Below are 70,267 nucleotides of genomic sequence, written 5' to 3'. Positions count from 1 at the left end.
TAAAATGTTCAGGGTGCGGGGTAGGTTGGAAGATGGAAGTTTGTGCGGACGAGAAGGCAGAAGCTGACGCCAAGTGCAGACAATGCGAATTCGAGGAGAAAATGGAGAACATGATGGCTGTCCAGAGTGGGCTCATGGCGAAAATCGAAGAGCTGGAGAATGCATTGGCGACAGAGAGAGAAAAAACGAAGGCCATGGGAGAAAGGCTCCGGTCAGCCGAGGAGGGCCTATCGAAGGTCTTCAAAGGGAACAAAGAAGACGCAGGTGACGGTGGAAGGATTAGGGCGACGACCCCCTGTGCGGGAGGGGCGAAGGGAACAGCAGGCATGGCAAATGCAGGTGCAGTGGTCACAGGGCCCACCTTCCGAGAAGTAGTTTTGAGGGAGGGAGGGAACAAAGCCGCAGCCGTGACTCACGCTAGTCACCCAGACAGCAGCCAGATGCAGGATACAGAAGGAATGTCTGAGCGGGTCATTATTGCCGGTGACTCAAATTTAGCCCGATGCGCAGAGGCAATCAAAGAAAGGGTGAAAGGAGATAAGAGAGTCTCGATAGGAACATTCCCAGGACGTACGCTGGGGACAGTCATGAGGCAAGCGAGTGAAAAACTCGCAGCTAAAACTCACAGACGTAACCTCGTGGTAATTGCGGCAGGGCTAAATGACGTGTTGAATGAAGAATCGTCAGGACTAGCGAAGACCTTGGTGAAAGGGGTGGATAACATGCGCACCGTGTCCCCCCAGGTGCAAATTGCAGTATGCACAATACCGGAAGTACCAGTGCGCAATATCAACTTGCAAAGAGTGGTTGTCGACGCAAACAAAGAGGTATGGCGAATTAGTCGAGAGAATGGTTTCGAGGTAGTGGATATAAACAGGGAGGTGCACAGGTGGGGCGGTTTCCAAAGAGACGGAATTCACTTCGATAAGAGGCTTGGTCGTGAGGTGGGCTGGCGACTGGCAGGAGGCGCAGCAGCTTTTTTGGGGAGCACGCGGGCCCTTCAGAGTCCGGGGTAGCTAGTAACAGGGAAAACAACCAGGACTCTTTGACAGGTAGTATTGGGAAAAACCAGAAAAGAGGTAAAAGAAAGAGGGATAAGGCGCGTGTTGCAATTAGTTACATAAACATGCAGGGTGGCAGAAAAAGGGCAAAATGGTTAGAGATTGAGGAGCAGTTAAACAAAGAACAGATAGGCGTTTATGCGGTTACAGAAACACACCTTAGAGACTTGGAAGAGCCACCACATATTGAAAATTATGTTTGAGAAGGGTGCAACAGGATCATATCAGAAAGGAAAGGTGGGGGTGTAGGAATGCTAATTCACCGCGGCGCCAAATGGGTTAGAGTGAAACAGACGTGTTCAGAGCACCTCTGGGTTTTGGGCACAGTAGGTGGAAAGAAAACGTGGCTAGGGGTTGCCTACTTGTGGACGGGAAATAACTGCAGAGAAAAGAATCAGGACATAGTGGATTGCATGAGTGAGGATATTAAGGAATTTGGTAATGGGGCCGAAATCATCCTTCTAGGGGACATGAATGCCCACATACACGACCTTGACGGATATTCAGACACCAATGGGAAGTTATTACTAGATCTCTGCGAGCAACATAATCTGGAGATAGTGACGGCCAGATCACGTGGGAAGTCGGAAACAAACAGTCAAGTATTGATTATTGTCTCATGTCTGAAGGAATTTATCACAAACTGAGAGAAATGAGAATAGACGAGGAAGGGATTAAAAGCTTGGGTAGTGATGATAAACGAATAACATTACAAATGGGATATAAAACTGGAAATGAGAGCATAGAATCAAAGTCTGGCACCTCGTATTTAAATGACAAACAAATAATAAATATAGCCACAAGAGTCGAGGAAGAAGTAGGCAAAATACCAGGCAAGGCTGGGAGTACAGTGAGCTATTAGATCTAATGACGAAAGAGATAGGGAGAGAGAAGAAAACTATTTGCTGGAAAGGAAAGAGGAAGCCAAAAAGTTGGTGGAACAAGGAAATCCGGGAAGCGATCGAGAAGCGGCGTGAAGCATCGCGGAATCATAGAAGGGCAAAAAAGGACAAGCGACCGCAGGACGAAGTCAACGAAATATGGGAAATATATCTAGAGAAAAAATCCATTGTACAGAAATTGGTCGAGGCAAAAATTAAAGGCGAAAGTGAACGCTGGGTGACAGAGATTCACGAAAAAAAGGAGGCCGCACCTAGGATATTTTGGAGCCACATAAATGCGCTAGGTAGGAAGTCTGTCACAACGCAACAACATATTCTCGATGAAGGAGGAAATCAATTGGAAGGGTACGAAGCGCTAGGTTACATTGGAAAGGTAACAGCCGATTCGTTTAAAAAGAGCGTCCAGGGGATTTCCCCGGTGAGTAAAAGTGTGGCGGAGAGAGCAACCGAGGAAGAGCTAGTGCTGGAGAATTTCAATTGGAAAAAGGCTGAAGGAAAAATTCCAAAGCGCAATACCGCGGGTTTAGATGGGATTCCCGTAAGCCTCATTAACGAACTAGGAAATAGCACTAAGGAAACACTGCTGAAAGCTGTAGAAAAATGCTTAAAGGACAGGCAAATACCGGATAGTTGGCGAAAAGGTAGAATGAACTTAATCTATAAAGGCAAGGGAGAAAAGGATAACATTCGCTCGTATAGACCACTAACCATTACATCGGTACTATACAGGTTGGCGATGCAAGCAGTAAAAATGAAAATAGAAAAGTGGGCAGAACACAACGATATTTTGGGACAACTCCAGAATGGATATCGAGTCGACAGGCGGTTAGACGATAACCTGTTTTTTCTCACTCAGTGTATAGAAATATCTAAAATAGAAAATAGGCCCTTGTACATGGCTTTTCTAGACATCACTGGGGCGTACGACAACGTTAATCAGGAAATTTTGTGGGATATATTGAAAGGAATGGGCATAGGCGACGACTGTATACAGCTTTTGAGGGAGATATACCGAGAAAATACAGTTTGCATAGAATGGGAAGGAATGAGTAGCAAAGAGAACGTTGAGATTAGCAAGGGGCTGAGACAGGGATGTCCATTGTCCCCGCTGTTATTCATGCTGTACATGGTGAATATGGAAAAAAGCGCTGGAAGGTAGCAACTTTGGTTTTAATCTGTCACACAAACAGGGCGGCGTGATGATTGAGCAGAAGCTTCCAAGATTATTTTATGCTGACGATATTGTCTTATTTGCTGACAGTCGAGAGAATATACAGCAGCTGGCGGATATATGCGGAAGGGAAGGGGAAGCTCTAGGACTAGGATTTAGTGTAACAAAATGTGGATTCATGGTATTCAATGACCCGTGTGATCAGGCGGTGTCAATACAGGGCCAAGAAATACCGAGGGTGAGCGAATACAAGTACCTCGGAGTATGGATAAATGAGGGTGACATGTACATGGAGGTACAGGAAAAAGCCTCAGCAGCAAAAGGAAAGAGGAATGCTGCAATAATGAAGCACAGAGCATTGTGGGGATACAATAGGTAAGAGGTGCTTCGAGGTCTGTGGAAAGGTGTAATGGTTCCGGGGCTTACTTTTGGGAACTCAGTGGTGTGCATGAGGGCAGAGGTGCAATCGGGAATGGATATAAATCAAAGGACTGTGGGACGCCTCGCGTTGGGTGCTCACGGGAAGACGACAAATGAGGCTGTAAAGGGCGATATGGGATGGGCAGGTTTTGAGGCGAGGGAGGCTCAGAGCATTATAAGGTTCGAAGAAAGGCTAAGGAATATGAAGGAGAGTAGATGGGCAGAGGAGGTGTTCCGTTACTTGTATAGGAAGAGCGTGGACACACAGTGGAGAAAAAGAACTAGGAGGCTCACTAGTAAATATACGGCTGGTAGTGTAAGCAGTATGTCAACAAAGAGCGTTAAGCGAAAAGTCAGAGAGGCGGAGAGGATTTACTGGATGGCAGCTATGGAGAAAAAACCGGCTTTGAGTAATTACCGAAAGGGCAAAAATGAAATAAGGAGGGAGGCATTTTACGACAATTCAATGGGAAGCGCTTTACTGTTTGAAGCGAGATCGGGTTGCCTTAGAACGGGTAGTTATAAAGCCAGATTCAGTAAAGAAGAAGAACAATGCACGTGCTGCGGGGAAGATCAGGAAACGGCGGAGCATGTTCTGATTGAATGTGGAGATATCCACCCAGGTGTACGTTTGGGCACGAGCCTACATGACGCCTTGGGTTTTAGAGACAATGGAAAGCTCAACACACCCGCAGTTGAAATAAGTAAGAGACGGTTAGAGTATTGGTAGCAGAAAACTAGAGAGAAAGGACAAAAATAAATAATGGGAAAAAAATAAGGACATTCTGCCGTAAAGGGCACAGAACGGAGCTGAAGACTTAAGGTTTTTTTTTCTCTTCTGGAGTAAAATAGTTTTAATTGAAGTAAAGACACTAGGCCAACGCTAAAAACAAAGAGTAAAGGTTTTTTTTTCGAGCCTGGTGGCACACTTGTAACCGCCCCGTTATAAAGGGGACGCTCATAGCATCCATCCATCCATGGTCGCATGTTGGCGCTGGCCGCATGCTATTTGCGGTGGCACGTAAGGTCTACTTTGTCCTTTTCCGGGTTTCGGTCTATAGTCGGTATATAATGACTGGACGAAGGATGCGTGCGAGGTCGGACATGTCTGCACCCTGCGCCAAGATTGTCACGGGTGTCCAAAAGTATCTCGATCTCGCTACCTGTCCCTCCGACCTTGTCGACGCCCGGTCGACCAGCGATGGATCCCGTGCGAAAACCACTGCCTTGTGTTCCACGTGGTCTTCAGGCCACACAGTTGCAGTGTGAATGATGTGGTTCTTGTCATAAACGGACTCACACGTCCGGTGCACTGCTGGCACATAGGCTTCTGGCTGGTGTGTACACGTAGACATGCTTGGCTACACCCTTGCTGAGACGGACTGACCCTTCACGAATGTAGCATCATCTGTCGCTTTGACTTCGTGAAGCGATTTGTCGCTCAGCAGTAGTTGAGCGTCATCACACTCGGCCATTGACTGCGTTGAAAGCGGAGGACCATGCTTTGACGCGACAAGAAGGAGCTCTTTCCCGGAATTCGCAGAGAGGTCAGGCTGCGCGTGATGTGAAGGCCGCTTCTCCGACTGTCGTTGGTGCAAAGAGGTCGCAGTGACGCGATCATACGATGGTGAGCTTCGGGATCGGTTCTCCAACTGCTGTGAACGAGATGTGGTCTCGGCGTCTGCCAGAGAAGTTATGGTGTTGGTTACAGTTAAGATCTGTCCAGGCTGGTAGGAGGCTAGGCGTTTCCCGCTACTAGGGATGCCTCTTCCTTATCGTCCGGAGACACCTTGCAACCAGGGAGGCCAACGTCCAAAAACAAAACTGTTTATTAGAAGCAAAAAGTCAAGATCAGATCATATCAACATATGACTACCCAGCGGCGGCCGATGCCCGGCTCGCGCTCCCCTTCATTCACATACACACCCGTTTATAAACACTCGCGATGTGGGGCGGAACCATTGTTTAAACTCCTCACTCAATTTCGACCAATGAGTGCGTCATATCGTATGATAAAGAAAGAGGCGGGGCACCTTCAGTGTACACGCCCCCTTTCAAGCCCGCCTTCCACGACACATCGTTCAAGTAACACTGTGAGACACTTACAGCAGTGCCCCAGGGCTCTCCTGTTTACACTTGCGTACATTTCAGTGTAGCTGGCCTGGCGCGGCGACATCACTCGCGAACACAACACTGGTTCGAATGTTGCCAACAAAGAACAAGTTATCTCGCCCTTCGCCCCACGCAATGTCAACGCGGGACCTTTGCTCACTGTTGTCCTTTTGAAGTCATAGACCCGCGCCGCCGAAGAGTCCGCCTTGTCGGCATCCAGGCCCCATTCAGACAATGAAGCTGCCGGCACCGGGAGGGTTCGGGCTGCTGCATATGGCATGCCTACACGCGACGAGACGACCGCTGTACAGCTGGTCTGGCGCGGCGACATCGCTCGCAAACACACAAATTGGTCCGAGGATCGCCAACAATGCACAAGCAACTTCGTCTTCCGCGCCGCGCAATCCATGGCCCGTGTCTCTTATCTCCCCCGAAGCCGCAAACGGCGCACGCCGTCGGGGAGGCTCTTTGTCCATTCTCGTGCCCCTCCAGATGACACGGCGGAACGGCCGCGCGTCTTTGAAACTAATGGTTCTTTTACCGCAAAGCGGCACACTATCGGACCAAGTGAACAGTTGCGCGGTGTCGGCTGCGACTAATCCTCTAACAATCGGAACACGTGTTCTGCACACTGCCCGAGGGCTCACTCGAGCCAACGTTCGGCTTGACGAACTTAACTCCTCCCCACCGAGAATGTTGTGGTACACTTGTTGTACACACAACACATTATCAGAACATGTAATACACCATGACACTTTAACATTGAATAAATGAGCACTAACGACACTGTAATCACGAGAACATATGAAATGATTAGTGTACAAGAATGTTTGTTGCGCACCACACAACACCAACACATCAAAGGGGTCTGCAGGTCAGGCCACCACCCTATACATTCCTTGGCCCACCATGTCACACTCCCAGATGCCAACGCTAAGTTTAGGTTGACGAGACAGACCCCGGAACCGCAGTCTTAGTCAGCTCTTGCTCTGAGTATCTGTCAAGCCTCGAAAGCGCACTGTTTCGAAGTATGACGAAATGTAGTCCTTGCAGTACTTAAGCAAACCAGGTGCGCTACGAAGTTCTTTCTTCGTCACTGGTGCTTTAAGCTGCTGAATAGCTTGAACCCGCCCTAGGTCCCACGAATCCGACTCTGATTGTGCTACATGACTCCGTTTTTTCACATTTCGCTGTGCAATGTTACCATTGGAAGGGTTAACCGTAATCCTAACATCTTTAGCAGCGCACAGCCTCTCATCTACATACTCCAGGAGTTCATCCCACCTCTCATCAGAGTACACAGCAACCTCACCAGAAGGGTCTAGAGCGTTGTCTACGCCAGCCAACATCTCTACATCTCCTTGTCGCTTCGCCAACCCTGGCTCGGCCGTACCTTGCTCTGGAGAGTCCAATGGTGACTCCTCCTTTCCCAGTCCCTCCGTCTTATCCTGCCCTGCACCCTCGGTTGACCCAACTACCAACACCGAAGCTCCGTCGTTGCCCTCCTTGCGTTGTGTTTCATACTTTAATTGTGCTACCCGCTTCGCGTGTTCGGCAGCTATTTTTCTTTCACGTTCGAGTTTTTCAAAAGCATCGGGAGTTAGTCAGACATCAACGTCCTGCGCTAACTCATCGGTAACAGCACACCATGTCGCCAGTTGCGGACTAGTCCCACCATTTCTTGCGGGCAAACACAAAGGTACCCGCATGAGGTCTGCTATGACCGTGCGACCAAACGCTCCTCGCAAGCGTACCTTTCTACTGCGTTCTCCTACCCTTCTGTCCGGTAGTAGGCTCTTTCTCAGTATGGTTATTTCGGCTCCTGAGTCCAGACGGGCCTTCACCAAATGCCTCCCGCACACAACCTCTACCCAAGCTCGTCTAGATTCCGACGCCGAGTCTCTGGGTCCCATTTTCCCCCTATTAAAGTCGAAAACGGCCCTTCCCGCGAACATCGTCTGCTGTGACTCCTTACCATTCTGCCATTCGGTCGCTCCCTTCGGCTTAGCCTGAGGACAGTTCCACTGCACATGACCGAATTTCCCACATCCGTAGCATTTCGGCTGAGGGCGCGGCTCATTAATCTTCTGACTTTTATTCACGCTTTCGCTTGCCGCTCTTCGTGGCTTCGGTTCTGCCGTAATTGTAATCCCGGCGCCTCCTGTCTGACAGTACCCAGCTCTACTTTCTTCAAACTTTTCGGCAAGTTCAGCTACCTTCCTCGGCCTAAACCATTCGCCTGTTTCATGCTGGAGCACATAGGCACATACCTCATGCGACAACATCTCTTTCACACGGTCAGAGATCATGAGCGCGCGAAGCTCTTCCAAAGTCTTTACGTTCCGGCTCCGCAAATAATAATCAAGGGTTATGTCTAATTGTGTTACGAATTGTCCCCAGCTCTCCTTGCCTTTCCGACAGGCGTAAAATCTGCGCTTATACTCCTCGGGCGTCAGTTTCAATTCCGAGAGCACTAGCTCGCGGATTTCATCGTATGACAAAACTCTGTCCTCCGATTTGTTTGCGACGAGGGTCCTACTTTTCCCATTAAGGAAGGGTACAATGATAGCGCCTGCAGCATCCTGTGGAATGTCGCAGCTTCTGAGCATACTTTCCGCACTTTTGAACCACGCTGGCGCTAGGTCATCTGATTCAGGCATTGTGGGTAGTACTGCCCTTAAGTCCTTGGCATAGCTACTCAGTTTTGCCCTCCGTCCACCTTCGCTCTCTAGAATACCCTGCTCTTGCAGCCTTAATGTCTGAAGCTGAATTTGCATCCTGAGCATTTCTAGATCCAGCTCCTTCTCCCTGAGCCGTATGGCAGCATCCGGATCACTAGAGTCTAAAGTACTCCTATGCGCTTCCGAAGCTTCTACGCTCACAAGATCTGTCTCGGTCAACCCCGGTTCAGCGGTTATCTCTCCCGCTGCACGCTGCGTCTGTGCCCGCGTTTTAACCGACATGGTGCTCCCGGAGAAAATAGGGCAGGGCCTACCTGAGCTCATGCGCCGCAGCCATTTAGCGGGCCGTCTGCAGGTGACGCCTGTCGAAATCCTCCAACGTCGGGAGCCGAGAAGTCGCTCAGTCGATCCACCGGGTCTTTCACAGCAGTTCGTGGTCCTTCACCGTCGTAGTAGCGACGCCGCTGCTAGTCGATACAGCAGGACCCGCACCTTTCAGTCGCCGATTCCTTGCCCGAAGACTGTGCTTGGGTGTCGTCGCAGGAAGCTGGTCGGGGCCTCTACCTTTGATGACGCCGCGCAAAATCGAGCCTTGGCTCCAGGAACGGCTTCCAAGCAGAAATCACTAGATGTCGCCTGCCCTGATGCAGCAAGTCAGTCAGACGATCCTGGTCACGGCACCAGTTAAGATCTGTCCAGGCTGGTAGGAGGCTAGGCGTTTCCCGCTACTAGGGATGCCTCTTCCTTATCGTCCGGAGACACCTTGCAACCAGGGAGGCCAACTTCCAAAAACAAAACTGTTTATTAGAAGCAAAAAGTCAAGATCAGATCATATCAACATATGACTACCCAGCGGCGGCCGATGCCCGGCTCGCGCTCCCCTTCATTCACATACACACCCGTTTATAAACACTCGCGATGTGGGGCGGAACCATTGTTTAAACTCCTCACTCAATTTCGACCAATGAGTGCGTCATATCGTATGATAAAGAAAGAGGCGGGGCACCTTCAGTGTACACGCCCCCTTTCAAGCCCGCCTTCCACGACACATCGTTCAAGTAACACTGTGAGACACTTACAGCAGTGCCCCAGGGCTCTCCTGTTTACACTTGCGTACATTTCAGTGTAGCTGGCCTGGCGCGGCGACATCACTCGCGAACACAACACTGGTTCGAATGTTGCCAACAAAGAACAAGTTATCTCGCCCTTCGCCCCACGCAATGTCAACGCGGGACCTTTGCTCACTGTTGTCCTTTTGAAGTCATAGACCCGCGCCGCCGAAGAGTCCGCCTTGTCGGCATCCAGGCCCCATTCAGACAATGAAGCTGCCGGCACCGGGAGGGTTCGGGCTGCTGCATATGGCATGCCTACACGCGACGAGACGACCGCTGTACAGCTGGTCTGGCGCGGCGACATCGCTCGCAAACACACAAATTGGTCCGAGGATCGCCAACAATGCACAAGCAACTTCGTCTTCCGCGCCGCGCAATCCATGGCGCGTGTCTCTTATCTCCCCCGAAGCCGCAAACGGCGCACGCCGTCGGGGAGGCTTTGTCCATTCTCGTGCCCCTCCAGATGACACGGCGGAACGGCCGCGCGTCTTTGAAACTAATGGTTCTTTTACCGCAAAGCGGCACACTATCGGACCAAGTGAACAGTTGCGCGGTGTCGGCTGCGACTAATCCTCTAACAATCGGAACACGTGTTCTGCACACTGCCCGAGGGCTCACTCGAGCCAACGTTCGGCTTGACGAACTTAACTGTTACTGTCACGGACTGCCATTTTTGCGACCCGGCGTCACGGCTAATTAACGGGCGCCGCACTCGCCCGCTGACCGGCGTGAGCCACGTACTCACGAAAAGAGCGGGGAAGAGTTGAATGGGGTGTTCTTCGTCGAATGTCGCCATCGGAGTTTGATCTTTTCTACCTACGGAAGCGTCGGCAAGATCTTGGAAGGCCGCGAGGTACTCCGAACAAGCTTTTGACTACAAGACGCACCGGCTGAGAGCCAAGCAAACTGACCGTTCCCACGGGAAAAACTTCTGGTGGACAAGCCGTATGACAGCACCCCAACAGGTTGTCACTCTCGCTCAGTTGAGGACCCTCTCCTAATTAAAAATGGGTGTGGTCAGTATATTTTTAGGGCGGAGTTTCTAACAATGCAACGCGCATGATTGGACCCATGTAGAGGTCCCTTTTTCCTCCTGGAAGAGAATGAGGGGACACGGAGGATGATTTAAGCGAAGGATTTTGGCTGCTAAGCAGTCTAATTGCTGGCCAACATGGTGTAGAAGCAGATCAACAAGTATCCCTTCTAGAAGTTTTTAGTGTGGCTCTGTATGAGCTGGCCACCTAAACCTAGCCGTTCGTCTAGTTGTGACGCGGAATTAACGTCTGCAACGTAGGCATCGGAATTTCAATCTCGGGTTAGCTCAACCTGCCCGAGATCGCCTTCAAGCACTAGCCTCCCGGAAACACCAGCGTTGCAACACCACCGACATCGCAGTTGTGCCAGAATTCTGACGACTTCCATCCGATCGTCGTGGACTCAATGCTGCCGTTCATCACACGTACGCCTTCACCTGTTTATGTCTTCGAACATTCTCATCCGTAGTTCTATGTTTGTTAGTTTGCGTAGTTTGTAATACTTCTCTCTCGTAAGCTGATTTATTGATTTATTATGTATTTTGTTAGTTGTATTGTGTTTTACTACCCGTTCTTTGTGCGGCAATATCACTAGAGTAAAGTTGTTTGTTTTGTTTTCACACGTCTGTGATCTCTTTACCGTCTCTTCTTACGTACAGAACGAGCTAACCTGCTGTCATTCCCGTCGCCGACTTCGCGCTGGCGACGCCGGTGGCAGCTTGTAACAGTTACCGACGCCGAGTCCGTGGCCTGAAGTGGTGAGTCTGGTCTTAGGTGTGTGTGTGTGTCTCAAGGCACGTTGTGACATTGTCAGCAGGTGAGCTGCAATGCACAGGTGCAGCCTCGAGGTGGTGCCCCTCCGGAGCTCCATCCTCGGTAGTGGTCGCGTTGAACTTGGTGGTGGCAGTGAGATGGCAGTCAATCCGCCCAAAAGCAGCGATGAGCCTGGGGCTCCACTCTACCCAGGTTTGCTGCCTCGCGCCTTCGTATCTGTGCCACGCCGCGGCACCATTTCGAAGGCGTTCTATGGCCACCCGCCATTTCTGTTGGTCTGTCCAGGCCTCGCGAGCTCCAAGGGCGTTGATGGTGGCCACCCACTTGTCGGCGGCGTTCTGGAAGCCATGGGACTCCGGTAATTCGCAGAAAGCGGGCGATGGTGGAACGGCGGGCGAACATCCGGAGTCATTATGGCGACTAAAACTGCGCTAAAAACACAAAGACAAAGACGAGGAAAACAGGACTCGCGCAGACTCACAACTGAACGTTTAATGTTTGAAGGATGACATATATACACAGTTAAGACTTGATGAAATAAGATCATTGGACACAGATATGTCTACGTCACAAAGTGGCACCAAAATATTTCAGCTCAAAATCAGCAAGAGATACGGAAGGTTCACTTATACACCTCCGTGTAGTGTTAATCTTGAAAGCCTTGAACATCTCGCGTGTGCACCGGTCCTTGTGACGAAACAAAATCTTGGTTTTATTGACAAGCGGTTGGCACAACTCGCAGCTGCATACTTTACACTCCCTACAGTGTTTGGACACGTGCGAATAGCCATCTGTAGATCAATTCCTAAGATGCTCTTTCAGCCGAATATTTATACACCTCCCCGTTTGTCCCACGTACACCTGCCCACAAGAAAAAGGAAATTCATAAACTACTGCGCAGGCGCATGGGACAAACCTGAACCTATTTTCAACGCTGCAAACAAAAGGGCTGTAATTAGGTGTTTTATCAATGGCATTCATTACCCTGGCACATAATCGCGACATTTTCTGAGGCGCCGAAAACACAACGTTCACACCGTAGCGTTGAGCTACATTCTTCAAGTTATGTGCTACCTTATGCTGATACGGGATAACCTCAAAGCCCCCCCCCCTCGATGGCGCGATTTCGGGGTGACGGGGTGCCGTTAATTTTAAACTTCTTAATTAGTTTTTCGCAGGTTGCTGCAATCATAGATAATGGGTAACCAGATTTAGTTAGCCTGCTCAACTGCATCTGCACACTTTCAGTCACTGCATGCGCGCAAGATTTCCGCACCGCAGCATCAATGCAAGATAGAGCAATTCCATTCTTAACTAACTTTGAATGCCTAGATGAGAAACTTAGCGGACTTTTCTGAGACCTCGGTTGATATAGCCAGCATGTATGGGATGAACCAAAACGAAGCCGAATGTCTAGGAACTGCAACTCGTTGTTACTAGGAAGCTCAGTCGTAAAACTGAGGCCTAGGCCTGATTCGCTAAACACTTGCTTAGCTTGAAAAGCTCTTTCTTCAAGCCCGCCTTCAGCTGCAAATATCAGGTAGTCGTCCACAAAGCGGAAAATACGAGAAGCAGTACTACCTACACACCTAGACACGGTTCTATCCACTTTAGATAAAAATATATCGCTAAGCACAGGGGCGACCCGAGACCCTATACACACCCCTGACTTCTGGAGGTAGTGCTGGCCTCGCCAGCACACGTATGTGGAAGATAAATACATGCTCAGTAGTTCCAGAAAATTTTGAAGAGAAATGCCGCACTGTGTATATATGTCATCCTTCAAACATAAAACGTTCAGTTGTGAGTCTGCGCGAGTCCTGTTTTCCTCGTCTTTGTCTTTGTGTTTTTAGCGCAGTTTTAGTCGCCATAATGAATCTTAACCAACTAGCCCGACTTGGTGCTCTAAAATCCGGAGTATGCGGACGCCCAGCAGCCCAGTTGGTTTGAAAGCTGCGTGAGAGTACGTCGCAACTCTATGCGGTTCTCGGGTGGGTTGGCCTCAAGGTCTTGTGAGGCGGCTATATCCAACATGGCGCTCATAGCACACAACGCCGGCAAGATGACAGGAAAAAGCGCAGAGCTCGACGCTCTCATGGCCTTGACCGTGACGGAAAAGCTCGGCGGCGCTTTTGGGCGGAGATAGTGGCGACGTCGGAGGTGTAGGTGCTTATCAGTGTACTCACTGACGCAGTATCCTTGTCCGAGGGAGCTTGGGCGGCATCTCTAAGCGGCCCATAGTGTGGGGAAGGGTCCTCGGACATCTTCCATATGGTGTGGGCGTGTCAAAAAACACCAGACATCCCCTCCCTACCCTATCCCACCCGAGAGGACTGGGAGGCGGCCCTGCTCGACTGCTCGGACCTGGCCAGCCAGAAGGCCCTGGTCACGCGCGCCCGGGTGGCGGCTACTGCCAATGGACTCCTGTAAGGAGGAGCCCACCCAGCCATGGCCCCCATTCGGGGAGCCTCCACCTCTTGAAACCCACCCGAAATAAAGTCATACTACTACTACTACAGGCGACAATGAAGTACTGCGGGAGACGTTCTCGCAACGGGAAGCGTGAGCGGAATTCCCGGGCGATGGTAGGCAGTGCACTGTCTTGGCGGCGCAGGGGTAAGCGTGCCCTTGAGCCACCGAAGAGGCCTGGACGCCATCCTGGGATGGTTTGATGGGTAGCTGTAGCAGCGGTCGGACAGTGGTGTCCATAAGTCAGGAAGCGTGGACGGCGTTCCTAGGATGGAGAGACCCGCGCTGCCGACGTCCCGCGATGACAGCTGGCTTCAGCCTTACGGTTCAGTTTTTGTACACTGCGCCATTGTAACGAAGAGAGACAGAGACAACGCCCTTTCGTCGGGCAAGCTGTTCTAAACCGGCCCTCCTCTTCCTCTGCTTCCATCAGCTCCCCGCGCGCTAGAACCCCGATGGCGCTCTTAGTCATCACAATATATATGTACTGTCGGCCGCAAAAGTTTGCGGGATCTGCAGCGCGTGGCGGAGCGTCGGAAAACTGCATTGCTGCGTCACCTACCGTGATGCGGCGGGTGTTGAGGCTATCGGCCGAGGCTTCCGCGATTAGAACCGTCAACGTCGCGTTGTCTAAACGCGCCGTCGCTAATCGGTGAGGCTGATAGCCGCAACACCGGCCGCGTCACGGTAGGTGACGCACCAGTGCAGTTTTCCGTCGCTCCGCCACGCGCTGCATCCCGTAAACTTTTACGGCCGACAGTACAGCACTATAGTATACTGCCTTGCTATACTGTACTCTACAAGGCTGGGCTATGGTTTCTTTCTCTTTCTATCGCGCGTTTATTTCCATCGAGTGGAGCGCGCAGCACCCGAGCCACACGCGAGACGGAAGCTGCCAGAATAGGAGCCCTTTATTTATGGCGGCTATTGTTTGTATAGCCACGCGCCAAATCTTGCGATCAAGCACAATCAGGTCCAACTGAGTGCAATCATAAAGAAACGCTAGCTTGAAGAGTAAGTAGCTATGCGCGCGCAGTTATGGCGAAATTTACTTTGCAGCAGCCCTATTTTAAGACGCCTACCACTGTACTGCTTTCCTAGTTTGAGTCAAACGGCGAAGCAGTCACAGCTGATTGTTCAGCGCTTGGGGCGCTAATTTCAACTGATTAGCCGGCCATTCTTTCGGTTGTTGCCGTCGCGGAGCCGTCTCCCAGACGAACCTGGTCCATGTGCCGCTCAAGCAGCCCGGCTGATGTCTCGATGGTGATCATATACCAGGGTGTAACTTATACCATTTACCGAATTTATGGGTCCAAACCAGAGTGCGTTGCCCTGACTGTGTTGGCATGACGCGTCTTCCGGGGAAAATCAAAAGACAAAGGAGTAGGAAGACATGTCTAAGCGAGAGGGAATTTGGTAGTTCAGAAGAAGCCTCTGCGATGGTGGCTTGTCGCCTTGCGGTATTCTGCGGTAGTTGAAAGCAAGCCTGGCCAGTCTTTGATTGAACGTACATCTCTTTCTGCGAGACCGTTCGACTGCGGGTGGTGTGGCGCTATGCGCAGCTGTTTCACATCGCTTCAGGACAAGAATTCAGCGGCAAACATCTCCAGCTTCATTAAAAGGTTTATCTCTCTCTCTCTCAGCGAAGCTCGCCTATGCAAATTACGTTCCGTTGTTCATAAAGATCGTCCCAGGAATGCCAGAACGACTGAACATTTCACGCAGCTCCGTGGCGGTATATTCAGCTATAGCATGTTGCACAAGAACTGCCTGAATCCATGTGGAATGGGAATTCACTGCCACAAGAATCATGTCACCGCTCACTGAACCGTCAAAATCGAGCTGAACACGGCACCAGTTTTCTTGAGTCGGCGGCGTTCATCGGAAACGGCGGCTAGTTCAACACGATGGGAAAGAACCGCTCCTATGCTATGTGGAGACGCGTTCCATTCGAGACGCAACGGCTTGGCCGGATCGAAGTGCGTGAGGATCTTGCCATGTCGGAGGGCTTCCTTAGATTGCTCAAACGCCTGCTGCTGTCTTCAACTCCTCTTCCACCGGTGATCCTTCCTCAGACGGATGGTAGTGGTGATGGGTGGTCGCATTTCTGCAAACTGACTACTTTGCCTGGGGCATCACCAAGGATGCACACCCCACGCTAACTTTAGTAATGGTGAATTCCATTGGCGGAGTAGAGCAATCCACTCCGGCGGGAATCCACCAATGGAACAAGGCGCTCTCGCTGGAGCAAATGGCAGGGGGCGCTAGCGCACACCCGCTTCCGGAAGCACCCAGCATTCCTCGTGTAAGCGCTGTTTTCGGTTCTCAACCTGTTCGGTTTGAACTCGCGCGTCAGCTGTACTTGGAAGTTTGGTTCTAAATATTTGCCTCCTGTGCTCAGATGGAAGTGACAGCGGGTGTAAGCGTCCTCCCGGTGCACCCGGCGTGTGCCAACACGGCAGGTGAGTGGATTGGGCCGTTGTAAAAAAAAAAAAAAAAAAAAAAAAAAAAACTTTCTCGCATGTGTCCTGCTCTGTGCGTGCTCACGCAGTATTTCGCATTGCATGCAGCCGCTGCGTGTGAAGTTCATGGAACGGTGATGCGTACTGTCCCAATTTGAAGTCTCTTTTACGTCGTTTGTTGATTAACCGCTAGCAGCATAACTGAACCCCATAATTTAAGTTTGATTTTCCTTCCTGACATAATTTACTCTATAATTCGCTGGTAATTTAATTTTTACCGAAGCTGATTTGTTCTTTGTGATTTGCAAGTGCCTGCAAAAAAAGACGAGCCATTAATGATTATTCATGAGTCAGTTAATTCGCTTGATATCCCAGTGAAAAATACACATAGTTCGTAAAAAAAAATCCTATAATATATGTCCTTCACGTTCGTTGAAATAAACACAGCAGCGGTTTTTCGGGTTACTAATGAACTGTTTAATTATTAGCAGTAAAAATAAGATGGGTCTAACCGCACGTGCTGCGTAGTCTCCTTATATCCGCTTTTCTCTCTTTATACCTGCTTTATAATCCTCTTTTTCGTAGTGACGTTCTGTAACTCACATTGTTCTCGCTTTATGCGATTTTGTGTACTACGGAATCTGTTCTTACAGCTTCTACATGTCCTCGTCGTAATCTTTCCTTGTTGAGGAATAAAATTTGGATATCTGTTTTGAGTCTCAGATCCTGGAAGCAGTGTGAATGTTCCACAGCAGCATGAAGCCAGTGGAGCAAGCCAGAGGACCAGCCGCCGCAGTAAGCCCGTTTGCCGCTATTTTTGACATGACATACCTAATTGTCTTTTCAAAATTTTCAGGTGCAGCCTGCGAATGGACAGCGGGCGAAACGAAGTTGATGCTTGACTATTACGAGCAATATTTCGCGCAGGTGGCACCCATGAAAAAATTTACAAATAAAAAAAGAAATGTTTGCCCGCATCGCTGAAAATCTTAACAAAACGATGGGTATAACAAGGACCGGTGAGCAATGTTGCAGCCGATTTATTACTGTAATTAGGCGCAAAACATCGGCAAATTCTCATAAAAGAAGTCTGGAAATTCACCCAGCCACGTGCCATACGACGAGGAGCTGGCCAAGATAGCCGCTCAGGACGACAGCCTCGAACCAGAGGAGTTGCGTGATGGCCACGGCGTCGTTTCGAGAAAAGATACCGGGAGCATGTCCAGCAGAAAAGGACGTTCGTCAGGAGAGGTGAAGGAGACGCCGGAGGAAGAAACGCAAAGCTCGCAGAGCAGTCAGAGTACTTCATCGAGTGGGCAATCAAACACTGCTGAAAAACAAAAAACAAGGCCACCGCGTCCTTCCACATCTAGACTGCAAGACGTGAACTTTTTCCTTGAAGAAATGAAGCAGCTGCAAGCGCAGAAGGAATCGCAGAGAGTAGCACGACACGAAGAAAGCCGGTAAGAGAGGGCGAGGCAGCAGAATGAGAAAATGGCATTGCTGAGCCGTGCCCTTGGCATAAGTGCGGATTACAATGACGAGTGAAAGTAAACGAACTGATTTTATGCATAAGAGAACTGATTTTATCGAACAAATGTTTGTTTCAGAGCCTGTTGTGGGGATCCGCCACAAAAAAGTTTGCTACGGACAGATAACAGTCTTTTTACGAGCTTGGTTTAGTGGTGGTAGATATTCGAAAAATACGAATGTTGCATGTATTTATGCATTTACACATATAGCGATCCGCTGAACGATTATAACGGGAAGCGCCAGAGAAACGATAGGAGTTGTAAGAAAATATATATGTGAAGGGTGTGCAATTTCTGTGTATACGTGGCCTGCAGGTCGCACGTGCAGTTCGCACGTGTACGTAGAAACAGGCGCGTAATTTCTACGCACACGGGCGAGTGACATGGTATCTGGACAGAAGCCGTAAGCGAGGCGCTTGTAGACGACCATTTACAGCCTTAAGCTTTTGGGGCACTTTTAACGACCTGCTGAAACGTCGAAAATAAAAGCTTCTCTTCTTTCTTTCTTTTTTTTTTGGGGGGGGGGGGTTATTGTCCGGAAACCAGGATTTTGTAATGAGAGACGCCGTATAGAGGAGGGCTCCGGAAATTTTGACTATCTGGTGCTCTCTCTCTCTCTCTCTATACATATATATATATATATATATATATATATATATATATATATATATATATATATATATATATATATATATATATATATATATAGGGTGATTCCACGAGAGATCGAACATGCCTGTCCGGTCGCATTTTTTGTTTTGCCTGGGTTTTTTATATGTTGTGTGGGCACATTCAAAGTGCACGGAACTGAAAATTTTATTTCCAAGAAACGCTCCCAGCGCGCCAAAAAAAATATTCGAAGGTGGCGGCGCATGCCTCCTGTTTTTGCTCACTGCAATGTTTTGGGATTTCACGGCCGAATTTAGCGCGAACTATAAATGATGTGTCGAAATTTCTTTTGCTGGTTTTAATACGCATTACTGTGAATTACATCCATGGTTTTTTTATGCCGTCCTCAAAAAGAAGAAAATGTGAAAAAATGGCAAACACGGCCGAAATCAAAAAAGGGCCCTAAGTTCGAGGCGCCTTGGCGCCTTTACTATTTCGAACAGAAACTTGAAAACAGTGTCAACTATAGAAAAGAGCCTTTGCAACATTTATACGGAAGATCATTTTCCTACGGGCAGCGCAAAAAAAGAAAAAAAAATAGTTAAAGAAGCGAGTTTTTTCAAAAAAGTACATTTTCAAAAAATAAAATAAAAAAAAACTCCGGTCTCAATTTTGACGGCAATTTTTTATCGCAGAGCGCTTATGTCAATAAACACACGGTTTTAATATCATATGTCCTCATTTCCTTTGTTTACGAGATATAACTGGCCAAAGTTACCCTTGCTGTGAGTGCTCACTTCAGTGCGACTGATGGTTGTTAATAGCTTGCATTGTGTGTAAATCACAGTTTTATTTATTCTGCTGCAGCAAAACCTTGCTCTGGTGGCTTTTCGTCAAGAAAAATGTGTTCTAAGATTTTATTTGTGTCTAGCGTGTGCAAAAGCGGGCTGCTGCCGCCCTCTAAACGGCTTACGTGTAAACAGTTTGCAGCCTACAACCTCGCCTATAAATCATCAGAGGAAAGATGGGCGCGCCTGTTCAAGATATCAACCGCTTCTTCTTCCTGAAGGAATGCCTGGTCTACCTCATCGCGGTTAGATGTAGACAGGTTTTCCTTGAGGAGCCTAAAGCAATGCAAGCAGACCTCGCAGGTGTCGCGAAGATCCTCAGCCTATGACAGTAGCTTCTGGAGGTAGGCAACAACAAAAAGAGCAAAGCAAAAAAATTGCGCAACGAAAACGTTTTCCTCAGCAATCTTACTTTTGTGAACGCGTAAATAATCGGCACAGAACAATCGGACGTAGCCATGGGCCGCGCGCATCGCGTGTAGTGAACAGCTAGACCAAGTCGAAACGTTTATACTGAACGGCGCCGCACAAATAATCTGACATCTGCGCAGCTGTCATGAATACCTTTCCAGAACTGCTTACGGTTTAACATTTTATGACTAAGTGTGTCTAAGCGCTTTGGGCTGTACTGTTTAATTTGTAGGCCGCACTCATTGTCAAAACTAAGGGTAATGTCCGTCTGGTGCCACCAATGATCTTTGCTGTCCTCGACATGGGAAAGCACTTTAGTAAAGTGGCAACGAAACATCATAAATTGGGCAGCTTCGGCCACTCATGGCTTAATCATGCCGCACCGCACGTTTTCTGGCTGTTGAAACGCTGAGGTAAAGGTCGAGATGATACAGGAAGACGTTATCTGCGACGCCGAAAACATGTGATAGCGGGAAGTGAAATAAACGGCTCGGAAATCATTGAGCTAACTTTTTTACAAATGCTGTTTAGGCACAATGTGCGTCGAATGGGGAAGATGGTTAGAGCGTACAATGCATGTAATGGAAGGGAAGCAAGCAGGCAGTGAGAAACAACTGCATAACAGCGCGCCTGCTGATTGTGGCATTTAGTTACAGATTAAGTTGGCCTTCGCTGCATACAGATGCTTTATTCTGTGTGCAAGGAGAGTTTTGACAAAGTGACCTAAACCATGTGTTCGCGGTGTCTCGCGTGCTTCTGAATAACGAATACTGGCGGGTAAGTTGAGGTTGTAAGCTGCAAACTGCGTACGCGTTCGGCCTTTAGAGAGCGGCAGCAGCCCACCCCCACACACGCTAGACACAATTAAAGTTTGAGAATGCATTTTTCTTGACGACCAGATACCAGAGCAAGGTCTTACTGCAGGAAAATAATTAAAACTAGATTTAAGTGCAATGCAAGCTGATGACAACTATCGATCGCACTGAAGTGAGCACACACAGAAAGGGTAATTTTGGCCCGTTAAAGGGGCCCTGCAACACCTTTCTTAGTTACATTGGAATAGTCTCATTATTGACGTATGACTCTTCACGAGTCATATGCCGCAAAAATTTTTCGAATCCGTCAAGTCTAAGTGGTGTTACCAAATTATAGAGATCACGTTCCGCAGCTTTCTCCCTCAACGCAACGCTGCGAGCGCGCGGAGAGCTAGGCAGCGAGTCGAGGGAGGGAGCGCAGACGAGCGAGGCTCCGCCCAAGAGCGCCGGCGGAAATTTTTTCTTCATTTTTTTTCTCTCTGACGTCTGGGCGCAACCACGTGGTCTGTGCCACCACTTCCGGTCGGCTTGCGTCGTTCTCGTCAAGCGGAGTCGATCGCACTGTGTATCGCGCGTGCTTGAAAACTGCGCGTCGGTTTGGTAATGTTGGGTGTGCACCTCGAACGCCGTAGTGTTTTCATCGCTTTGCCAACCATGGAAGCAAACCTGCGCGCTCGTTTGGAACGAATGACAGCTGAGATCGGTTTCGGCCCATACTCCTATACACCGCCTCGTAAGACGGCACTGGCAGACGACCCCGAAGCGCCGCCATTACCGGACGCCAGCATTGTTATCGGAGACATGCTGCACGGCTGCCTCGGTCGGTCGTGAGAACGTGCCGACGATGCAGTTCCCAGCTGACGAGGCAACACTCGAACGGCTGCCACTCTCAACGGCAACCGGCGATGGTCAAAAGCACAGAAATATTCACGTTTTCGGCACTGCGCATGGCGAAGAAAACGGAACCACGCAACTACGAGCAGACGAGCTGTCGGTGAGACCGGAAGTGCTAATATTAATGTTTGTTCGGTGTTTTTAACGCGTTAACAGAATATAAACATACATATTATCTACTTATTGAACTCAAAATTAACAACGAAAGTAATAATGAGGGTGTTATCGTGATTATAACATCAGCCAATGGTGGAACTGCGACAATCGCGTCATATTTTGCGGACTAATACATCATTTGTCGAGAGAAGAGGGAGCGATTTTCAGCTGACTTTGAGAATTTATTGTAAATTCCGGGCCGTGCGCATCGCTATAATATTTGGCTCGCGTGTTCTCGGGAGCCTCGACTACCGATCGGCAGCGCTTTTTGAGCATGCTCGAAAAGTGTTGCAGGGCCCCTTTAAATCTCGTGAACAAAGCAAATGAGGACATACATATTAACACGGTGTTTTCACTGACATAAGCGCTCTTCGACAAAAAAAAAAATGTCAAAATTGAGGCCTGAGTTGTTTTATTTTTTGAAAATGTACTGTTTTGAAAAAAACTCGCTTCTTTAACTATTTTCTTCTTATTTCGCGCTGTCTGTAGGAAAACGATCTTCCGCATAAATGTTGCAAAGGCTCCTTGAAATACTTGGAAAAAAGCATGGATGTAATTCACAGCAATGCGTATTAAAACCAACAAGAAAATTTTCGACACATCGTTTATAGTTCGCGTTAAATTCGGCCGTGAAATCCCAAAACATTGCAGTGAACAAAAACAGGAGGTCTGCGCCGCCACGTTCAAGTACTTTTATGGCACGCTGGGAGCATCTGTTGGAAATAAAATTTTGGGTTCCGTGCACTTTGAATGTGCCCACATAACATATAAAAAACCTAGGCAAAACAAAAATATCGACCGGACAGGCATGTTCGATCTCTCGTGGAATCACCTTTTAGAGGGCGGCAGCAGCCCACTTTTGCACACGCTATACACAAATAAAATCTGAGAACACATTTTTCTTGACGAAAAGCCACCAGAGCAAGGTTTTGCTGCAGCAGAATAATTAAAACTGCGATTTACGCACAATGCAAGCTATTAACAACCATCAGTCGCCCTGAAGTGAGCACTCACAGCAAGGGTAACTTTGGCCAGTTATATCTCGTAAACAAAGCAAATGAGGACATATGATATTAAAACCGTGTGTTCATTGACATAAGCGCTCTTCGACAAAAAATTGCCGTCAAAATTGAGACCGGAGTTTTTTTTATTTTATTTTTTGAAAATGTACTTTTTTGAAAAAACTCGCTTTTTTAACTATTTTTTTTCTAATTTTGCGCTGCCCGTAGGAAAATAATCTTCCGCATAAATGTTGCAAAGGCTCTTTTCTATAGTTGACACTGTTTTCAAGTTTCTGTTCGAAATAGTAAAGGCGCCAAGGCGCCTCGAACTTAGGACCCTTTTTTGATTTCGGCCGTGTTTGCCATTTTTTCACATTTTCTTCTTTTTGAGGACGGCATAAAAAAACCATGGATGTAATTCACAGTAATGCGTATTAAAACCAGCAAAAGAAATTTTGACACATAATTTATAGTTCGCGCTAAATACGGCCGTGAAATCCGAAAACATTGCAGTGAGCAAAAACAGGAGGCATGCGCCGCCACCTTCAAATATTTTTTTGGCGCGCTGGGAGCGTTTCTTGGAAATAAAATTTTCAGTTCCGTGCACTTTGAATGTGCCCACACAACATATAAAAAACCCAGGCAAAATAAAAAATGCGACCGGACAGGCATGTTCGATCTCTCGTGGAATCACCCTATATATACACATCCATATATACATACATACATATATATATATATATATATATATATATATATATATATATATATATATATATATATATATATATATATACAGAAAATTAGGTGGGTAGATGAGATTAAGAAGTTTGCAGGTACTACGTGGCAGCAGAAAGCACAGGACCGGGTTGATTGGCGGAACATGGGAGAAACCTTTGCCCTGCAGTGGGCGTAGACAGGCTGATGATGATATATATATATATATATATATATATATATATATATATATATATATATATATATATATATATATATATATATGTCACGCTGTGTACATTCGTACAGTATTTGCACAGGCATATTATATGCAAAAAATGAATATAATGGCGGTGGAAATGAAAACCGAGAACAAAAGAAGCAACCAGAGTTTACAAGCGAATCATATCTGTAAAGCTTTTGTTTATTTTCTCCCACAGAACAAGTGCCTATATCGACGGAGCAGCTACTAATGGTGGACTTCCACGATATCGAAGCAGGAAGTCATTTGAAGATTTTTCATTGTCCCTCAAACATTTTTTGGAACACTTTCTCTCGCTTCAACTCGCCGAGCCTACGTAGTGCTGCGCGTTTTTCAGTATCCTCTTCATCACATTCATCGCTGTCTGTGCACTTGGACCATGGTACATCATCGTTAGCCTCCTCTTCATCACTGTCATCGAGCAGTTCGTCGCCTGTGTCGATGCACAGATTATGCAAGATGCAACAAGCAAGCATAAACGCATTTAGCCAAGTGACAGTCCGCAGCTCCAGATACATAAGCTGGCGGAAGCGTTTGTTCAGGATCCCAAACGAGTTTTCAATGAGAGCGCGGGTTGCCGAGAATTTTTCATTGAAGTTTTTCTTCTGTTTTGTTAGTGCTCCATAATCCCTGTAAGGGCTAAGCGAGAACGTCCTTACAGGGTACGCTGCGTCACCTAGGGTGTGATACCTGCCACCTTGGCATATCCCTGGGATTTTTTTGGCAAGCGAGGACAGGCGAAAGACACGGGAATTGTGTATCTTTCTCGAGCTTCCAACGAGCGCGTCACTGAATCGCCTCTTGTTGTCGCACACAGCCTGCAATGTCATTGAGAGGAAGTGGTGTCTGTTGACGTAGGTCGAAGCTATCTTGTTTGCGGGGCACTGGATGCGAATGTAGCAACCGTCTATGCACCCAACACCACCAGGCACTCCGGACACCTGCAGAAAGAGGACCAACAGTTCGTCAGTCTATCTTTAAGCGTTAAGAGTTAGGTAAACATACGTTCTCGAAATCTCTGGACAGCTTCTCCAGGTCACGGGGAAATGTGAGGACAGTTGGACCTAACGTACAAAGGTAGTCTGCCACTCTTTGCAGTACCCTGTGTACAGTACTTTCAGCCAGGTCGAAACTGTAGGCCACATCCCGCATGCATGTTTTGTTGGCTGCATACCTGCGCAGTAAGGAGATCAGGCGGCACACTTAAGTGCCCAGAAGAGTAGCGGCTTGGGCTAGTTGGTATGTCATGACGTATTGTATAGCGCGAACGGGGTACTTGGACAGACAACTGTACTTCTGTCTGTCCAAGTACCCCGTTCGTGCTATACAATGCGTTTAGTGCCCAATTTCGCGGGAGGAATTTAAGAAGAGGCAGCAATAACAATTACTCACCAAATTACTTACGAAATGAAGGACAAAATGTGCGTCTCCGCAGACTTCGCAGCCTTGCCGCCGTGATCGGAGAAGACGCGAAGCCTGCTATCAGTTCGGTGGCAACACGCCGAGACAACATGAAGTGCCTTCGGAACTGCATTTCGCCAGCAAAAGTAAAGAGTGTTAAAATGCGAACTTTCCAAAGGGATGCGTTATTTCTTACCTCTTCATCCGAGTACTGGCGGACGACGTCGTCGACGAAATGCTCAACTTTCGGTTTCTTGTCCGGCGGCCGAAACATGACGTCGAAAACGTGTTCGTATACGCCAGCTTCCAAAGCTTCTTCATCGCTTGAGTCCTCGCTGGTCGATCCGGAACTAGAGCTCGAATCATCGCTCTCGGCGAGCAGCAAAAGCGCAAGTTGATGCTGCGACGCACCACTCACTTTTCTTCCGAGACGCGACTTGCCTTCTCGGCGCGTGGAGTGAACGGGCGCGCTTGGACAGCACGTTGGTGGATCACGTGGTACGCCACGCACTGCGCACGCGCGGGGCGCTTGCGACTTCCGGTTGAATCCGCCCGCCGCTTTCTGCGGAGTAGAAAGAGTTGCTCCGTGGAGTGGATTCCGAGGCGGGGCCGCTCCGGTACTGCCAATGAAACATACAAGGAGCACTCTCAATCTGCCAATGGAACAGGCTTGCTCCGAATGGAGCAGAAAAGCTGCTACCGGACGTGCTCCGAGTCTGCCAATGGAATTCACCATAAGTGTAGTTCGTGGAAGCCAACCTTTCAGAAGCACATGTAAGAAAGATGTAAAGGGACTGAGGTTTCTCAATGAAATGAATATAGAAAAATTCTCGTTTCTGATAACCTAGCCTCGAAGCTGGTAGAACGTCTCCATATGATATTCCAGGAAATCGTGCCTGGATTGCTTTTGCAGAACGTTTCAGCGGAAACCATACGAAACTGACAAAGCCGGTCGCATGGCTCCATATAAAGAAAGAAAGGAAAGCGTATGATTTACTGGAAGAAATGAAAATACCGGTAACAACGTCAAATTCAAAGCAATACAGGTCTGCACCGCAGTTTTCTAGGATGATATTTGAATTCTTTCGTCGAGCTTTTGCCGAGCTAAGGCGAGAAATGCGACCGAAATCAGGGCGTGTCCTCGTGGTGGGAAGTATTGTGCAACTAGCCGGCGAGGACGATGGGTGCTTTGCGAAATCCACGGAGGACCATCACTCTATGGCTCACCACATATATGGAAATACTTATATCAGGCCGTACAAACGTGCCTGAAATGCCGCGAACGGTTGGCCTATGCAGGATAGGGTGCGACACAAAAGTGCACTTTATTGGAGAGAGAGAGAACAAACAGACGCACCGATCCCCAAACACTGACGAAGCAGACGCAGAGAGGTGTAATTTCTTGCATTAATTGCTATAGCTACCATATGGATTTGTTGGGCTGAGGATATTCAGGTACTGTTTGTCGTATTACTGCGCAGTTCAGCAAAGAACATAGTCATGAAGAAACACAACTACGAAGGCACCCAACATAAATAACTAAATACATAAACACATATTACATAAATAAATAAATAAATGGCGCCCCCTGTATCCCATTTTGCTTCTAAAGTGCAAGTCACTAATGTTACTCGTGTCGAATGCCCATCGCATACGAAGAAAGTGCAGATTTTATTGCCAGGTCCTTATGTTTGTCTTTTGTCCTCGGTTTCGCACAACAACAAAAAAACTGAAGACCATCTGCAAGAGCGCTCCGCCGAAAGAGCATCGAAGAAGAGCGCTACAGTCGTGCATTTAGAAAAGTCGAGCTTTTATCCAAGAAGCTTGAACGCTGTCTGGAGGCCAATCCAGGCTATCTTCATATCGGGAACGGTGTCTAGCCCGCAGAACTGAAAAGAGAAATTGTCATATTAGCATTCGTCACACATCCGCTTTTCCGTGCATCAGATTGTTCTGCATTACCGATTAGTTCCGCATAGCCTTCCACAAACGAGGGAAACAAACGCGCAGCGTCCATCGGGAGATCCGTTGCAAATGCGCCGTTTAATAGGTTTCGAATTTTACGTCTGGATTGGCAATATTTTCGGTGGTTGTTAGCAGCCTGCGCAGAAATCGCTTTTCATACTTTTGATGACGGTTTTTGGAGAGCCTCTGGGCCATTGGCCGGAGGCTGTTGGTGATGGGCATTTTGCATATCAACCTGCAAAACAAGGCGTCAAGACGACGCCGTTAATTTCGCTGCGACTCTTCACTTCACAGACAGAGTGTTTCTCTTTTATTTTAGAGCATTTATGACCGACGACGGAGCATCCTTCAGCTACCACCACTAACTGGCAGCTGGGTAAGTGCTCCACGTTGCCCACACTGAGAAAAAAACCTGGAATAAGGGGAATACGGCATCTGTATAAAGGTAACGCACACATATTGAGCTCGCGACTTGTTGAGAATGTTTCGCATCACCAGAGGTCACACTCGAAGAAGCTCAGTGACAGCGTTTTCTGCGCTACTAAAGACTACGAGGTTTTCTGAAACGTAGAGTAAAGTTCCATCATTATCGACCACCTACTCAAAAGACACCTCACCACAATTTTTTCTATGTATTTCTTCGTCGTCAGGTTGTACTGCTCCACATCGCCCTGGAAAGAGGGACACGGTACAGAGTGTGTTTTTGAAATACAGCGAGTATCATGTTTTGTGCAGAGCAGAGACGTTGAAACCATAAACCTGGAGTAATATTAACCAATATTTTGCTTTTTTCCCCCTTGGGCCTTTGAATCCTCCTTTGATGGAAATTATTCTTTCTTATACGCGTAAGTCATTTCTTTCTGGTGAGACTCTTAAACAAATTTATCTTTGCTATCCTGCAATTTCTTTGACTTCGCTGCTTTTCACTCATAAGGAATGATAATGATGAATTACATTGTCTCATTAATTTGTGTATAACAAAGAAAACGAGCCCTTAAAATTAATACTTCTTTCCTTCATTGAATATCGTAGAGGCTCCTAAACAATATATAATTTACGATAACAGCGATTTTGGACAATTAGTACGACCTAGAGAATATTCAGTTAGAGAGGTGAACAGAGAGAAAGACGCACCCATCTCTCCCAAAGTTTGGGACGAGCACAGGGAATTATCATCTGAAATAAAACACCATCTGTTTTTGAGGAAATACAACTGCACAAGATATAGAAAGTACAAAGAGAATTTCGAAACATGATTGAAATGAAACGACTGTAATCAAAAAGTCCCAGTATCGCTCAACAGGATCGCGAAAGCAGTGTAATAAACAGGCTCGTATTTTGAGCGGCTTCATTTATTGCCGCAAACATTAGAGTGCAAAAACAAAATGCAAGAGCCTGGGGTCGTGCGTGTTCAGCAAAACCCAAGCACGTCTCCCTCAAATAGCGCGCAATGATTTTCACAACGCTGTCACGAATAATAGCGCACATAGAATTGAACTAAGGCGTTCCGTCGCTTTTAACTTATTTGAGATAACGCGACCAGCTAAATAAGGTGCGAGTTGATCAGAAGGTGTCGGTGGATACCAGGGCTGGGCAGTATCGCGATACAAGAGTATCGCGATAGTATTTCAGAGATACTTTTGAGTATCTGTATTTCTGTATCGAGATATATTTGAAAAATGTATTTGTATCTCAGTAGTGAAATACATTTACGATGTATCGCCTGTATCGCGATACTATGCAGGACACGGGTATCTCGTTACATTGTTTTTTTTTTGTGTCGGAAATGAGTTGAGGCGTGTTTCCAATGGGGGAATGACGTTTCTTTTTCTTTTTTGTGCCAAGACAAGCAAAGGCGCCGCCGGTCTCCGACAGATAGGGCGGCGATGGTTTCCCCTCAAGCACAGAATGGTCCATGTGGTAAAGCGCGCGACGCCGCAGACGGCAGAATCGCGGGGGCAGTGTTGTCGGCCTCTGCCGACGAAAGTCGCTGTCTCTCAAGGTCAATGCAGCAGCCCAATTTTTTCGGGTGGCAAGCCATTACTTCGCGACCCCCCGCACGGATACCGCCTTGGAACAGGCTTTGCAATGCTTCACGTGCGTTAAGTTTCCAAAGCGGCGGCACTTCCAAAAGCAGTTCCCGTAGTCGCGGCGGAAGTGACTAGAAGATGGCTATCTTTGACGCGCTTTCAGCCACCTCTCCAATGTCAGGATGCGTTCCTAATTGATTACATGCGTGAAACGGTCTTTTGTGGTAGCAGGCTCCCCCACCGCCGGAGCCGACCTCGCCTGTTGCGGCTTTTTGAAATGGGTGCTGGTAGCGTCGGTGGTGGTGAAAGCTTCACTAAAGCTGACAGGGCCAGACGGCTGAGGATTCCGAAGATGGGGACCGACTTCGGATTCTGAACAGTCAGAACAACCCAAGTGAGGGCGGAAGTGTTTCGGTATCTAGATGACCCGAGAAGAGATATCGCCACGCTGCAGGGCAATCCGGCTATGAAGGCGGTATTTATTCACTGTAACACGAATTTGTGCTCGCCTTCAGCGGTAGACAGACTTCCTTTCTTTCGTGAGTCTTGTGCAGAGGCTGAACCGACGTTGTTTGAGAAGCCTACACAGCAACCTTCTCAGCAAAGCAGATCTTCAAAATAAATGTGTGCTTTTTGTCAATTCATTGGTGTTCATTAGTGATCCGAGTGATTTGCTTAAAGTGTGCTATTTTTAGCATAGCTTAGTTTGTTCGCCAAGTATGTCGATTTCGGTGTCCAATCCTTGTTACTGTTGCTGTGAAATAGTGTATTTTTATTGCAATTGATACTTGTAAATATATCATTATTACTAATTATGTACTTTCTCCGCCCCCCCCCTCCCCTGCAATGTCTTATTGGCACTGAGGGTACTGTAATAAATAAATAAATGAACTGAACGTTTCGATGCGCTGTAACTTTAATTACAACATTATGCTGCACTAATAGGTGTCTTTGCGTAGTGTGAGCATCCTTGAATTAAAAAAAAGTATTCCGGTATTTGTATCGCTGTAACTGTATTCCGGAATACTTTTTTCGTCTTATTGCAAAGTATCTCCGAAATATCCCGTTACGTTAAAGGCAAATGTATCTCAGTATCTGTATTTTAGGCTTCCAATTCGTGCATTTCGATATCTGTATTCCGGAATATTTTTCTGAGTATCTCTGCCCAGCCCTGGTGGATACAGTGCACACGACGCAAGCAACCATCCCGGCTTATTCAACCGCTGGAACCGCCGCAGGTGGCTTTGTGGATCTCGCGTGCGCGCTGCCTTCTACGGCACCGCCGCGCGAAGCAAGTACCTGCACCAGGCAAGGTCCACTAGAGGAGGAAGCGTGCGCAAGGAGATGCTGCACGCTTCAGCGGCAACCGCTCTGCTGCGCACACGTTCAAGGGGGCCTAAACAACCTATGAAAATACAAGAAACGAGCGCATTCTCTGCTGGCGCTTCCCGTCCTTTCGGCGCAATTGGTGACGCCAGTAGTCCGTTCACGGGATATTATGAGAAAATAAGCTCACGATTGGTCCATATACAAAGGGTTATCCGTTCTAGATTTACCCCCAACCTGCATTGCAATGCAGTCGCGCGCCCGTTCTGCCTTGTCTGGCTTGACTGTCGTGCGCCATCAACTGATTTCGCTACGCTTTAACGCGAGAGCGTTAAAGAGCTCGTTTTGCGAAAATTCCGGTGTCGGCATCGTTGGTTGTGAGCTAAAAATCATCATCTTGTCCGCGACCGAAACATCAAGAAATATGCAAGTAAAATAAATAATAAGAATCTTAGGTTCGAGTGAGAATCGAACCCAGGCCGTCTGCGTTCTACACTACAGCCACACTATTTCTTGAAACTGTTTCGAAAGACAAACGAATGTCATGTAGTGGAAGATTCGTCTTTTCGTTCGGCTTGTCGCGCCGTTCTAACTCAATGCATCCGTACCAACTCGCCCACTTCTCAGTGCGAGTCTCCTTGACGCATGAAATACTGCGTTGCAGAAGCGTAGAATCGCGCCGGGCGTCAAAACATGTGAATTGGTCAACTAGTGGGTGTTTTAAAGCCCCAGCATTACAAGGCGCTCAGACATATGTAATCGCCATCATCAGCAAACGCAATCACAGAGTGAACAGCTGCGGAGGTTCGTGCGTTGCCTTACGGACGCGTAGTGGGCCCTTCGCTGACTAGCAAACGCAGTAATTATGGCGTAGTGGACACTTAACAACTGTACTTGCAGTAGGCATCTTAGGATACTTTTAAACCGCTTATGTAACGCGCACAGTCGTTCGTTCCTTCGCGGCATGATTGAGGCATACACCGAGAACCGAAGGGAGACTAGCAATTGACAAGGCGATACGTGCACGGGGCCCGATTACGCTATCGCGTTCGACTCTTGAAGGCGAAGCTGAAGCGTCCTCCAATTTTGCGCGCTTTCGACTGCGCAAGCGGAGATAACAGTGTGCAGCCGAAGAAAGTGAAATCTTGATGGGCTTAGTGTTGACGTTGTCCACGTGCTTTATGAAGAAATAAGTGGCGAGGAGCACCTGTAGCAAGGGTAGTGGTGGTGACAAAGAAACTGCTTTCTCCTCTTTGAATCCGGAGTGGTTTAGGAGCCGTTTAACCTCCAATCTCTTTTGAGGGTCTCGCTCACTCTCTCCCCTGGGAGTGAGAGGGTGCTGATCTCTATTACGGGCTTTCTCGCGATTGGCTCGCGTACTGCACGGGGAGTACGACAGTGCCTTATCTCACTTGGACATCATTCGGACCCCGGCACCGACAGCGACTTCTCGCTTGTAGCCAGCCTACAATTTATATCGCAATAAAATGCCTACGTAGCGCTGCCATTCCACTACGGCGTAATAAACAGCCGCAAAATAGCCATGCGATAACGTAATGCTTTTCGACAGTACTTCTGAGAAGGCTATAGCTGAGATGACCGGCTTGCTATACTGAGCTCAAAGGACGGGCAAACGGTTGTTACTATGGCGGTTTCCTGGAAAGCAGCAAATGTCGAAACAGCAATCCATGAGCAGAAGCCACATTTTGAAAAGATACACGGAGACTCGCACATTGGCCCTGCCAACGAAAGCTTTTTGAGCTGCCGTTGCATACTCTGACGCTCAGCATGACGTCGCACTTAACATACGCTGGCTCTCCCTCCGAAGCTTGGATGGTCGAAGCAGCGCCCGTTGCGCAAATATTAGTACAAGTTCGGGTTTCGGTGAGGCTTTGAAGTCGGTCGCCGGCTTTGGTGTTGCTTAGCACGCAGACCGCGGTGTCTTGCACGGTGCTCGTATGACGACATGGAAGTGGCCATTTGAGTCGGTGGAACAAGATTTTCCGGCGTGTTCACGACCACAGCGGTGGTTGATAGCGGTGCCGTAGATAATCAAGCCAAGGAAAGTATTGGGGACGTTACTTGTTGTAACGATGATATAAATGTGAAGAAATTAAGGTGAAAAAAAAACAGACGACTTGCCGCTGGCATAGAGTTTACTCTGGCACTAGTGTCTATGGGAGCTGCAACGCATGGCGCTTCTGCCAGCATGGGAATGATGGGTAGTACACGGATTTGTCTAAACTTTGTTCTTTTGGCTCCGTTTGACTCAGCGTCGCCTGCATCCGCTTTGTCCCAAAAAAAAGTTCAGCAAAAGTCAGCAGCTTCACTTCACTACTTTAACCTTCTTAGGCTCACCAATTCAAATCTGGTCACGAAGTTCATAACGATTCATTCTTTTATCCGCAAGAAAACTAAAAGATAACAATAAACAAAGCCACAAGTGCGTTCGAAGCCCTCAAGTACGAAGACTAGGCAAATTTGTGTACTACCCATCATTCCCATGGTGGCTGAACGATCGCAGCGCCAGAGTCCCTCTAGTTAATTTTAGTAAACTCTATGGCCGCTGGCAGGGACCGTACACGCAACCTTCGAATAACGCTTCCGATGCTCCACCAAAAGAGCTACGGCGGCGGTCGTCCTCTCATCCACTTTATTGAATATATCTGTGCATATTAAACGTGGGAGTATTAGCCAACCCCAGTCAGCGCTAGCGTCACCAGTGTTGGTCAGCTGCCAGTTCGTTAAAAGACCACGTGCTACGTGACGCCACAGGGCAAAACAAGGAGGGCACCACACTCGCCGTCGTGGCTAGGAGCGGCGCTTATTAACAATCCGAAATTTTAATACGGACAGATATATCCGATAAAGCGGAAGAGAAAACGACCACCGCCGTATCCCAATTGGTAGAGCATCGAAAGCGTTATTCCAAGGTTGAAGGTTCGTTGCCTTCCCGCGACAAATTATCTATTCTTCCACTTTATTATTCTTCTCATTTCTTCTCCATCACTACTGCAAATAACCTACCCTACACTATCATTGGCTCGATTGTCTGTTGGTTGTAATTAAAGTCGCAGGGAGGTAGTTCCTGTAAATATAAAAGCTAGACGTGCTTACAAAAACACGATACGTGAAAACCATAATTACATGCAGCAGAAATGCACGTTTTGTAAACTGAGGCTTGGCATAAGGGGACCTTTCGAAGCAAAACTGGCGTCAACTAACCAACGATGTCAGTGAAACGCGACTCTGACTATGCAAGAGGTACGTTGTGTACCTACTGGGATGCTCCTTGTCACAGGTGCGCCACAATTACATCCTCATAATTTTTCCGAGTAGGGTATTATTTCTGACCTCTCCTTTGATAAGCAATGTGCCACAATACCGAAACGAATTTCTTCTTGAAATAAAAAAAACGAAGTTCTCGGAACACAGGGTGTTCCTGCAGCCAAAGTTTAGTCAATAGGGTTTGTATTCTTCAATGCTGCAACGGCAGCCTTCAAAAAGACAAGCGGACTTGTTGAAACGTTGGCTCCCACGACAGCCCGTGTTCCAGGGATTTTTCAACAGCTTCCATCTTCCCCTGAACTTCCCCCTCATTTGAAAAACGGAGCTCCCAAGTGAATCGTCATTCGTAATCATGCGGTCAAGGCCCCTGGAAGAGGCATAAGAGACGACTCTGCGAGCTCATGTTTTAAGAGCCAAGCTGTTTAAGATATCCGTAACTTGTGCTCCGTCGTGCAAAACTCCACAGGTGGGTATGGGCCACAAAACTTGGGCAAGCCCCACTGCCAAGTACAGCCGGTGCGAGCGTTAAAGAGAAACTGCTTGGCAAAGTAAGCACGTGAAAGCGCCTGAGAGGAAGAAAAAAGATAAAAAGAAAGAGGAAGTGAAACTAGAGAGAATGAGGGAGAAAAAAAAAAGCCTATAGAAAGGAAGAGACAGAGAAAATAGACACACACGAATAATAGATAGAAAAAAAAAACAGAGAGCAATACAGAAAGAGAAAAATCAACAGAAACAAAGGAAGAGACAGCGAAAATAGCAGAGAGAAAGGGATAGAAATAGATAGAAAGAAAGACAGAGGAAGACATAAAATAGAGTGGAAGGGATAGATAGATAGATAGATAGATAGATAGATAGATAGATAGATAGATAGATAGATAGATAGATAGATAGATAGATAGATAGATAGATAGATAGATAGATAGATAGATAGATAGATAGAGATACGAAAAAGAGATAGCAAAAATAAAGAGCAAGGCACAGAGAGAAAGAAAGAGTAAGAAAGAGAGGAAGAAGGAGATAGAGAGAGAGGGAAGAAAGAAGAATAAAGAGAGAAAAAGCGAGACATAAATAGAGAGAGAGAGAGAGAGAGAGCGAAACAAATAGAAAGAAAGAGAGAGAAAGGGAAGAAAGAAAGAAAAAAATTCCGCAGATGCCATCCTTGTAAGAATCGGTATAACGCGAAGCAGTCAGCGAGTAGTTCTATGCTGCATTTTATGGCTTGAAGCCAACCGTTACGAGGTGGAGCGACGCGTTTTTGCAAGTGTAGTAGTTCTGGGCCCATCGTGGACTCATCAGGCACGTCGTCCATACTAGCGTTTAAAGAGTAACTTATGATGTGACGTAACGTCGACACTCACGCCAGAGCACATACGTTAGACCACATATATCAGACAGTATTACCGAAACCAAGTGCTCTTTACGGTGCAATGATGTGATATCATGCGTAACTTTTGTTAATGTATTCCTCCGGTGTCGAGCAATGTTTGAATGTAGCTTGCTGAATCGTAGGAACACAAATTTAATCTTTATTAGACTGCTGGCTATAACAGCGGAGCCAGCACTGGAACCAAAGACGTTGACCTGACATGGCGCCTGTATCGTAGGAGTACATATATAGTGTTTATTGCTTTCTTGTAAAATTAGATGGCCAGCACCACAACCACAATTGACGATGCACAAACATTACGCCTGCATAGGGTACATATTCAAAGCACTTTGTAGACCTGGCGTGGCTCTGTGGTAGTATACTTGACTGCCACGCAGAATGCTTGGGTTCGATTCCTGCTGAGATCCTAATTTTTATTCTTTCCATTCGGGTCGGGTAAATGCTGCCGATGTCGGTTTTTCTTAACGCTCTCGCATTTAAATTGCCAATGTCTGTTCTCGCCGTTCCTGGGTATAAACTGTCCATCACCTGTGGCGCATACCCGTGCACCGCGGCCCGTAATAAACGGGTATGTACCACACGTGCATGAGGAATGCGTTTGACGACGTACGCGAAGATTTCCACGTTATTCAAGTCAGGACCAGACAGTCATATCCGTCACATCCTCTTACCGTCCCATGCCAACTTTGGTCTTCACCAACTTAAGGAGGCGGTCATGAGTGCACCCAGACGTAGGCGGCTAGATAGATAAATTGACAGATACGTAGATAGAAATGCTCAAAGTGCCTAGGGTTCGCTAAGAAATGCTTCGCATTTAAAAAGAGTGAGAGACAAGGAACGTCTCCCAGCTCCGCTCTTCCTTCAGTCTTGGCCCCACCAGTGCGAAGTTGCCATATGTTATTGTGTACACGTAGGTGCGTGTCTAAATTCAACCTTATTGCAACCATGATTGCTTCTTTCTTGGGACAGCGCAATTACAGCGCGCAAGAGAGCGTGTTACAGGCATTTATTTGTTTTTCTCGGGCACCCTCAGCAAGCAGAGAAACGCTTACTGAAAATCGATCTGAAAGTCGAACCACAACTTACAATTCGATTTTTTCGCCTAGCTTGGTGGTAGTTAATGCATGTTGCCTTATTGAACAGGACACAATAAATAGCGCGACTAATGCGGTAGGTTGCAACATGAATTTGGTCGTATCACCATGAAGTGCATCGGCATCATTTTAAACTATGGCTTCAGTTAACTGGGTCACCCTGTAAACATACTCAAGTCGGCTCGCGCAATGCAGAGCCCGGGAGTTCACGCCTGCGACGGCTTCCGCGACGATTGAATGATTGACGCAGGAATGAATTTACTACAACGAGAACAGTGCTCGGCTCGCGGAATGCAGGTCGCTGGTACATTTCTAGTACACTCAAGCCCAGGAGGTCACGCTGCTGTCCCTGGCGCTCTGGCGCACGCAGCCGGTGGATGGGCTTCGCCTGCCGCTTGTCCTAAACGAACTGCTCGAGCAGTGGCCCAACGCCACTGATGCCCGAATCCTGCTACACTGCAATTCCGCGCAACCTAGTATCGTAATCGTAGATGATTTCTTGTCGCTTTTCAGTATGCTGCATTGCCATTTGAAATATTTTATTCACAGCTTTGCTTGACCAAGCATCCCTTTTGCTAGACACGTCTATACGCCGTTGCCGTGTCATTCGCCGTTGTGTGCGCAGAAAGGTGCGCAGAAATCACCCATTACTCATTGATCACTGTTACCGTAATATCCGGAGATTAGCTTCCATATGCCTTTTCATTGCGGCTTATCTCAGGTTCGGCGGCCTTCTATATCAAGTGGGTAACCTAGAACCGTTTGATACGGTTATAAAATAGCGTCTGGAGAAAGCCCGACTCCTGCCGAAATTTACCAATACGGATATTCGGGCGCCTCATTTTGGTGTTGCAAAACTAACATGATAAACTCTGTGTTTGCGTAAGACGACGGGAAGGCGAAAGTCAAGCGATACGGCTATTTTACTGTGCACTTTATATCGACGCCCGGTATTCACTAATAAACTGTCGCTAATGTTACATTCAGTGATTAGGTTTTATTATTTACCCAATAATCATGCTTTTAATTTCCCTTGATTATCATCCCTTCACTACCATTCACTTTTTGTCGCTAACGGTCGCTAATTAACTTTACGAAATAATTTTCAGTACTTAACTCAATACTCACTTACTTTACTTTGATAGTGCTCATATATATAACAGTCATGCTTTAACTCGCTTCTGCGTGGCGTGGGCTACACCATACGTCAGTAAGCCGAATCACGCGAACGCCGCTGTTTGCATACGCTCGGAAGGTTTCTGTGACATCTGCAGCGCAGTGGATCACCTTCTTCATCTTTATCGTCTCGGACTCACGCTTTCGTAAGGACGAATTGAGGGCCACACGAACTCCGTTTGCTTGAATTTTATTGTGATAGCAATTATATGGACACTCTCGGCGGATTTTTGCCGTCGCCGTTATCGTTGCCGTCATGTCCCGTATACGTATGTATATATATATATATGAGAAGTAAATGAGAAGAAAAAACACCCGACCAGCGAACACCCGAGCAATCGAACCAGCGACCCTTCGCTCCGCAGCGCGCCGCGTTAGACAACTCTACCACGCGCCATGCATCCGCCGGCCTAATAACGGCAAGCTATTTATATGCACCATGCACTGCTGCCAGTACGGAGATCTCGGGGGAGCTTGAGCGTGTTCTCTATCAAGCAACGCTCCTACATTTTCTTTCAATTTGAAAACTGCCCTTGAGACGCGCACGAAATATGGCCCCATTTTGTACCCACTCGCGACGTGGAGGGAAAAAAAAAGAACGCCGGGCCACCTAGAGTTACTGTATATGCGTGGCAGCAGACGCAGAGGTGTATCTCCACGCGCCACAATTAAAAAAAAAAACAGAAATATCTAAGAGCGTCGGGTTCTGCATAGTCGACACTTGCAGCGCGCCGGTCAAACACAAAGGCGTAACAACTGTCACAGTTGCTAGTTCTCGCTTGTCCTGTGTATACCTGTGCGTTCTTTTCGAGCGTCCTATTTTGTCCTTCAGCGGCGCGCTGTAAGTTTCGAGTTGTTTGTCGTTCTTCGTGGGACATTCAAATGTCTCGCTATCGCATTGATTGCTTCGCCCTCGCGGCGAAACTGTGACTTTTTTTATTGGCGCGAACGTCACCAAGACGAAGTGAGCGCGTAGCTTACGCGCCTCGATCCTCCAGGCGCCACGAGTATTTTTGGGTCTGCTTCATGTGGTTATTTTTGTACTGCACGCCAACTATTCTCCAAGTGACCCTTCTCATGAGGCATATAAGGCTGTCGCCTTTAGAAGTTTTACCGAACAAATACCACAGGGCAGAAAGCAAAAAACATGGCTGAACCATCTGTCATAGGAATCGGAATAACACGAAAGTGAAACGTGTCTTCACAGACGTAGTTGAGCGTTCCTTGCGCATTCTTTCGCCCCAAGGGCGAATGAATGAATGCTACAACGGCAAGCAGCTCGACACGTGCAACGCGCTGCTCAAGCAGAAAGAACGCACGGAACGAACATACACAGGATGACAGCGAACTGTCACATTTGTTACTTATTTCTGCGTGAGCACCGCGCTCCTTTCGCAAAAGCGGCCCACGCTGCAGTGAGCCAAGTGACCTTCGTGCTCTCAACGCGAGACGTACGAACCACCGCGATTATGAGATAAGCTCACGCACGAGCGACCACGCCCTGTAAACGCGGGCTCTCGTCGCAACGGCGACGACCTTTAAAGCGCGCTCTTCGAGCCCTTCGCGTCATCTCGCTAGTAATAACGAAAACACGCTGTAACACCGCACTCTGAGTACTGCCACCGGCAAATGGTGTATATAAATAGCTCGCCGTTAGCATTGCGAAGAACGTGCCGTCCGTGGCCGAATCGTTTCGCGCTGCGGAGCGAGGGGTCATAAGTTCGATTCCAGGTGACAGAACTTTTTCTTCGGGTTTTTTGCTTTGCCCACTGTTAGTTGTTATATTTTACAACGTCATATTCGTGACGGAAATACGTCAGTGGAGCCGTAGTGGACCCCGGCATAAAACACTTTCGTGTTAAAAAGAAGGGGGGGGGGTGCAGAAGTCATGAGAAGAAATTTGTTATGAAAAATTTGTAAACAGGGCTTGTGTGCTGTAGCCGACGTTTCGACAAGCGGACTTGTCTTCTTCAAGGCTGCAGAAAAAAGTTTCGATACTTCTGTTTTCTGTAAAATTAGGTACAGAATTCATCATTATTTCAAAGCTCTTGCTATACTTGGATTTTCAGAGTTCCCACGGCAGGGCTGGACGACATATAGAGTGAATTCCTAACAGATTTCACCACTGACTGCTGGGATTTTACGTGCCAAAACCACGATATGATATTAAGGCGCACATTAGTGGGGAACTCCGGATTCATTTCGACCACCCGGGGTTCTTCAATTTGTAACTAAATCTAAGCACACGGGTGTTCTTTGCACTTCGCCCCCATCGAGATGCAATGCATTGTCATTCCATCGGGGATCACATTTCACTAATATGAGCAGAAACATGTAAAATTATGCAACATTTAGTACAGGTGAAGGCGCGCTGACTAACGTTTTTAATTTACACCACACCAGCAATGCAGTTGCGATTTCATTTGAGGTCTACATACCTTCTTGTCGTATGTCTTCAGCTGTTCAACGCACTGTTCGCTTATTTCACACAAGCTTCGCAAGAACTGTTGCGAAAAAAGAAAGGTTTGCGAAAAGAGAAAGGTTTTAGGTAAAATGCTGTTAATATTTTTTGTGTTAACTTACACTGTCGTGTGACGGTAATCACGGCGCACAGTGCACACATACATATATATTCCATATTACTGCTAAAAATTGTGTTTCTCTGACGTTGTCCTGATTCCTAATTAGGAGTATTTTTTTCTAGCTTACACAATGCGTCAAAATGAGACTGATGTAAATAACAATGAGGAATTTAATGAAATACTGCGATTTTTTATGCCAGAACCGCAATGTGATAGTGAGGCAGCGAAGGCATGAATGGCGCACATGAAAAGTGCCATACAGTAGACTTGACGTTATAATCACCAGCTACCAGGACATTACATTTTGCCATATCTACAGTCCCAACAAACTTAGAAGCTTAGAAGCGTTACTTATGGCAGTAGTGAATTGGTTTCCTCAAAGGAACGATTTTTTTACCGCCTTTTAAAGGAATGAGGCACGCCGTATTGAAACTTGTTGAATAAGTTTGACCACTAGGGGTTCTTACCGCGCTCTCAAGTTATGGGTGTAGGAAGTTTTGCACTATGCCCCCTTCGGAATCCAAACACAGTGGTTGGAATTGAACCCGCGTCCTCGAGCGTAGCAGCGTCACACTTTAGCCGCCAAGCTACCATGGTGCGTGTATGTAATCTTTTTGTTGCCATTCCAATCTCCATATGGACGGACTCGAATGCATAGTAGCTCGCACAAATCGGCGCACAATTTAAAGGACTGAGTGTTCCCGATTCACCTTTCAATCATTTGCGTCAAGTTGCTCAGGCAAATTCATAGATGGAGTTTTTCTTATTTTTGCATATAAAAAGGGATTGCTGTCGCCAGTAGATGTTGACAACCCCTCAGTTTCTTTTTATTTGTATTCTCCTAGCGATCAATGTGTACAATATACTGCTTCCTTTTATTTAATGTTCATTATGCATTTCGCCTAACTCTATAAGGTTGTATAACTGAGAACCAGATATGCACTTGACTCTGTAGCTGCTGCTACATGTATATTGACTAAGGGCCTACACTACCCGTTGGCTACTGGCCCAACAGTTGTTTGCACAAAAATATTATATGAATGAAAAATAAGTAAATGAATTGAATTGAATTTCAATAAGCAATGCTGACAATAAAAAAAATTACCGACAATTTTAATGAGAGCTGCTCTCGCAACAGCTACACGAGCAGACATTGCAGGTCCGCCTTTAATTACAGAATTAATATTTTCATAGTGCTCGTTACTCAGGACACATTCTATTACACGAATAAAAATGAAAGTTCAGTCTAGAAGTTATGAGAAAACATCGAAGAAGAACTGTCGCGGGAGCCAATCGTTCCGCACAAGGACTAGACGCTGACACGACTCTTGTTTCAAGGCAAACTGTAAGTGCCCTTCTAAAGACAACGCCCCTTCTTGAAACGTTGACTCCAGCTACAAATCCTGTTCGATGAGTTCTGACAGTACAGAATGAGTGCTTTCATTGTAGTACTTTAATGCTTTATGTGAAACTATTGTTTATGTACCACGTGATACTTTATTGTGTACGCCAGGGGCCTCGAACACGCGGCCCGCGTACCTCTCGCTAGCAGCCCGGCTCGCACATGACTGCGTCGGATAGTTCTTTTTTTTAATATCCTAATAAGTATGTTTATGAACTGCACAGACGTGACTGGGCTCAAGCACTTTTTTTTTTTCAAGAGGCACCCCATGCGGTCACCTTGTGTTAAAACATAAGTGTGGGAAAAAGTTCTTCGTTTCAGAATCGGCGTCCACATTTCAGTCATTCAGCAGTACAATCAGTACCGGCATATTTCTCAAAACCGGCCTTCAGATCCCCTTCATAAATCACCCAGATATGACATATGTGAAAGGCTTTCTTTCAAATAGCAACTTTGGCTGATATTTTATTCAAGCTGCTCCCCTCCTTTCCCGCGCTCCAACCTTCTTCACTGTCCCGTCCCTTGCGGGAGTCTAAACTCCCTGACTGCGTCCCGCTGGAGGAGGTGAGTTTGAAACCCCTGGCGTACGCAGAAGGCTAGATACTACGAAGTAAATCTTTGACAATAAATCGATTTACCCTGGTTGTGAGGTCGCTGTTGGGAAGAGGGCGCACTCCTTGGACCATCGGCAAGCACTTTCGTGTCGTGAGTTGCACCGCCCGGCTAACTTCCGTAGCGTGGAGGATCACTGGAATAACCGGTTATTTATTTAGAAATGTGCGGAGTGCGATGAATGCCTATGGTGAAAAAGCAGGAGGGTATAGGCTCTCCTATAAAGCCGACCCTTATATGTTACTTTCTAAGTTGACACTGATTTTAGAGCGTGTTGTAAATATATTTGTAGCATTGAGCAAGACGGTATTCTCCCGTGTTACTGAAGCTATCACAGAAGGTGTTCTGCCCAAAAGAGATCGCAGAAATGTTCTGATTTATTCGTTCCTTAATTTTTGGAATTATACGTCAAGAGCACCAAATCAGAACATTTTGTCAGGATTACGAATACAAAGTGACCGTACCGATTACAGAATAAAATTGCCAAATGGCGATGGAAGGGGAAGGCAGGGAGATTTGAGTCGTAGTTAGGAATAACTACTGCTGAAATGGAGTTCAAACTTCCGGTCGTTGACAGCCAGTGAGGCAGAACAAATGTACAGAAGTGCGATATTATGACATCTTGATAGTTATGAATGGGGTAGTGGGACCAAAATTCCATTTATTGTTATCGAAGACAAGAGGAAATATCTTCCTCAAGGCGACACGGCTATATATTTATGCTCGAAGCGCAGATTGAAAAGCAACAACGTGTTCACTTCGCTTCTGCCGTGCCCACGGTCACTGATTACAAGCATTTGTACCGCGTACCATTGTTTTTTTCCCTGGCTTGTTGCCGTTATGTGGAGGCAACCCATTTCCGACCACGGATGAAATGCTGAAGTCGTTCATGAAGGACATGAAGGAAGTTAGGAGTATCAGTACATCTACTCTTAAATATACGAAACAGCCGAAAAGCTGCCCTCAATTCAAAACAAACTGGACGGCCTCTTGACTACTGTGTGTTACTATACTGCTAGTGTTGAAGACCTGTACAAGGCTGTTGAGCAACTTGTTTTCTAGGCTGACGTGTCAGAAAATAGAAGCAGAAGGAATTCGGCTCAGTTTTCTCTATTTACGAGAATGGAATAAAAAATATTCTAGATGGACTCCCAGGCTTAAAGCCGTAAAGAAGCTGCTGCATGAAGTCGGCGAGACTATTTACGTGGCAACGTGTGACAGCATACAGAGGTTTACAAAGGAGCAGCTCCTATAACCTTATTATACGTGGCATTAAGGATTCGAGGTGATAACAGCTCGAGTAAGTCCTTCTAGTTTCCAACAAAATAATGAACCACATCTTGGGGCTTGTAAGTATATATATATAATATTGAAACTCGAGACTTCTTTCGAGTTTCAAAAAGAAACGGATAATCTCTACACACCAAAGCCGAAAAATAAGCGGTCCATGTCCTTTTGGGTGTTTCGGACGACTTGCCGTTTTTGCAGACCATATTCTGCTGCGATGCGACGCACCTTCTTTCAAAAATTGTCACGTGAGCTTCCCGTCTGACGCAACCCGGGCAGACGGATTTCCTGCGCGCCAGGAGCGCTGAGTTTCGGTATCGGTGATTATTATCTCAAATTGCGTTCGTTTTTAGCGATCTTAAAAAAAATAGGACATCATAAATTGCCACGCTCTATAACTCTTCCGTAAAAACAACTGCCGTAAAGCTAATACTTAAGAAGGTAAATAATGTATTTTTGTTAATTCTTTATTTGAGTGTAACTTTGGGTGCGGCAAGGTTTTTCCACCTCGGCAGAGAGTTCGTATGCGAAGATGACAGGCTCCTTACTGTCATAGCATTTTTATTAAAAAATCTCTATTGTCTAAAAAAACACCCAGTATAAACTCTGAGGTAATCTGGAGCAGACATGTCAAACACAATTTCGTTCTCTTCGAAGACAGTTAATATCTTTTTTTTTTTCTGTCTAAGACACTGCACTTCTATAGGCGGACTTGTCGCCTATACAACATTAAGTGGACCTTTATCGGATTACACAGACGTAATTAACGATGCCTACACCAAGTTTGATATAATTTGTATTGAACGCGTTAAAAAAGAGCTAAGATTCATCTTGAGCCTCTAATGAGAACTAACAGACAATAATGCCAAGGAAAGTATAGGGGATGTTTTTAGTAATAAATGTAAGGTAATTGTGAAGAAAGAAAAGTGGACAAAAAGATAGCTTGCCGCGGGCAGGGACCGAACCTGCGGCCTTTGAATAAGGCGTCCGATGCTCTACCAACTGAGCTACCGCTGCGGCCATCCCCCCGTCCACTTTATAAGGTATATATGTACATTTAAACGTGGGAGCGTCAGTCAGCGCCGCCAGTAGCCATGACAGCGAGTGTGGAACACTCTTTTTCTGCCTTGTTGGCGTCACGTAGCACGTGAACTTATTACGAGCTGGCAGCTGACCAATAATCCCTCGCATGCTACCTGAAAGCATCAAGTCTGCCAGAACGAGACCCTCGCTATGAATGAAGGAAAGAAGTGTTAATTTCAAGGGCTCGTTTTCTTTGTTATACACAATATTAATGAGAACTAACAGACAATAATGCCAAGGAAAGTATAGGGGATGTTTTTAGTAATAAATGTAAGGTAAATGTGAAGAAAGCATCGGACGCGTTATTCGAAGGTCGCAGGTTCGGTCCCTGCCCGCGGCAAGCTATCTTTTCGTCCACTTTTCTTTCTTCACAATTACCTTGCATTTATTACTAAAAACATCCCCTATACTTTCCTTGGCATTATTGTCTGTTAGTTCTCATTATTATTGTGTATAACAAAGAAAACGGGCCCTTGAAATTAACACTTCTTTCCATCTTGAGCCTTTGTGGCAGACATGTGTCCTTTACTAACTTTAGGCAATTAAGCGGAAAGAGAACCACTCAATGTTGACCATGGTACTGCATCTGTCACGCAACTGATTTTACCTATGCTTTTCGCAGCGCTTACAGCAATCCTGTCTGCTCTGCTGGAAGCAAACAACCTACCAGACGTGAAAGCCCTGTTGCCTCTGGAAGCACTATTGTGCCAACAATCCGGGGCAAACCTGCGGCATGTAGTAGATGAATAACCGCTACAAAAATGTCGCCATATTCCAGCGACTATTGAAACGTATGGCCATTCCAATAATTCCGTATGTTTTTCCGCACAGAAACATATGGAAAATATATGGAATATATGCGGAAAACATATGGATTCCGTATGGAACATATCAAATTATTGGAATGACATAAGGAACGTTTCAATAGGGATCCCAACAATCTTCAAAGGGAGCCTTTGGTAAAATCCTTGGACATATAGCTATCCCATCCTTTGCGTTCAGCAGGAAGAAATGAAGAAAGTTCCGCATCTCTAACTACGTGATATACAAGTCATCTCATCAAGGTGGCCATAGCAGAGTGCATCTGTGCGTCAGAAAGGGCCTACCATCTTGTCAAGTTCAGTAAATGATTCGGACATTCCGGAATTCGTCGCTTGTGAGGTATCCTTTTGCAAGCTGCACATAACAGCGATTTACATATATCTACAACCTTCAAGCGGTATTTCATTCGAAGAGCTAGCAGATATTTTCAAAATTGCTAATTCAAATGTATTTATATATGGCGACATTAATGTGCACAACACAATGTGGGGAAGTGATCGCTGCGATGCACGTGGGAACGTTGTTGAGTGCGCCGAAGACAAATGTAATTTGATCGCTTTCAACGACGGATCCGCAACATTCCTTCGTGGTTGGAATTATTCAAACTCCAAAGATGTTACCCTGTGTTCTCGAGATCAATTGATATTATTCAATTATGTTATAGATATTATTCGCGCATATTATTCTATAAAATATTATTCGCCAAGCACTATTATCGGACTGTGGCGCTCGCAATTGTGCCGGTTTGGCCGTGTTGGTATGACATGTCCAATAAATTCTAAGCGCACATACAGACGAGGACCCCGTCCTCAGTGATTTGTTCTTAGCCCAATTAGACAGGGGCCTCAGTGACCACCTCGCTGATTTTAAAGTTTTTAGATACGTGGACGATTTTTTAATATTCCTTGAATGTAGCTCTGACTCATGTGATTCGCTAGCCAATAACTTGCTAACCCTTGTACGCGCAGGCCTAGCGCCGCTTGAAATAACCCATGAAATGCCATCAAATGACAGTATTAGATTTGTTGATATCAGACTTTTATTTAGTGACAAGCGGCTGTACTGGAAGTACGAGCCTCGTGCTACCAAACCATTGCTTCTTTGTGACTCCGCCCATTCAAAACTAGTTAAGAGGGGCATCGTCAAGTTATGCCTTTCTAATGCGTTGCATAAATCGTGTCCGGAACTAATGGGCGTCAGTTTTCACGAACAAGCCCTCCGGCTATGTGGTTCCGGTTATCCCACTCAGGTACTAATGAGTGTCGATGAAGGCTTGCTGCGAAAGAGTTCGTCAAAACAGGCCGACGCCTTGCGGGGTATCAATGGCCCGCAGAAGCTTGCTATCATCCCGTATATTCATGGCGTGTCACATCGTTTACAAAAGATAGGGCAGAAGGCCAATGACAAACTAGTTTTTTCTGCTCCTGAGAAACTTTAAAAACTTTGCAGAAGGACGAACCCCAGTTGCTCTCACAATCCAGGTTGCAAGAAGAAACATAAATAGAAGTCCATCGATTGTGCGGAATCTGTCGTGTATAGTTTGCCTATTTCATGTGGCAAAACCTATGTAGGATAAAGCGGGAGGTGTGTAAATAATCGCCTCAGGGAACATTGTCGGAATGTTAGGGAAAAGTGCGGAGGGTTCTTGGATGTTCACTGCAGAAGGTGTGATGGTTGGGATGATCTTGGTGTTTCCAGTGTTGACCGTAATGCAGATCACAGTGTGGAAAAGAAGTGCCTACCAATGTTTAATACATGCACAATCGTAACAAGAAACAAAAGTAAACTCGTGCGGGAGATAATTGAGGCGGAAAAGATATATAGTCTAGGAGATAAATGTGTGGTCATGCCGTCGATTGCTCTATCTTTCAAAGAAATGCGTTACTTGCGATGTCACTGATGGTGTCATATTTTATGCCTGCTGCGCCGGCGTCATGTAAGGTCACGTGTGCACTCATGTTCTGTTCCCCTGGCTTCAATAAAGTGTTGAAAGCTAGCGCCTGGGAGTCTTACGTATTCTTTGTCCTCGTCTGTATGTGCGCTTAGAATTTATTGGTCATGACTATCATCGGAATTGCGAGAATAATATTGTTCCACTCATGCCGTTGTTTTGTGCAGCTGTATGCCTATGCGACTTACTATCAGGATTTATTCGTCGTTTCAAGCATTGCCGGCATGCGCAGATAAGTGGTTAGGGAGGTTGTACATTGATGCCACTGTGCTTCAAGTGTCGTTGTATTCACAAACATTTGTTCGGTCTTTTTCCTTTACACACCTTCTCTCGTCGTACATCTCATTCTCTCCCTAAAAAAGCCAAGACATACATTTAAAAGTGACGGCGCGGCAGCATTACCGGCTCCTTCGCATCTGATCTTTCATGGATCGTCGCCAATGCTTTGTTGTTCCGTTTATAATGGGTGTCCTATACAGCAGATGCGCATTCAAGCTTTGACCTTATAATGAGTGTATAGGCTAACAGCTTAAAATCAGGTGATCTGTGTTTTGACATGTGTATTGAGAAGCATAGTTTACGAAACACGGATATGCCAGGTATTGCCCGTGAATTGTGGCTAGAGTTTTCAGACTGCATGCAAGCAGTTATACCAGCGGTGTGGACGTCAACTGAAATAAGTTTATTTTGAGGATGAGCAGCTTCAGCTCGTCCTCAGATTTTAGGTGTGTACACGAACTTCCATTTTCATCCTTTAAGAAGGTGCCTTCGAAGAATAAGCGCTTTAACACCAACAAGATCAAACTGCCCATGACGGTTCAAATCGCAGAACGCACGCTGGACACAGTGTGCGCCAAATAGGACGCACTCAGCACGCGTTTAGTAAGAGTAGGAGACGTTGAAGAGAGGAAAATTTTCTGCATTTCTACAGCGCTATAGCAATGAGGACGGCTCAGCGTCGCGGACGGACCGCGCGGTCTGCGCAGGAAAACAAAACAAAACAAAAAAATAGAGAGAAAGAGAGATTTGTTGGGGGCATCTTGATTTCAGCGCTAAAAAAGACAAACACATGAGCTATGATAGGACAAACCTTGTCCTCTCGTTTCCTTGCGTTTGTCTATTTTAGCGCAAAAACCAAGAGGTCATCAAGCATTGGTCAACTCGCCCAGCGACAAGTTCTGATGGGAATGTACGAGTTCGTGGCACAAAAGCCCCGCACTACAAGGGAGCATTGTAAAAACAATTTCACCTGCTACGGCCACAGCAGGTCTCCGTAAGTATCGTCAGCCCTCGCCAAATCTCGCAAAAGTTTCTCACTCATGAGTCACACAAGGAATAAATTATTTCAAGAAAAGGGGAAGTTTCCATGATCAACGGTATAAAAAATCATTGCTTGTAGAAAGAATTCGCAAACGACAAACCTCCCCGAGCCAAATAAAAACGCAGGTAGTCTCTGCTTGCTGTTTCAAATTGCGAATATGACGCGAAGAAAGCCAGCACCTTTCTGAACTCCCTTCAAATGAAATCGGGAATAGGTCAAGATTTGCAACAAGCACGCTAGCTTCCTAACCAAGAACATCCTGCAAATGTCTTTATGTGCGAATATTAAAATGTTCCACTTTTGGTACATCTGTAAGTTCTTAAAATTTCGTTCATTTCCATCCCAGAAGACCTGGTACCTGAATGCTTGCCTAATTGCGCACCAAAAGAACTCCTATGTATATCTCAAGGAAAGCTGGTGACCATTGAAATAATACAATGAATTCCGTCTTGTCACTGTCGGTTATCAGATGAGTTTTACAACTGATATAATTATGTCATCCTAAATGCTTTGTTTTTAACGAACCTCGTTCAACACGGTCCAGGTTTGAAAGCTGGAGTTTGTTACATACTCCGTGAAACGCAATTTCTCTCTTATTAAGTGCAGAGCACTTCAGGGGCCCGGGCTGTCGTGTGCTATCGCACGATGTCGTATGCTGTCGCCTCATGAAGCTTCACGTCACGCAGGCAAACCCATATGTAAGCATAGGCGTCTATGGCATAGTCATGTACAGAATAGTATAGCAAGTTGGCGAGAAAAGAAAGTGAGGGTGAGGAGGGGTAATCTGCCATTGAGGAGGGGAAGGTAGAAAGAGATAGGGTAAAGCATCGAATAGCATAGTCATATTTGGCGTCACGCAGACAAAATTATGTATAGCATAGCCGTGTACAGTATAGTAGCAAGAGTGCAGGAAAGTGAGTGAGGAGGAGGGAAAGGAGGGCAAGAGGAGGTCAAGCATAGCATCATGTATGGCGTCACGCAGGCACAACCATGTATAGCAAATCCATCCATAGCTCATGCGAACGCAACTGTTACAAATGTAACTAAATGTAAAAACGATTCGTAAGTCCCATAAACGTATAACCTGCCACAAATACTTTTACAACATTGTACTCAAGTAATGGACATGCGGCATGCTTACTTTCACGCTTATCCACGTTGCAAGATGTACTGTGCCTCAATATGGTGAGCACTGTTGCCAGAAAGAGTGGCCGGCTCATAACTGCTTCTGTTGGACGGACACACTTCACGTGGCTCGTTTGGCTTATTCTGCTGCGCCCCAGTTTCCCTAAGGGCACAAGAACGTTTTTTTCATGTCAGCAGCGATCGTGCCATGATGACCCTTCAGAGGCTGTTCAAACAGTGAAGCCCATGTCTCCAAAAATATTAATGAGTCGTAGTGCGCACAAAACACCGAAGGCCTTGATAATTTTATTTTCCTCAAAAAAACAGTGCACATACAGAGATCTGTGCATGCAACGCTGCCAGACTGCCGAAAAGTTTCAAGAAAGAGCGATTATAACTTCATAGAAGTTTGTGCATTTTATACTGACTTGCGCCGATGGACACAGCGCGTCGCTCCTGGCGAAAATAATTTTGGTTTTTAGTAGTTCCGGGAGACCTTGTGTACGAAGCCTAGCTTTCTCTTGTTGGATGCAGCGATAACGAAAAGGGAAATTTTCTATGTGTGTTTCCAATGCGCATCTGACGAATAGAGCACAGGAGAGCCCTATTCGTTCTTTACGAAATATTGAGCACATTAGCATATGTCAACCATAAAGTTCCTGGCGTACTGCTGTTACCGCACATGCTCAAGCTCTCAGTCGTTCTTATATTCATGTTGGCTCTACAACGACACAAATGAAACAATATAAACATTCCTTAACAAAAAGATTCGTGGAAGTCGCCAGCACACAATGACAAGAAGTTGTTCGAAGAAGATATTATTTCACAATTAGTGTTGCTGAAAAGAACTAAAAGTGAAATTTCATGCGCTTTCTTTTATTCCAGAATGAGCAACGCTGAACTGATTACTGATCAACCAGGAATTATTCAGGAGCCTATTGATCAGTATTTCTTCGAACTCGCATTCTTGCACTGCGGCATGCATTTTAAAATGTTTCACTCGGAAGTTTCGCAAGTTTTATGGCCGAAACTTGAAGAGGGCCAGCAGCTTGAGGGCTTTGATTGTTAAGACCCAACTCAGATGACCATTAACTTGCGTAATTACGTGCTGTATCGATGTAAAAATTACACCATTTCCCGCTAAAGGGGACCATGAGGCGATGTGAAGCAACATCACTTGCACGATCGCGTTCCGTTGGCTTTCGTTGTGCATGCTACCGACCTCGCGTCGTGGAACGCGAAGAGGAACGCCACGCGCGTCTTTTCTTCCCTCTAGCCTGGCCGTTAATTCTCACAGGAAGAGCGGGGAACGCGATCTACAGGCACGCGAGTGAGGGCAGCGTAGAAGAGGAGAGAGAGGGGGAGGGGACGTGCATGCGCTGGCGCTCATCGCGGCGTCGCCCAGGAGAGAATTTCGGCATGCCTAGCCCGCGTTTCAGAGGAAGAGTGGAAAGAAGGGAGAGGGTAAGTGGAGAGGGGTAGGGGAGAGAGAAAATGGAGAGGTGGAAATGGGAGAGAGAGCGGAGAGGGGAAAATGGAGATATGTAAAGGGGAGAGAGGAAGTGGAGAGGGGAGGAGAGAGGGTGAGTGGATAGGGGAAAGGGGAGAGGGAAGTGGAGAGGAGGTCGGAGCACTTGCAAGATCGCGTACCGTTGGCGTTCGTTGGGCATGCTACCGACCTCGCGTCGTGGAACGCGAAGAGGAACGCTTCGCGCGTCATGTCTTCCCTCTAGCCTTGCCATTAATTCTCACAGGGTGAGCGGTGAACGCGGCCGCCAGGTGCGCGAGGTGGGGAGCGCAGGAGAGGGGAGAGAGGGGGAGGGGACGTGCATGCGCTGGCGCTCATCGCGGCGTTGCGCAGGAGAGGGGCCCACCATCTCCCGCTAAAGGGGACCATGAGGCGATGCGAAGCAGCGTTTCGGCATGTAGAGCCCGCGTTTCAGAGGGGGAGTGGAGAGGGGAAATGGAGAGGAGGTGTATGGAGAGGGTTTGCGCATGCGCAGTAAGGGTGGTCACGCCGCACACCACCACCACCACCGGTTTGAGCTCCGCCATAAGATACTTCGCACCTAAAAACGCTTGAAATGTGCATTATAAAATTTTATGTGGATGTGTTCATACTTTGGTCTGGTATTATGTGAAATCACTTATGCATCTCAATTAGTAAATGATCACTATCTCAAAGCACTACGTCTGTGTTACTTTCCCTATTCCAGTCTACACATGAAAGTCACGGTAAATTACGAAGTGTAGCTCGCTGTGGCTTCAATACAAGGTCGAATGACAGATGCAACGCCAGGGTTGATGCTATCACGTTGCTGGGTCGGCGAGCGAAAAATGACTGTCAGGTATCAGCTCTTTATTTGTTGAACTTGTGACCAGCTAAACAAACACCTTACAAATCACGATGACATGATGATCATGGGTATGCAGCATGAAAATATGGCTTAAGTGTAAAACAGGCATCCGCATAGCTGTCACCACACTTCCTAGTTCTCAGCGCTGCAGCTAGTATTTGTCTACACATTCCACGATGTAGAACACTTTCCGCCTCATACGCGCGGTCTCATGACGTAAACATTGATAAGCTATTTCTTTAGGGACATCAATCATGAGAGATCACACAGAGACAACTGTTAGCGGGTGAAAGGGGTCCTGAGAACACGATAAACAATGTGATTAATTGTTGCTCGAATATTACGTTCCAAAACCACAATATGATGATGAGGGACGCCTTTATTTAAACTACCTGGAACTCTTTATGTTGCACCTAAATCTAGCATTATGTCTCCATCGAAATAAGGCCGCTGCGGCCGGGATCCGATCCCGCGACTGTCGTATCAGCTGTCAAGCACAATAGACCACCTACCGTGGCAGTTAGAGAAACAATGTGCACGTCTGAATACTGACCGACGTACTTAATTGTGTTTTAACAGTTCTTTTGCCAGCTCAAGTTCGCTATTGTCTGAACGCACTGTGCAAGAGGCATCTGGGTATATCAGAATGTGCGCGAATGGTGCAACCATCAGCGAAGTAATCCTTCGTGTAACTGCAAGAGCGACGCCGAAAATGGCACACATCCCGAACGAACTCGGAAACTACCGGTGTTGCGAAATGGCGCTATGAACACCGTGTCATGGTGCAATTCCTAACGTGTTTCACCTGTATGGATCAGATTTCGATGCTGAAGCAAGGTGTTTTGAATTTGTCGGCCTTACTCTATTGTGAATGTGATTTGCTTTGCTGGGCCCCATTTCGCCCAATAAAGGTACCTGCATTGAGCTAAGGCCTTGGCTGCTGTGTTTTCCACTAGACCTCATTCCAGTTCAGTCTGAGCACAGTGTCATCCTCCTGTCAACCTCCGCAAAAGATTCAGCGTGAAGCACCTTGAGCCTTTACCACTGAAATACCCGTGCAATGTTTCATCATATCTACCCTTCTCCCACTTCCCCCTGCCAATTATTGTCACCATATATGGTATAAAACACCGAAGTACGTGAAGCTGCTTGAAATAATTGTTTATACTGTTGTGACCCGGGTTTAGCTCCGTCCCACCAAGGCAACCAGTTGTTGCGACGTTAGGGTTACGTCGGAGCCAGACTCCGTTTAGTAGCGTGACGGAGTCTCCGGGTTGACGAAATGATGCTCGCAGGTTGGGAAAACGAAAACAGACAGGCTTACTGGCAATTTTAGTACACCTATTTACATTGTGAAAACGCAAGAGTTCAGCGACGAGCGAACTGGCTGAGCCATTAACCGAGAACTCAGAACCACTTCTCTCACTCAGCACCGTCGTTATAATAAAACCCTTCAGGCTGGCTCCTCCTTGATCGTAGCCAATCACACACACGACACCACCCACCATAGCACACACCGAGGGGTCGTTGTCCTCGTTGATGCAGCAAAGTTCCTTCGGTCAGTTCGTGGTCAGTACACTCTTGTGGGTCTTGTGGGAACTCTTGTGGGAACAGGCCGGGAGGAGGGGATACCTGGCGAGTTCTTCCGCCTCTCCCCAGAAGGGCAAGAAAGGGTTTACGGCGACTTATAATTGTTCGTGTCAGAACATACGAGACAGGTCGGCACCGAAGCATCCCAAACCATGCCAAAGCGGTCCATTGCGAAGACGGCGCCAGCGTTGACGTCTCTCTGCTGCCCATTGGAGCTCGCACGATTCTCTCTCCCTTGTGGGGCGCTTCCCGCCGCGGGGCGCCTGTTTCTGGGCAGCTAAAGGGGTCCCGAGCTGTGGGAACGCGTCTTCCGTCCACTCTCATAGACAACACGTCGCCACAGACGGTCAGTCATACAAATATGGCTGGTTGATTTGTGTCTTTTAGGGGCGAAGCTCCTTAAGGCGGCACCCGTTCGTCCCTCGTAGTCGTAGTAGTAGTCGTAGTGCGTAACCAGTCTTACGCTTTGACCTCCATGGTGGTGCCGGTGGGAGATTTTTCCTGTGCGTTGTTGAACAATAAAAAATTCGCAGCGTGCGCGTTAACTAAAAGCCGAATTCTTCTGTCTCTCATTCCCCATTAGCAGCCATTGGCATGTTCCAGTAGGAAACGTTAGTAGAAGTAGAAGTGTAAGTGTTCGCTAAAAGCCGACTTCTTCTGTCTCTCATTCCCATTAGCAGCCATTGTTTACCTCCAAGGTAGTGCCTGGTGAGATTTCTCCTGTGCGTGATTAAACAATAAACATTTTGTTCAAAACGCCGTTGATTGATGAAATAAACCAACGAAAGACGCCAGATGTTTCGTAAAAGCAAAACGAAAAGACGCCAGCTGCTTAACGAAAGACGCCAGATGTTTTCTAAAGCAATGGTTTTCTAAACAATGAAAATTCACAGCATACATGTAAAATTAAAGTGAGCTGCAAGTCGTCATAACAAATCGAACCTTTAGTATAAACGCGCCCGATCTCACGTCGGTGATGATGTACTGGGCAGAATTCACGCAAGATTCACGGTTTACCGATGAACCTCCGCAGCTTCGCCCACTCATCACCATTCACTCCGTGGATATGCTGTGATTTTTTTTTCTTAACGCGGTGTTACGAAAATTTGCATGTGAGGAACGGCGTGCGCTCTATGAGCGTGGCATAACAATCGTGACAGGAATGTAGCGAACGCGGAATTACCAAGGAAAAAAGACATCAATTATTTATTCTTGTCTGATAAAAGTAGTTGCCCAAAAGAGGGCAACTGCTTTTAAAGGGACTGTCTACCGCTCGGAAAAATTTTTCTGATCGTGGTGAAAATGAGAAGATCGTTCGTCACATCGACGGCAACCAGCAAGCTTTTGTCCCATAAAAAAGGAATTATATGTTTAATTTGATGTTGAAAATTGTGAAAGAATTACCGCTAGCGTCACCAAACAGCGAAGTGGTCAATCTACTGGTAGGACAAGAAATCCCCGCAGGTGCACTCACTTTACATAAAAACAAGCATGTATCACTTGAAATTGTATTTTACGCACTTGAGGCAGCCTTCGGTTGCGTCAGAGAGTAATTTTTTGCTTCTTGTTTTCTCACGCATCCAAAAAGGCGCCCGTTGGCGCTGCTTGCGGCGGTGTCTTTGACTTCGTCTGCTTCAACTCATGCGCTATGCCGTGCGGCTCTGCGCGCTGGTCGTACTGTGCCACTGTATTGTTGTTAGGATGTCTCACATGTGCTGCGCTGTGAAGGCGTGCATTTATTGTCTGTTTTTGATAAATCGACTTGGCTTGGATTGCGGCAGCAGTGCTGAAATAAACGCATAGATTGCGATTACAGCAAAACAAGTGCTTTGTAATTGTATAATAAGGATTCACTTAACCGCTAGCACGCTGAAAACGACTGTTGCATTCACTACAATTGTGTTCAGAGAAAAAAAAAATATTCCTAGAGAAATCACATGTGCTTTCCGTTTTAATTTTTACCGGCACTACAATCGGCATCGCGTCCACCAACCAGTTGTGGGCATGGTTCACGCCAATGGAAGAAAACCGAACGGAGGTCGAAAAATTCTGTTTTAAAGATTTCTACTCACATTCCAGAGGACCGCTGCAAGGTTGGGCACTTCAGACGGTACGATTTCTATTGCGGTCCAAAACAGAAAAGCTATGAAGGACGTTAGACAGTCCCTTTCAGGGGCGTAGCCAGAAGTTTTTTTCGGGATGTGGGGGCCGGGGGGGCACCTCCTTGATCTGAAGTGGGGGTCGGGCAGGCAAATGTGATCGAGTGTCAATGTGAGTTGTGTATGCCATGGCAAAAACAATTTCGGGGGGGGGGGGGGGTGCGGGGCACGGGCCCGTTTTGCGCCGCCCCTTGGCTACGCCCTGGTTCCTTTAAAGTGTAGATCGTTGCAAATCTTCGGTTGCTCGAAAAAAATTCATTAGAAGATGAATGAATATCGAGACTTGAATAGCATGCCAAATATATAATAGTCAGGGGTACTTGTCAACCAGGTCTAATAAACTGTCCTGATTCACACGAAAAAGAGAAAACGGAAACATGTCTAGGTTCTTTCGTGCGGCAGGACATGCGCTAAATCCGCAAGCATTCGGGAGATCGGGAGGGGCGCTATTTGTTGTTACGTCAATAAAACCCGAGGACACATGAAAGTGACTGGGGCTTTTATATTTATTCACGTCTACGTAGTGGAAGAAAAGTTTGCAGGAAAGGGGAGGTGGCTGTGGAAAAAGGAGGACCGCAGTCACTGTCTCCCACACTGGCGTCTACTTCAACTTTGTCTGAAAGAGAGGAAAATGGCAGCAAAAGAGCGTACTGCTTTGTGATTGCACGTGCAAAACGAGTGCGAGGAATACAGGAGACAATAGCTCTGTGCGATATCGATCACCTTGCTGCATGTTCCCCATTTAAGTGGCGCATTGTCTCTTATTCAGCTGGCAAAATCAGTTGTATTCGCTGCGTAAGATTTACAAATTATCAAACCTCTTCCGCCCATAATTTTTCAGTTTTCATGTTTGCGCATATTGCCACGCGCGCTTCTCTTTTTCATTTTTCATGTAACTAGTCCGTTGCACGCGTAGCCGCCGCCTTGCGCAAGCCGCGCCCTAATGTCTGGGAACCTCCCAGACTATCTAAGAATCCTCTTATAGGCTTGAGCGCGCAAACGCGAACAGTTGAGATTATTCTCGAACTAACGCGGCCACCAGCGATAAGGCTCGAATGTTTGATGCTGCATGTATAAATGCCGACACGCCTTGCCGCAGGGCAGATTATCAACGGCCGACGCTCTGTTCGCAGCTATCAGTATACAGCGTGCCTTGCTTACAGTTTGACTTTCCGTTTCCCGGCCACAAGTTCGGCCAAATAGAGAGTTACGCATTTCCGAGTTCTGATAGAGTCTTCTTCACCGTCACGACCACGTGACATCTGGTGGAGCTGCTGTTTCGTCCATTTTCCAGACGCCCACACGGAGTCGCGATCCAAGTCCAAGTAGTCAAGAGGAAGAACCTAAAGACACCCCGGACCGTCGAACTAGGCGCCGGCAGCTAGGACTCAAGCCAGCGTACGGACCCCTTCCAGGCAACGCCAGGCAACCCAAAGCTGTGACCTCGACTGCAACGATGACCGTCCCAGTAGCCCCTGCATTGATCCGGCTACATCAGCCCCGGGAGCCACCAACCTTCCACGGGTCATCGCTAGAAGATCCGGAGAGCTGGCTGGAAAGGTACCAACGGGTCACCGTTTTCAAGAAGTGGACAAGCGAAGACAAACTAAGCCACGTTTATTTCGCCCTGGAAGACACCGCGCGGACATGGTTCGAGAACAGAGAAGCCACGTTGACGACGTGAGACCTTTTTCGCACCGCATTTCTGGACACCTTCGGCAGCGTCGTCCGCAACCAAAGAGCGGAAATCCTGTTGAAGATTCGTGTACAGCTCCCGAACGAAGGCATCGGCAGTACACCGAAGAAATGACCAGATTGTTCCGGCACGCCGACCCCGCTATGTCTGAAGAAAAAATTGGCCGCGTATCGGCGTGCTTCGGTGCAAATGTCGTGGAAAGACGATAGTCTTGTGCCGGCCGTAGTAGACGAGTCCTCCTCCTCTATGTTAAACCACCGCATCTCGCTCATAGCGTCGCATTTTCAGCGCAGCCTAAGAAACATTAGGGTCTTTAGAATTACTAATCTATGCATTTTCTAGTAAAGGAACACGCCGCCTAATAACCATGTATTGAAGTTGCGCCTCAGATTTGCGTAATATTTGCATTTTGATCGACAATGCTCACAAGTATGAACGGCCGTACCAGTTCAAGATGGCTGGGCGTTCAGAGAGTGGTTAAACTTTGGCCGGGTGGCTGAATCTGGTGACAGACAGACGAACAGAAGGACAGGCAGGCAGACAGACAGACACACAGACCAAAATTTCCCCAAGAAAGACTATCATCTTTAAAAAAAGCTTCGTTTCCTGATTCGGGGAGTGAAGAAAGAGCTTTTTGCCGGGCTTGTACGCAACCTGCCCAAAACAGTCACGGAGTTCATTTCGGAGGCTGTGACATTTGCGTCGCAAGAGGCATTGCTCGGTTGCATAAAGGAAAAGGAAACGTGGGGCCGAATTCACAAAGCTTTCTCTTGGCTTTCTTAGCCACGAATTCTCGTATCTCGAGGGAATGCGATAGCAATGGTACGAATTTAACTTACTCGCCACTTTTGAGGGCAAGGAGGCAACGCGAAAGCCGATGAAACGACAACGAAAGAAAGAAGTGCGCGCAGGTGATAGCAAGGCAGCACGCGAAGCGTCTAGCATCGAGGGTACACAATGATAGCGAATGTATTTTCGCCTGATTTTCGCTGTATCTCAGCTGCCAGTTCCGGGCGTCTGCTACAGCGCTTACGCGTTGCAGCAGACGTCCTGGGGTCTTGCGCGAAGCCAAGTGCTCGCGTTTCATGGATGACCATAGCTAACCAAAATCTAGTTGCTCGATGGCGTTAATAGTCCGTGTGCTATCTCGTCAAGCGCAGGCGAACAACGCTCCAGATGCACCGCATCTATAAACCACGCATAAATTGAAACATTAAAGGTTTGAAGGTGTGAGCGAAACGCCCCCCCCCCTTGTTTTCCACAACCAGTTTAGTTACATTTTCATGAAGCTGCGCTGCCACTCAACTAATTAGGCATGTTCCAGCACGGTATGGTGGTTGCCATTAGGGTGTTTTGTAGCTAGACGTAAAATGTTGCATTTCTTACAAAGATCTCAGTACAAGACATAGGAGCGGCTTTTGAGCCTACGGAGAACGTTTGTACAGAAATATAAAGCAGCAGTAACAAAGGCATGATGCGCGTAATGCCGCAAGTTCAATTAACCGCAGCATTTTGACAGGGCCGGAATGCCAGAGCGATCGCATACGCTTAGATATGTGAACACGTAAAACGAGGAAGATTCGTCGGCAGGTTTCTACGAGCTAATGCTTTTCAGAAAACACGGCGCAGTCACTTCATCCTTGCGGAGTTTGCGTGAGCAAACATAAAAGAAGTGGCGTTCAGTTGTCTCGGCCTGAAGTGACATCACTACACGTGCGCCTGGATTCACAGGGCGCGCGTGCTGCGCGTTTGCACGATTAACAAAAAGAAAAAAAAAAGAGACGGTGGTCGCGTTACTTACTAACGTCTATGGGAGCGAAAGCCATAGAAAAGCGAGCGAAAGTGTGATTGTGCTTATATATAAGAATCGAAGCAAATTAAGTGAGCAGTGATTTGTTTAGGGAAAGTTTATTTAAATGACGATAATCGAAACAAATGCAATATTCAATTAGTGAAAGTGACATTAGTGACAGTCAATTAGCGATAGTTGATTAGTGATGTCGCACTCGATACAAAGTGCACGGTAATATAACCACACGTAATGGCTTTAACCTTCGAGTCACCTTAGGCAAATGCACTCGGATCCCGAGTTTTTTTTTCTCTTTTTGATCGACTTTCGGCGGACATTTTGCATTAGGTGTCTTTCGAGGGAAAGATAATATATATACAATGAAGTAAGTGTGACAGTGGCAAGCTCTCTTGCAAAACACTGCAGCGGTGGTCGAGTCGTTACAGCGTCCGGCTGCAATGCGGGAGGTACTGGGTTCGATTCGCAGTGTCGCCAAGCATTCACGTATTTTTTTTTATGAAAAAACAGGTAGCATTGCCTGAGGGTATGTGTTTCGGACACTATTTTTGTGATAACCTGGCCTTTCCGCTCTCTTCTTTCACTCCCCTTTAGACCCAAAAACGCTGCGCCGTGCTCCCTCACGGATCACAGAAATAAGATTACTTTTTTTATCTCTAATCACTACTATCGCACGAGCGCCCAGTCCCGAAACCTAATTATCATACCTGGGCATTACTTTTCACGACTGTGGCTATTCGAGCGCCGGTCAGACATCACGGTGTTTTCAAGAACATCAATAGACACGCGGCGGCCAAACTGCTTGCGGCCAAGATGACTGCCTTTGTCGGGACATGTTTCCGTGCTAGTTGGGTGGCATTCATTCCACGCAGCAGCGCAAAACGACAGGAACAGCGAGAAAAGACAAACACACAGTGATGTGTTTTCTCTCTCGGTCTCTGTCGTGTTGCGCAGCTTCGTGTAATGCCTCTGTGAATGGTTCTAAATAACTCCAGCAGGCTATCGAGTTCTTAGGAGAGGGCAAAGCAGTAGGCCTGCGAAAAAATTACGGCAAATTCATTTGCGTAATTAAGGGCTACTCTTCCCTTTGTAAGTACTTGAAAATTTTAAACCCGAGTTTATTCTTTATCAACAGCAGTTAAAGTATAGATGACAGGTGGACAGACAAAAATACGCGTATTCAGCTTGACTAGTTTTGCGCCCTAAATAGTAATTGGCAACAGGTATGACAATACGTAGAAATACCACGCACATATGTAAAAGTATGTACTGCCACGAGCGAAAGCTTGGTTATGCTGGTTTGAAGTCGACTACTCTATTCTACATATTCGACAAACGCAATCTGTAGAAGCAATGTTACACGAAGGAACTGTCCTATAAAATTATTTTTGCTGGTTGGTTGTATAGTTTTCAACTTCTTGCTCAGAACTGTACGTTGGAAAATGAAACATCTTGTTTGAATGCACACATTTTATGTAAGGTTACATTCATTTTTGCACAGTAGGAAACATACTTGAGTAATGAAAATGAGATTGAAAAAGGAGAACTAGAAAGCAAATAGCAAAATTCTTATAAAAGTTACAGTAAACAAAATAACGTGTTTTTGTTTCAGATACATGCATACACATACATACATACATACATACATACATACATACATACATACATACATACATACATACATACATACATACATACATACATACATACATACGTTGAGGTGTAGTTAATAGGATGAACTGCTATAAAACAACAATGCTGATACACTCAGTCTTGAGCACATGAGGTTTCAAGGCAGTGACGTACGAGAGAAATCTCTCACCACTTTTATGTGCCAACTCGGCATTTCTCGAACCCTCCTGGAACAATTTGATGCATAGTTCCTGCTGCTGCCCACTCACAAGCAATTTTTATACATTTGGTGGGCGGCAGCCCGCGACGATATATAAGAAAAGAGCCCCTGACAATGTGATGCCAAGGAAAAGCGCAATGCATCACATTTTGGTACATGTCTGCAATATGACACATAGTTTATTTACATAGTCGGGAACATTGACAACACTATAACAAGCCATGTTAGGTGACGTGGGCTGAAAAATTGGCACAGGTCGGACAAATTCTGGACCAATACATAAATAAAACAATGCGCTGTTACTAAGCTCCTCGGTACAAAAAATGCTGTTGTTGACATGTCAAGACCCTATTGCTTCTCCTGAAAACACTCCTCAAAAAGGTTTAGAAGTGCGCACATTGAGAGACTGCTGTATAGCAGTCTCTCATTCCGCTCGAAAAAAAATTTCAATGCACTTCTGGACAAGGCATGTGATGTGAAGCTTCAGTGTCTTGCACGTATATCTTGCTGCTGGCCTCAGCTGCAATGTTTATCAGCAGAAATGTGCATAATAACAATTTATAATGTACCACGATGAAGTAATTATGTTTCAGGCGCATAAAACATGGACAACAATAAAATAATTTAAAAACATTTACCTGGCACAGTTTACAGAATCTTAAATACATTTTCATAGAGCAATCACAGCTTATCTGATGATAGTAGTAATGGTTATCAGCCTAGAAATTTGTTTGAAGTCGCCAGTTTCAAGATTAGAGTATACCAACAGCCTTCTTCAGGCTAAACCATTGTACAGACGCATCAAAAGGCATATGTAAATGCATGCTATAATCACCCTACAAAAAGCAATGAATACTTTCAGCAGTAAAATGAGCAAAGCTGCATAGATGATAAAATATTTGCAGAGTATACAATTACATAATGGAGAAACCTATGGCAAGAAACACTATATGAAAAAAAAAATTAAAACTTGCACATGCAGAGAGGGTGACTGTTGAAGAGGACAGACAGGCGACGGGATAACATTACACAGGCGCTAAAACTTGTTGGACGTACTAGGAATAGTGACGCTCCTCTTGCATCTAAATAATCCGTGGAGAAGGACTTTCCAGAGCTTATATAAACAGAAAATCATTTGTGATATACTAATGCGCGTATCCTGAACGACTATATCGACCAAGTGCAAAATTACCCGCTTCAGTGGTTTCATTCTTGCACTACGAAACATGAAAACACGGTTTTGGTTGCCGACCATGGCTGCTGTTTCTAATGGCAGTGAAATGCAGAGACACACATGCACTTTGATTTACGAGCATGTTAAAAATTCAAGGTAGCCGAAATTAATTTGCACACTACTACTACAGTGTGCTGTACATTAATGTCAAGGTTTGTATATTAAATGCAGAATTTAATTAATTTTGAATCCTCAAGTGCAAGGAATTGCTGAATGATGCACTGCTCCACAATTAAACTGCAGCTGTGCAGATTCTCACCATACGATTCAAACTGTTCCAGATATCACAATGCATTCTGTCTGTTGACGTGCACATTGAACAGCAGGACACAGTCACAGGTAGTCGCTGTCTACTTGTTGGCCTTGTGCGTTTTGTCTGATATACACTGTACAATTAGATGACAGTGAGGCACCTGATCCCGTGGTACTGCTGGAACATAGAAAAATGCAGATGATTGTTACAACCGTGCTATGTGTAAAAATGGACAACTGATATGTGCTAGAAACTCCAGCTCTCGTATTTTCAGAAGCCGATGACAAGTATTAAGAAATATTAAAAACAAAAAAAAGGTCTGAACATAGAGCCACCAACAATGAAGTCTTTGAAAAAATATTTTATGATATAAATGTATAACTACGATGTTCATTTTGAAGGCAACAAACTTCTGCCTAATAGTGAGACATCAGCCAATAATGTATCTTCTATTTCGACTTTACACTAGGTGCAAGAAGCCGACCACAAATGAGTTCACTCTGCTACATTCTAAGAAAAAATGAAGTATTAGGGGAGTATTGCCACCCCACAACTACAATCGTCATCCATCTCAGGTACTTTCCTCGCGTTACCACCGCGCGTCATTAGAGTGACAACATTCTTTATAGGAAAGTGCCAAGAGCCAGGTTTTCAAAAAAGAAAACCGGAGCAAGCAAGATTATGTTATTGGTGTGTGGCAGAAATACTAAAAAATACTCTATTTTTTTCTTAGAGTGTAGTCATGTATTGCTAAGTTACAAGACAACAGCTATTGGTCATCACTTTAACGTTATCTAACATAGCCACCTCATCATACAGTGTGCAGGAACAATTTTGAAGAATAGAAAGCACAAAGCACTTGCGGATTATGTGTGTTTTTGTTTCTCAAAGCCGTTTTTCCTACCAAAAGTACACTTTGAAAAAAAAATGCACTTGATTAGGAGAAATGATTGTGAGCAACAAACGCACTCATAATCCACAAATGCATGTTAATAGGCTCTTATGGTTTCCACAAACACTCACCATCATCACTATTGCTGTCAATGCCATGTTGGACGGATATGCTGTGTCGTGCTCAGAACACCAAAGGTGCACTGTATGACTTGTCTTGCATGGGTGGGGGCTGCACTGCACTGCTGCTCAGCTGGGCCAGCCACGGACAGGAGGGTGAGCACCCATGGCTCTCAGGCATAGGGAGAGTCACCTTCAGAGATCGACAAGCGTGTATTCAGGTCAAATACGATTTGTAGAAATAACAGTGCGACTATGCAATTGTGCTGAGAACATGTACGACGGAAATGCAACATATGCAACAACATTGAAAAAAAGATTAGCTTTTTTAAAAAATGCGCATTTACTGCTCCTGTGTTGCCTGTGCTCTTTCTCCCTGCATGTTGCGAACAGCCAGGCGATTTTCACCCACTTGCTATTTCCATACAGAGCACTTGATACAGTGAGTGCGTCACAAGCACAAGAGCTCAATAAGCAATAAAAGTATTTGTGCTATTTCAAAAGCACGACTTTCCAGTCTCATATGTATGAAGTAAAATTCATAAGCTGCAGATTTTACACTTGCGACATTGTCAATTCCATCATAGTTTGCTTCTCCTTAAGTGTCCAATTAGCATTGGTGTGCGAAAATAATAGAAGCATCCACTGTTACTAACAATGTTTGGGTTGTGAAGGTGTGTACATTAACCGGTGTTTACTGTACCATCTGTAGTTAAAAAAAAACTAATCTAGCAACCAGCCATTAGGCAGTTTTCTGCCCTTGAAGCTCCCAGGCAGAGCACAGTCCATCCAGATGAGGCTGCCATGCGTGCTTCCAGGCCCCTTTGAGGTCGGCTGGATGATGACACCCCTACCGTTGCAAAAGACTCGTACATTTAGGGAGCACAAGTCCTTCCTATTTCTGCACATGTGCTCCAAGTCATAAGGTGGCTTGATTTGCCAGTGCTTGCAATCGATGGATTCCAGGACCTTACGAAAGTCCGCGATCTGTGAAGAGGCCAAACAGGATATATTAAAAAACCACCACTCAAAGCGCTCTTAATACATATTTGGCAGTAGCACAAAAACTATCACGTAGTCAAAGCTATCAAATATGCCATATTCAATCTGCAACAAACTGAAGTCAAAGCTATCAAATATGCCATATTCAATCTGCAACAAACTGAAGCCCCATGTAAGCTTTACATACCGTAAGATATATATTTCCTGGTAAAGTATAGTGCTGCCACAGCAGTAATCTTCTATACAAGTAATTTTGAAATATAAAGGGAATCCCTGAAGAAGTGCTACATGGCTCCTGGAGAATAAATTCGCATCAAATATTTTTCTCTCAACTATCAAGCGTGGTAAACAGACAGGCTCCTCTTAATGACCAGATAATAACCTGCTTAACCCAAATCATAAACACTGCTGGTGTACTTGCTCATATTCGGATATATGTTATTGGCCATATATACGTATATACAAAGAGGTAGTAGTATATTTTTCGTACTGGAACTTAACATGGGGTGACATTACATCTGCTGGGATGAAAAACTTACAAACGTACGTTATAGCGCTACACGAATAACAACGAAATTAGTTGCGCAATTCAACTCACCGATGGCACAACGATATTAGCAGCCGTCAGCGTCATCGGGAATCGAATGTGCTCTGCAGCCACAGGCAAAAGACGTCTGTGGACTGGAAATGCCGTTGACGTAGAAATGCAAGGCTAGCAAGACCTGTACGTCCACTGGTGAAGCGTGACCAATCGCCGTGGGCCGCTGTAGTCAAGGCTCCAGTGCCGTGCAGAACGACAGGACAGATGGACTCGAAAACCTGTAGTTAGCCGGTGCTGGTCTACGACTTCATCCAAGGCAAGGCACCAGTGAGAAGTGTGTTCTGTCCGAAGCGAAGCGTAACGTCCATGTGCTTTGGCTGCCAGGTACAAGTCCGAGTTTTCACCGGAGAACAGTCAAGGCGTACTGCCAAAGCAGCCACATTTACAGCAGAATATCTCGGCGCGCGACTTCGGTACGACACGCTATGACGTTCGGATTACAGTTATCACAACAAGGAGAAGAAACGAGTTAAAAAAGAAAGCGCCAAGCCCAGCGCCAAATCCTTAACGCCCTCATAAAGCACCACCGCAACTTTGTAGGGCGAAACACGGTTATCAACGCTTTTAATCTTCTGTCACACGGGCACAGCCTCTTCACAAGTCTTGGAAATGTCAACACAGCACCACTGTTCACAACGCACATCGTTTCACTCCCGAACACTGCATTTGCCTGGACTGCTTACAAGAAAATAGAAGCGCACGGGCTAACCCGTGGCGATGCAAGAACCAAATACAGAGCGTAGTCGTAGTTCATGCGTTACCGTGCGGGCACGGAATCACTCAAGTAACGTGCCGAAATGTTGTCAATTCGAAATGCCGCACTGCACCTTACTGAGACACTGGAAAGCGAAGCAAACGAACTGTTACCACCACTCAAACACGCACTGCAGGCTCCTCGAGTGCTAGTTACCGTCGGTACACAGGCGCCGATCCCCGCTTCATAAACACACCGAGGCACAGGCTTCGATACGCTTCACCGCACTCCAAGAGACACTGCCGTCGGTCTTCACACGGCTTGCGCGCACCGAAAAAGCAGCGGTATTCATAGCACATCCCGTTGAACGCCGAAGGAACCCTAGAGTTTGCGAAAATCGGCACCTACACACACAGTTTACGGCGCCATGTTGTTTTCGCGAACTGCGCAGCAGGGGCAAGCGCTAAGAGAGCTCACAAAAAGCTCTTGCGCGTTTTTCACGGCGAGATAAAAATTTCTCTTATGTGCGAGGGGGACGATATGACGAACACGACAGGAGCGCGCGCTGAAAGAAGTGTTTTGTCAACGTCATAAGATGACCTGATGTGGAGAGTACTGCTTCCCAACCAATCACAAGCTGCGCCTCTCGCCCAAGCCGTCGTCTGCTAGCGTTTGTCGTCTGCTACGATAGGAGCCTGCAGCGGGGGTTTCGCCTTGTCTACGCGATGATTTCCAGGTCGCGCTGACGCTTCTGAGAACCAAATACATATATGAGTGGGTGAATACACCTTTAATTGATACTCTCACGCCAAGTTAAATGACAGTTAATAATCAAAGGGACATGAATTCGGCAAAGGTTTGTTTATACTCGAGCATCGTGAGCATTCGCACTTACTTTCGATGTCATTTCAAATTACTGGAGCCATTTCTTTCTGACTACTTGCCATATAAACGCGTTCCGTTTCGGTTCCCGAACAATGAAGGTCGAAAAGCTCGATTTGTTTGTGATTTGAAGCATAATCACGCACATCTATAATATGCTGTGATTTGCAATGTACGAGCTCGCTCTGGATCGGCCCAAAGTGCATAGCGACAGCTGCATTTCGGAGATCGTGCCTATTGGTCAGTTAAAGCCAATCCAACTAGACAAGTTATGGAATCACATAATAGGCTTTAATAACGGCTAACTGAAATGCTGCGCTCAATTTTATTTCCAATAACGTGCAGCTGATGTGCTCCTCTGAACCTCTTTGGTGGTAATTTCGACCAATGCTGCGTACATCATCATAAGTTGGACGTCTCATTGGAGGAAGTAGGACGCAACACAACAACATAACAAAAAAAAGCCGGCAGATCCCACGCATTGTGGGAATCGATGTAATGCGAAGCAGCCAGCAAAGAGCTGCATACATCGTCTTGTATGTCATTGAGGAAAATGCGTGTCATGGTTTTCATGTTAACGCCTATTATTTATGTTCGTCACACAGTAACGTCGCGCAATACCAACTTGGGGGTCGATCAACCTAGAGAAACGGCCGCCAGGGCACCATGAGCGTGGCATGTAAGTCATGCTGTACATGACATGCGTGTCATGATTTTCATGATAACTCGTGTTATTTATGTTCGTCACACGGTCACGTCGCAAGATGCCAATTTCGGTGCATATCAATCTAGCGAAACGGCCGCCAGCGCCCCATGAGCGTGGCACGTAAGTCATGCTGTACATGACATGCGTGTCATGATTTTCATGATAACTCGTGTTATTTATGTTCGTCACACGGTCACGTCGGAAGAGATCAATATTGGTCTATATCAATCTAGCGAAACGGCCGCCAGCACCCCATGAGCGTGGCACGTAAGTCATGCTGTACATGACATGCGTGTCATGATTTTCATGTTAACTCGTGTTTTTATGTTTGTCACACAGTCACGTCGCGCAAGACCAATTCCGGGGTAGATCAAGCTATCGAAACGGCCACCAGCGCGCCATGAGCGTGGCACGTAAGTCATGCTGTACATGACATGCGTGTCATCATTTTCATGATAACTCGTGTTATTTATGTTCGTCAAACGGTCACGTCGCAAGATACCAATTTTGGTGTATATCAACCTAGCGAAACGGCCGCCAGCGCACCATGAGCGTGGCACGTAAGTCATGCTGTACATGACATGCGTGTCATGATTTTCATGATAACTCGTGTTATTTATGTTCGTCACACGGTCACGTCGCAAGATACCAATTTCGGTGTATATCAAGCGAGCGAAACGGCCGCCAGCGCACCATGAGCGTGGCACGTAAGTCATGCTGTACATGACATGCGTGTCATGATTTTCATGATAACTCGTGTTATTTATGTTCGTCACACGGTCACGTCGCAAGATACCAATTCCGGTGCATATCAATCTAGCGAAACGGCCGCCAGCGCCCCATGAGCGTGGCACGTAAGTCATGCTGTACATGACATGCGTGTCATGATTTTCATGATAACTCGTGTTATTTATGTTCGTCACACGGTCACGTCGGAAGAGACCAATATTGGTGTATATCAAGCTAGCGAAACGGCTGCCAGCGCACCATGAGCGTGGCATGTAAGTCATCCTGTACATGACATGCGTGTCATGGTTTTCATGATAACTCGTGTTATTTATGTTTGTCACGCGGTCACGTCGCAAGATACCAATTTTGGTGTATATCAAGCTAGCGAAACGGCCGCCAGCGCACCATGAGCGTGGCACGTAAGTCATGCTGTACATGACATGCGTGTCATGATTTTCATGATAACTCGTGTTATTTATGTTCGTCACACGGTCACGTCGCAAGATACCAATTCCGGTGCATATCAATCTAGCGAAACGGCCGCCAGCGCCCCATGAGCGTGGCACGTAAGTCATGCTGTACATGACATGCGTGTCATGATTTTCATGATAACTCGTGTTATTTATGTTCGTCACACGGTCACGTCGGAAGAGACCAATATTGGTGTATATCAAGCTAGCGAAACGGCTGCCAGCGCACCATGAGCGTGGCACGTAAGTCATCCTGTACATGACATGCGTGTCATGATTTTCATGATAACTCGTGTTATTTATGTTCGTCACACGGTCACGTCGCAAGATACCAATTCCGGTGCATATCAATCTAGCGAAACGGCCTCCAGCGCCCCATGAGCGTGGCACGTAAGTCATGCTGTACATGACATGCGTGTCATGATTTTCATGATAACTCGTGTTATTTATGTTCGTCACACGGTCACGTCGGAAGGGACCAATATTGGTGTATATCAAGCTAGCGAAACGGCTGCCAGCGCACCATGAGCGTGGCACGTAAGTCATGCTGCACATGACATGCGTGTCATGATTTTCATGATAACTCGTGTTATTTATGTTCGTCACACGGTCACGTCGCAAGATACCAATTTCGGTGCATATCAATCTAGCGAAACCGCCGCCAGCGCCCCATGAGCGTGGCACGTAGTCATGCTGTACATGACATGCGTGTCATGATTTTCATGATAACTCGTGTTATTTATGTTCGTCACACGGTCACGTCGCAAGAGACCAATTTCGGTGCATATCAAGCTAGCGAAACGGCCGCCAGCGCCCCATGAGCGTGGCACGTAAGTCATGCTGTACATGACATGCGTGTCGTGATTTTCATGTTAACTCGTGTTATTTATGTTCGTCACACAGTCACGTCACAAGATACCAATTTTGGTGTATATCAAGCTAGCGGAACGGCCGCCAGCGCACCATGAGCATAGCATGTAAATCTTGCTGTACATGACATTCGTGTCATGATTTTCATGTTATGACTTGTCATTTATGTTCGTCATACAGTCATGTTACGCCATACCAATTTTGGTGCACATTCGATTAACCAAGCGACCAGGAGAGCACGAAGTCGTAGGCGGCTAGATAGATAGATAGATAGACAGATAGATACGGTCAAAGTCGCAGAAGTTCGCTAAGAAATGCTTCGCATTTAAAAAGTTGACCAAATACCGCGCCGCTTTCGACTTCATCGACCTTTCATGTAGAACTTTGGTTTTAATCCAATCACAAGCCTTTGCATGCACACTTTTTCGCCATTGACACCCAATAGGCTTCTTTAATTACTGCGAGTCTCAGGTTATTGGACGACTGCGAGTGCCAATACTGTCCATAGCGTACAAGCGAAAGAACACACGAAACTCAAAGCGCCGAAATAAATTAAAACGTACCAGCAATCATCAAGTAGCCTTACATGGCGGTGAATTAGCTTAAAATCAGCCGCGGCACCCAGCTACCCGCCGCACTTGCACGTTCTAAACAGCCATATTGTTCGTAAGGGTGGTCCGGACCACTCTTGGGATTTTCTCGTAGCCACGCTGTTTCTGCGCATTTTTTTTGCTTCGTGAATCCACTTACGAGCCTTTTTCAGTGACGTCACCAAATATAGCAACTGCATCACCATCGCTGGCATGCTCCTTGACAGTCGCAGCGCGCTTTACCGCAGCGGCCGATGTGATAACGACGGCTCTTACGATGTTTTTTTCGCTTCGTGAATCGACTTACGCGACAAAATTTCTCTTACGCGACAATTTGCTCGTAAGTGAGCTTTGTGAATTCGGCCCGTGATGCTAACGAACTTCAGCCAAGAATACAGGCACCTCAGCAGGGGCACGACGATCGCATACATTGAACAAATCTTGGCCGTCAGCGATGCGTTTGCCTTTT

The 70,267-nt window shown here is 46.5% G+C and overlaps 1 long non-coding RNA gene and 1 pseudogene across 1 annotated transcript; both read right to left on the bottom strand.

Annotated features, from left to right (window-relative positions):
• Window positions 1–23,741: 23,741 nt before the first annotated feature.
• Window positions 23,742–25,118, bottom strand: LOC125758281 (uncharacterized; annotated as a pseudogene).
• Window positions 25,119–26,601: 1,483 nt separating this feature from the next.
• On the bottom strand, window positions 26,602–39,615 carry LOC119390604 (uncharacterized). The gene is made up of 4 exons (XR_007415856.1): window positions 39,549–39,615; window positions 27,944–27,985; window positions 27,427–27,480; window positions 26,602–26,733 (listed from the first exon to the last, which is right to left on the bottom strand). It is a non-coding gene; the product is annotated as an uncharacterized LOC119390604 (long non-coding RNA).
• Between the last annotated feature and the right edge of the window lie 30,652 nt (window positions 39,616–70,267).

Source organism: Rhipicephalus sanguineus, chromosome 4, assembly GCF_013339695.2.
Source record: "Rhipicephalus sanguineus isolate Rsan-2018 chromosome 4, BIME_Rsan_1.4, whole genome shotgun sequence".
Lineage (NCBI taxonomy): Eukaryota > Metazoa > Arthropoda > Arachnida > Ixodida > Ixodidae > Rhipicephalus > Rhipicephalus sanguineus.
The sequence above is the reverse complement of the archived record's forward strand: the minus strand, read 5'-3'. Positions and strand labels throughout refer to the sequence as shown.